General features: G+C 38.1%; 4 protein-coding genes across 8 annotated transcripts in view; 3 read left to right on the forward strand and 1 right to left on the reverse strand.

The window, feature by feature from the left end:
- Window positions 1-4,581: 4,581 nt before the first annotated feature.
- Window positions 4,582-6,006, forward strand: LOC130424983 (uncharacterized). The gene is made up of 2 exons (XM_056751012.1): window positions 4,582-5,058; window positions 5,293-6,006. The coding sequence occupies exons 1-2, from the start codon at window positions 4,768-4,770 to the stop codon at window positions 6,004-6,006; spliced, it is 1,005 nt and encodes a 334-aa protein (XP_056606990.1). The 5' UTR covers window positions 4,582-4,767.
- A 5,492-nt stretch (window positions 6,007-11,498) lies between these two features.
- Window positions 11,499-13,772, forward strand: dtymk (deoxythymidylate kinase (thymidylate kinase)). The gene is made up of 5 exons (XM_056751431.1): window positions 11,499-11,756; window positions 12,311-12,419; window positions 13,082-13,172; window positions 13,355-13,552; window positions 13,632-13,772. Exons 1-5 carry the CDS (start codon window positions 11,627-11,629, stop codon window positions 13,740-13,742), a joined length of 639 nt encoding a protein of 212 aa, XP_056607409.1. The 5' UTR covers window positions 11,499-11,626; the 3' UTR covers window positions 13,743-13,772.
- Window positions 13,547-44,163, reverse strand: atg4b (autophagy related 4B, cysteine peptidase). Of its 5 annotated transcripts, none has more exons than XM_056751428.1 (13): window positions 43,786-44,163; window positions 42,664-42,765; window positions 42,506-42,577; window positions 41,960-42,058; window positions 41,782-41,883; window positions 41,598-41,670; window positions 38,103-38,182; window positions 37,716-37,915; window positions 36,617-36,695; window positions 34,447-34,592; window positions 24,477-24,533; window positions 24,305-24,395; window positions 13,547-14,433 (listed from the first exon to the last, which is right to left on the reverse strand). In XM_056751428.1, the coding sequence occupies exons 1-13, from the start codon at window positions 43,793-43,795 to the stop codon at window positions 14,360-14,362; spliced, it is 1,185 nt and encodes a 394-aa protein (XP_056607406.1). In that variant the 5' UTR covers window positions 43,796-44,163; the 3' UTR covers window positions 13,547-14,359. The 5 variants fall into 5 exon arrangements, with proteins under 5 accessions (XP_056607406.1, XP_056607404.1, XP_056607408.1 ...); XM_056751426.1 differs by having other exon boundaries at window positions 42,664-42,789; XM_056751430.1 differs by lacking the exon at window positions 42,664-42,765 and having other exon boundaries at window positions 42,506-42,612.
- A 27,605-nt stretch (window positions 44,164-71,768) lies between these two features.
- The window catches only part of LOC130424984 (uncharacterized), a 2,538-nt gene continuing 2,217 nt past the window's right edge, over window positions 71,769-72,089 (forward strand). The window contains exon 1 of the mRNA XM_056751013.1: window positions 71,769-72,089. This exon is cut by the window's right edge and continues 497 nt beyond it. The gene's annotated coding sequence lies outside the window, so the exon portion shown is untranslated.

The following is a 72,089-nucleotide window of genomic DNA, read 5'->3' on the forward strand; positions in this document are numbered from 1 at the left end:
TTGGATTAATACATAAAGTTAACAAATTAAAATATCATAAATTATTATTAAATTGCAAAAAATTAATAGCCTTTAATTAAAAAATACAGATACTTAAATTTGGCTGCTAAATAATTTAACTCAACTCAACTTTATTTATATAGCGCTTTTTACAATTTTCATTGTTACAAAGCAGCTGTACATGATACACATTGACTACAAGTAAAACAACTAAAGTCATTAGAGTTGAGCCGGATACTCGGCTGAAACGAGTATCCGGTACGGATAAAGCACTTTTGCCGAGTACGAGTATCATACGAGTAATACGAGTCAATATCTGTGCTCGGATTGAATAAAAATCCTCATTGTGTTGCTGACTGTGTCCCGCTCTGCTCACTCACACACAGAACACTAAGAAGAGAACAGCGCTCTGTCTATCTGTCTCTCCCACAGTCACTCAGGTTTGCGGGTCTTTTCCGTTAACGTTTAGGGTTTCTTCAGCGTCAGGTTTGTTTTTTATTTCGGTTTGTAGTACTTACTTATTAACGAGAAGAGTTTGGTAAACGTGGGGTTTGTTCAGACGTGGTGCTTGGTAGAATGCGCCTCGCGTTGCGTCTCCGCCTGTCGGAGTTTATTTTTCTTTTTTAAACCGTCAGCTGGCTCTAACCAGTTTTTAATTAAAAGTTAAAAAAATAAAGTTATGTTGAGATGAAAACTCTTGTTCATTACATTTTACTTCATAATTGCAACCGCATGTGTTGTATTCATTGTTGCCAAACTTGTTCTGAATATAGTTCGTTTGTTATCGTGATCAAAACCATTGATCTGAAGCTCAATGCTGATGCTGTCATGTAAATAGTTTTATAATCAGCAATAAATATAACAATTTCTGATCAATTGCATGCTTAAAATAACATACCGGTTAAAGCCACGCCCATATCAAGACAACCCGACCCACTTCCGGGTTAAATCCCGCCCATTTCCGGTTAGGCCCCGCCCAGTCCGAGTACAGATACGAATACAGATAATTCATATGGTTGACAGATACAGATACGGATACAGATAATGCTGTACTCGCTCATCCCTAAAAGTCATACACCTGTAAAAACAAGAAAAAGGTGAAAACACAAAAGACAAACATATAAATGCTCCACACACACAATATGCATACATACTTACACACATCAACATAGACGCACACACGCAAACACACACGCACACACGCACAGTGAAAGCACACATTTGAGATAAAATAGAGAGAACCACAGGTCAAATATTAACTCAACTCAACTTTATTTATATTGCACATTTTACAATTTTCATTGTTACAAAGCAGCTGTACATGAGACAAATTGAATACAAGAAAAACAACTAAAGGCATATACCTGTAAAAACAAGAAAAAGGTGAAAACAACAAAAGACAGACATACAAATGCTCCACACACACAATATGCATACATACTTAAACACATTGACATAGACACACACACGCAAACACACTCGCACAGTGAAAGCACACATTTGAGATAAAGGAGAGAGAACCACAGGTCAAATATTAAACGGACAATCAATTCTTATATGCAATATTAATTATGTCTAACTTCTAAATTCTAAAGCAGCCCCCCCCGGCCAGGCAAATAGTTCAAAACAATATGCAAACGGTGGCGAGGAACCCAATACTCCAATCGAGAAAAAAACCCTCAGGAGAACCCAGGCCCAAACAGGGGATTCCAGTTCCCCTCTGGCAAAAGCTGCTGCCTCTGCACAAGCTCAACAGTGCTTGCATAACAAGGCTAAATATAAAATAAATAAAGCTAAATTATAGATTTAAGATTATCATTAACAATCTAATAGCATTTGAAGGGTTGTAGGAAAATCGTGTCAAGTTGCCGCGTCCTTTATCTAGCTCTATCATCTCAGCTCTTGTCAGGTCACCGCTTCCCATTCTCAGCTCTGCCATCAGGTCTGGGCATGAACGGCATACTGCGGTAACCTTGGAACAAAGAGACAAGACTAGCTGAGAGTAGAGTACTGTTCTGCACTCTTTAATGCAACAAGTACATAATTTGTTGTTGGATGTGTTCCTGGTTCCGGTTGATCTAAATAATGCAGCCTAGATCATCCTTAATATTACACTCTAAAAATGGCTGGGTTATTTTTTAACCCATACCGCTGGGTTGAGTCCGTTGGGTTGTTTTGTTGGGTTATTTTTCCACATGTTAAACACTTTTTGGGTAGTTTTAGTTTTCAAGGTGTTGGGTTAAACCCGCTGGGTTAATGTGCTGGGTTGTTTCTGCCGCTGGGTTATTTGAAGAGTCTCGAGCGCTTACCACCCTGAAGACGTTGAGTGTACTTCGCAAATTTCATTTTTATAAAGAACAAAGGGGCAAAGTCACTGGCTGGAGCAATTTAAAGCTAAGTTTTTTAAGTTTTAATTGAATATTTATTTAAATAAGCATAATTTGTAACGTTTTGCAAGGCAACAGTGTCTTAACTAACATTAGTGATGTAATTTAGACGACCAGCAACTGTTACCTCAGATCACCATTACAGATAAATTGACCTCGCATAGTCCTGTGAAGATGCGCGAAAATGCGAATTAATAAAATTTTAGTGAACCCCATCACATGTAAGCTAAGTTTATGAACTTTAGTGAGAATTTAACAAAATTTGAGTCAAACCGGCAAGTGCCCCTCGAGCGCAGGCAAGCATTCACGGTTCAGGAACGCCTCTCTCGGTGTCGACTCTGGATATTAAGCGGCCAGTCAATTATGTTGCTCCCTCTGTTTTAAACCAAACATTTCAAGGTTTGTGCATATATTACAGTTTTTCTCAATTGCTTTGGCTCAATTCTCAAATGAAAATTGTATTTTCCAAAACAATAAGATCAGATCTCTGAACAATTAGCTTATTTTTCACATCAGATTGGAATTTCTTATTGATTTGAGCAAATTGCAAATGCTTTGGCACATGTGGGCAAACATTAAGTACAATCGTCTGCAGTTTGCACAACAAATAATTGCATAGGGCTTGTTGATCAAAACTGATGAGTCAATTCTCACTTAAACTGTCAAACTCTTCACAACTTCTCAATCATTTTTCATCGTGTATGGCATCACATTCAAAACAATCCATTCACTTCTCAAAAACTGGTATACACGCATGTAAATTGCATAAATATCTGACATTGATATTGTTTGTAATGTCTGCTACATTGGCAAATTACCTCGAATTGCAATACAATTTGAATCAACCAATCAACAAATCAACCATTTAACCATTTAACCAATGAAGTTTGGGAGCATATACAGTAAAAAGTAGATTCCCCACAGCACAATCAATACCATTTCTTGACCATGGAGGATTTCCACAACCCTGAACTGCAGCAACATGCTCGTAGAAGACCAATTGGAAGACGTGTAAGAATACGTGGTGGTGGTGTTAGAGGAAGACATAACAGAGGAAGAGGTGGAAATAGAAGAGTCAGAGTCTCTGACGAAATCAGAGCCACACTTGTGGATCATGTCATAAATCGTGGTTTTACAATGGAAGAGGCTGGTCGAAGAGTGCAGCCTAATGTAAACAGGTCCACAGAGTCATCAATTGTGCAAACCTTTCGTAGGGAAAACAGGTAAATATGTATTTTTGTGTTTGTTTTACATTACAGTTTTTCTCGATTGGTTTGGCTCATTTCTTGAAACCGAGATGACATTCTCAAAATAACATGGACAAATCTCCAAACCACCTTGCAATTGTTCACAACAGAATGTCATTTTTCATTGGTTTTATCAAATTGCAAATGCTTTAGTACATGTCTCAAGTGACTCTGTGCTTTTTTTCAAATGATTATGTACAAGTAGCTACAGTTAGCACAATGAGCCCACATTTAGCACATTTTCCAAATAAATAGATCTTGCTGATCTAAACTGATTAGTTGATTTTTCAGTGAAATGGTTACTCTCTCCAAAACATATCAGCATGGTTTCATTGTGTAAGTCATCATATGCACAATTGTCTGTTCAACTGTCAAAATTAGTCAAAGATATAATACCATGAAAGAATTTCTTGGAACATTTGATAAATTTATGACAGTACTTGACAATCAATCAGGTGAAATTAGAACTAACGAAGGAGCAGTTTCCCACATCTCAGATGACCAATCAAACAGTTTGTTTAGTTACCTGACAGGTGTTGTCTATGATTATGACTGCTGCCAAAAGTATATAGACAGAGCTTGGCCCGGGGCCAGTTTCATTTGCAGTGTGAACATTGAAGCACCTCGCCAAGTACAACAGCAACTTCCTGCTCGAGGAAGAGGAGGAGGAAGAAGAGGAAGAGGAAGAGGAGGAGTGAGAATTCGTGGAGGAATAGGGGGAAGAGGCCGAGGAGCACGGAGGCACCATGATGTCCCAGATGAAATCCGGGCCACCCTTATTGACCACGTTATAAACCATCGCCTCACAATGGCAGAGGCAGGTCGCCGAGTGCAGCCTAATGTGCCTCGGTCTACAGTCTCCTCCATCATCCAAACGTTTCGCAGGGAAAACAGGTACAGAACTATTCTATTGAACTATTCAGTGTTGGTGTGTAGGCCTAGAGTACTGTAATATCTTCATGTGATGTTATATGATACTATAAAAATGACAAAGAAAAAAAAATGGAGAAAATACTGTGAATAGTATTCCAGTCACTGTGCAGTGCATCACACTTTTAGTACCATAAAACAGCAGTGCAATTACATTGGTAACTCATTTTGTAACAAATTTACAGTGTTGACCTTTGACTTGTATGTCTAGGATTGGACGACAGCCTCAAGTGGGTGGCAGAAGAAAACTTCTAAATGAACAACAAGAACGAGAAATATGCAACATGGTCATTGCAAATAATGCCATCACACTGAGACAGATTCGTAATGCAATCCTTCTAGACAATGTAATGTTCCAAAATATAAACTCTATCAGCATCTCCACAATAGACCGTGTATTGAAGAAACATCTGATGACCATGAAACAGATTTACAGGGTACCATTTGAGAGAAACTCTGACAGAGTGAAAGAGCTGCGGTACCAGTATGTGCATGTAAGTCAACTACTGGTTGTCTATCATTGTAACACTATTACAGTAAGACATGGTTACCACTTTTTTTTGTTTTGCTTTATCCCTTTTACCTTCAGAATCCAGCTTTCTGTGACTAGAGCATTTTGCCTAGAAATTGTCTTCAGTTTTTCACTCCCTCTTTTTACAGTACTTTAGATCCTCCCTGCAGTATCTGTCTCTACTTGACTGATTAAATTTATTTTTATTCTATTGTAGAGAATAATGGCATTAGAAGGCAACGAAACCTCTCACATCCTAGTGTTCGTTGATGAAGCTGGCTTCAACCTGGCCAAAGGTCGAAGGCGTGGCCGTAACATCATTGGCCACCGAGCCACTGTGGATGTCCCAGGCCAGCGAGGAGCAAATATAACAATGTGTGCCGCTATATCAGAAAGAGGTGTGGCCACACACATTCCCAGTTTAGGGCCCTACAATACACAAAAGCTCCTCAATTTTTTGGACCACCTTTATACTGATCTGATCCCGGAAAATGAGAGAGGTGAAGAAGGACCTCAGCTACCACATTATGTCATTGTGTGGGATAATGTGAACTTCCACCGTGGCCCACGCATCAGAACCTGGTTCACCACCCATCCCCGGATGCTAATGGAGTTTCTTCCACCTTACTCTCCTTTCCTAAATCCAATTGAGGAGTTTTTTTCAGCTTTGAGGTGGAGGGTGTATGAGCATCAGGCTCAAGACCAGAGGGCCCTGCTGCATGCAATGGATGCTGCATGTGAGGACATCACAGGGGATCAATGTAGGGGATGGTTGAGACATTCACGCCGTTTCTTCCCTCGCTGCATCGCAAGAGAAAATATCCGTTGCGATGTGGATGAGAATTTATGGGCTAACAGAGAGCAGCGCGTCGATGGCCAGGAGGATGAGGATGGTGGCCAGGAAAGAGAGGGTGACAATGGCGACCACTGAAAATATTACTGTACTATAGTTCTGAAACTTTATTTACAGTATGGTAGGCTAGAGTTTTTTTTGTTTGTGTTTATAACTGTTCACATTTACAGAATCCTGTATATGTTTTCTTTTCACAGTATGTTCTCTAATGTTAACATTTCTTTGAACGAATAAAAATGTTTACAGTTTCCTTGAGTATGAGTCGTTTATTGGAGGCTGATTTTACTGTAAAATCTTTTAGTTTTATTCATAGTGGTATTCTGTTGCTAGACCTGTGCCTCAGTGACAAAACGTCTAAGCATTTTGACTTGCAGTGCTTAAACAATGCCAAAGGTATAATGCATTTTGGGGGCATTGATTATTTATATGAGAAGGATATTTAGTTTTGACACATGGATAAACTGTTTTGGGAGAGATATGAGCTTTTGCAGGGGATCCATGGTGTTGTGCTAAACCATCCAGGTTATTTTGACAAAAGCACTAAATGAATGCACATGTGCCAAGGCAATTGAGAAGGATCTGTGCTATTTTGACTGTACTGACCTTTTATATGGGAAAGGAATCTGCTTTTGAAGCATGGAAGAAGAGTTTGGGGAAAGATATTTGATTTTGCTAGTGAGCTATAATGTTGAGCAGAATTGTAAGACTGTTTGGCCAAATGACCTTATGGTTTTGAGAATGTCATCTCGGTTTCAAGAAATGAGCCAAACCAATCGAGAAAAACTGTATGTAAAGCATTTTTATAAAAAACAATATTGTAATCGTAAAGGCAAGTCTATCTGTACATTCTATAGAACTGCTCAACAACCTTGTGCTGGTGGCAGAGCAGTAGTATTTAACCATCAGCAAGAACAAGAAATTTGCAACATGGTCATAGCCAACAATTCCATCAGGCTAAGAGAGATCCAAAGTGCAATCATAAATGACAATAATGTCTTCGCAAACATAGATTCTGTCAGCATTTCCACCATAGACAGAGTTTTGAAAAGACATCAAATGTCTATGAAACAACTCTACAAGGTGCCATTTGAGAGGAATAGTGAAAGAGTAAAGGAGCTGCGGTACCAGTATGTCCAGGTAAACTATTGGTGTGCACTTACGTAATGAGTTTTACTGTACTTCTAAGATGCCTGTATTATGTAATTACTGTAAAGTTTTAGAAACCCATAATACTGTAAGAGAAAACATTTACTGAACTCTAGAATAAAAAATTCACTTTATTTTGTTTCTGTGTTTCTTCGTAGAGAATCATGGAGTTAGAAGGACATGAAACAACCCATATTCTTGTTTTTGTGGACGAGGCCGGGTTCAATATGTCCAAAGGGCGGAGACGTGGTCGCAATCTCATTGGACACCGAGCCACAACTGACACCCCAGGCCAACGTGGGGCCAATATTACAATGTGTGCTGCCATTTCAGAGAATGGAGTGAGCACGCATATTCCACACATTGGACCCTTTAATACCCAACTGCTCCTGGCCTTCCTAGACACACTTTACACAGACCTGATTCCAGAACAAGAAAGAGGTTTAGTGAGACCACATTGGCCTAATTATGTTGTTGTCTGGGAGAATGTCAGCTTCCACCGAACCAACATTGTTAGGGAGTGGTTTGCTGCACATGAAAGGATAACAGTGGAGTTCCTTCCACCATACTCTCCATTCCTAAACCCAATAGAAGAGTTTTTTCTGCTTGGAGGTGGAAAGTATATGATCATAGACCACAAGATCAGATGTCTCTGTTGGATGCCATGAATGCTGCATGTGAGGACATCACAGCTGATCATTGCAGGGGATGGGTGCGGGATTCAAGGAGATTTTTTCCCCGGTGCATGACAATGGAAAACATAAGATGTGATGTTGATGAAAATCTTTGACCTGACCAACAAGAGCGACAGGATGTCCAACATGAATAGTTAGTTTTTCATGGAGGTTATTTTGTAGTTATTTACTATTGTATTTTTGTTGTAACATACCGTTAGAAATATGACATGTACAGCAATTGGACAAGCAAGATTTCAGTTTACATGTGATACACACACAAACATAAATGTACTGAATAAATCAAAATGTTCATTTACTTTTTTTCTGTGTACCATTGACTCTTCTCAAATTTTTTTTTTATGAAACCTTTATTTCCATGGGTGACTGTCATGGTGAAAAAACAACTAAACATTTTGACCAGTGTGGCTCACACGATGACAAAAGTACTTTATATTTTGGTGGCCTTGGCCAAATTACTGACAAGATAACTAGGTTTTGAAGCATGAATTAAATGTTTTGGGTGAGTAACTTCATTGTTCACACATGCAATAAAGTTCTAAGGTTCCAGCAAACAGTTGTGACATTTGCACTCACAGTTTAGAGAATGTTAAGACTGTTGCGAAAAATGTGCCAAAGCAATTGAGAAAAACTGTAAAGAAAGACGAGTGTGGTAGCCTGTATTTAATGAGTTGATTTGCTGCACGTGTGGTTTCTTAGTGTATTTAGTGGTGTAATTCATAATGTATTATACATAATTTATATGTCTTTAGTTAGTTTTATTAATTGACATTTGTTGCTACATATTGTGGAGTATGTTTATTAGTCATTTATAATGTTATTTATAATGCTTGTTAATGTTTGATATGAAACATTTTTATGTATTATAATTAAACAGTTTTCTTTTAATTATGCAAATCTAAAAATATTGCTGTTACTGGGTGTAAAAGTTGACAGAATAAATTAAGAATAACCCAGCAAGAATAACCCAGAATTAAACACATGAATAGTTAAAATGACTACATTTGGGTTTTTTTCAATAACCCAGCAAGCTGGCATGTAACTTTAACCCGGCATGTGTTCTGTCCAATATTTATCCAGCGCTGGGTTGCCAATTGGGTTGTTTTTAACCCAGCCATTTTTAGATTGTATGGAAGTGTAGTGTATGCAAGATTGAAAAGATGGGTCTTTAGACTAGATTGATTTAAACTGACAGAAATTTAGCCAATCGATGCCTTTGACTGTTTTTAAAAATGTCCTGTAAGAGCTTAGACGAACACTATTGTTTAGCCACTGCTATACCAACTGAGGCCGGTGGCGTGCCACCCAAAAAAGCTGGCAGACAGACAGTGTCAAGCCGCTGAATCTGTGCCGCCCAAAAAACGCCGGTGGACCACCAGGTCATTGTTCGTTGTGTAGGTTTTAAAATTTGTAATGTTTATTCCAAAAACTGGGTTTCTTGTGTTCCTTCAAAGTTAATGGCTTTGCAGATATATTTTGCCTGTTTTTATTTAAGAAGTGAAATGTCATAAATTTGTTATGTTACAGTTACAGAATGATAATACAGAGAACACTTTATTGTGGGATTATGAAATCTGCCTCAAGTATATTTAACTTTATTTTTTTATATTTTCAATGTGTATGATCGTCATTAATTGACGACACTTTAAAGTGACGCCAAAGAAATGCAATTTCACTTCTTTTAATATCTCCGTCCTCTCATCCTGAAGGAGTGGAGCTAAGACGCCAGGAGAGGAAACTAGGATACACAAATAAGAATTTAGTTTTTTCGATAGTTTTTCTAAAAGTTTCCACTAATACACACATTGCTCATAATTAAAAATACCCTTATTCAGTACATGAGAAATGCTGCAATTGCGGGGGAGAGAATAGTGCTGGGTATGGAGGATGTCAGGTGAGCAAAAATGCTGCTATGGTGCAAAATGTAAAGATATCAGATGGGATAGCATATGCAGAGGCAATTAAGCGAGTTAAGGAGACAGATAAGGTAACAGAAGAGAGAGTTGATATTCCAGGGTTCAGCTAAGAGAGGTAAAAATGGAGAATCATAATATTAGGATTATTAATTATTACAATCTTGTAAAAGGTTAAGTAAAGATTTGTTTAAAGAAGTAGGGGGAGAAGGTGGGTGTAATAGTTTGGTGTGGAGACTTTAATTCACATAGCACTTTATGGGGAAGTGCAAAATAACTTTAATGGGAACATGGTTGAAGAAATATTAGAAGACAATGATCTTGTTTGTATAAATGATAGTACTGTTACAAGGATGGATGTAGTCAGTGGGAGGCAATCAGCATTAGATCTTACAATTGTTTTCAGTGGGTTAGCTGGGAAATGCTAGTGGGAAGTCTGTGATCAGAGTGCTGTGGGTAGTGATCATTATCTTATCAAATGTAGTATTTGGATGCAGATGGATGAATGTCATGAGGATGGGTCTTAACATTGTTAGAAGGCTTTCTAATAATGTTTCAGTATTTAAAACAGAACTAGAGGCAATATTAATGCCGATGATGTGGGTGGAAGAATCAAATATTTTTTATGCTATTTTTAGCATTGTGCAGTTTAAAAAGTAAAAAAAGGTAAATCAGATGCTAGACAAGACATCCTTTATGACATATTACAGATCCTACACATAATTAACCTGCTAGATACTAATATGTGACCCTGGAACACAAAACCAGTCTTAAGCAGCACTGGAACATTTTAAGAAAAAGACAAAAATACATTGTATGAGTCAAAATTATAGATTTTTCTTGGCCTGCCACAGTTCCCGTGATTAACAACTTCAAAGGCAATTTTCTCAATCAGATTCTTGAGTTGAAAAGCTTATTTATCCAGTTTTCAGATTATGTAAAAGTCTCAATTTCGAAACATTGACCCAGAAGACTGGTTTTGTTGTCCAGGGTCACATATTAAATTTATATGGGTTCCATCTAACGTAGGAGTGGAAGGGAACGAGTTGGTGGATAAAGTGGCAAGGGAGGGATTGAAGAAGAATGAAGTTGATATTAACATACCATTAAGCAAAGCTGAAGCAAAGTGTACAATAAAGAAAGCTGTTTTAAGCATATGGCAAGAGAAATGGAATAACGAGTTAAAAGGAAGAGACCTTTTTAGTATCCAAGACAAGGTAGGGAGTGAAAGGAGTAAATATGGAACCAGAAGAGATGACACGATTATATCTAGGCTAAGTATTGGGCACACCAGATTAAAACAACGTTTTCACAAGATAGGGAAAAGTGAGAAAAGCAGGTGTGAGCACTGTAGGTTGACAGAAACAGTGGAGCATGTGTTAGTCCTTTGTGAGGCATATAGTAATGAGAGAGCTCAACTTGTTGTAGATCTTAAAGAATTGAAAGTTCAACTAACAATTAAAGAATTATTCCAGAGTGCACAGAAAGAATCTAGAATATATCCTATTTTATTTAGGTTTTTGAGAGAGTCACGTTTGTTACACAGAATGTAAGGTTGTTAAATATATATATATATATATATATATATATATATATATATATATATATATATATATAAAGGTTAATAAGGAAATTGTATATTGTTAAGTTTATTTTGCCTGATAATATTTTTCCGCGTCCTCCTCCTTGGTCTTCACACTCCATCCCAGTAGGTGGCGGATCCTCACCAAAAGCTGATTTGCCAACCGCCATTAAACAAAAGAAAGAAAGTCACAGCATGAGTGACGTGTCCACCATTGATTTAGTCAATTGCGTTTAGTCTCTTCCCGGACGCCGTAGAAGAGGAAGTGTTTTTGGTTTTGAAGAAAATAACCGCGTAAATAGACGATTTGCTTACCACTGGTATTATATCTTTCATTGTTTTTATTCGTTTGTCCAAGAAAGATGACTTGCAGAAGAGGAGCTTTAATTGTGTTAGAAGGTGTAGACAGATCTGGGAAAACCACACAATGTTTGAAACTCGTGCAGGCGTTACAGCAGAGTGGAAGAGAAGCAGAAATGATGCGATTTCCCGGTACAAATAAGTGTTTTCACATTTATTGGCAAATTATTCCAATTCTTTTAAAATATTTCGGGATTTCTGGATGGTTTAGAAATCTTCTTGGGAGAATGTTATGGAATTGAAACGGAAGTTTGTCATGTTCTAAAACATTATAACTAACCGTGTAAAAATGCGGGTCTCAAATGAGACCTGTTATAATCACAAGGCTTGGGGAAAGACTTTTAACAAGCCCATGAATACAATTTAGAGCAGAGTTATATTCACTGAAGAAATGTTAATGTTTTGATGATGTCCTGGTGTTCTGTATGAACTGTAAATGCAAGTTTATCTGTTCAAAAGTAAGCCTACGTTACACAGTCATTGGCTCTGAAAGTCATTCCACACTTCAGGTTTCATACGTCAAGAACATTAGTTCTATAGGACACTTTAAATTCTTGTTTTGGAGCATTATTGGCCTCACCACGTGTATTGTCAAGGTGCATATGATATCAAATTTGCCCATTACACACGCTTTGAAGTGGTGAAGTTTTTTTTTTTGTACTAATGCAATATTTTTTTCTATACAGACAGAACCACAGTAATTGGTCAACTCATCAGTTCATACTTGATGAAGAAAAGTAATCTGGAGGATCACACTGTTCATCTGCTCTTTTCAGCAAACCGCTGGGAAATGGTGTAGGTTATGGTATTGACTATATGCACGGCTACTTCCTGGTTTTTGATCAGGCATTTCTGGTGAACTGACAGTCAGCTATAGCATGTCATTCTGCACTCGCTGGTTAAAAAAGTGTGCAAAGTTATGATTTGAAATCTGCTGATAAGAAATCTTGAGAGATGTAGCAGTGCTCAACTGTTCTCCCCTCATGACGCAGAAATGTAAACATCTTTTCATCTCATTTCACGTTTAAACAACTAAATTCATGTAAAGCATGATTATTTATCTGACTAGATTCTGAATATTGAAGATGTCCCCATGCAGATGAGTGACTGTTCTTTTCCAGCTGGCTTATATTAGTGAGGAATTTAAGAATGCTCTGTGTATATGGTCAATTAGACTTGATGTCACTTTATTCCAGTCATGTTTATAGTGAAGAATGTATCATTGAATCTCTTCTGTGATCTTTTCTCCCAATACACTTCTGTGTCCATACATAGTAATAAAGTTATATAATGTTTATCCTGTTGATTTTCAATGTGTTGGTCAAGAATAAAGCTTTGCACTAGTAATGACCGACCATTTTGCATAGCTTTGCACTGCCCTGCCTTAAGTCTGGTGTCAATCAGATTATCAGACAATTTAAGTCAAAAATTTCAGAGCTCCTTTTTTCTTATTTCAGACCTCTGATGAAACAGAAATTGGAACAGGGAATTAATCTAGTGGTGGACCGTTATGCATTTTCAGGAGTGGCTTTCACTAGTGCCAAGCCTGTGAGTGTTATTGTTACTTAAAGACATTTTATTAAAAACTTTATATACACAGGAAAACATTTCAGAATTGTTATGGTTTTAAAAACAAAAAGAACAGTACGTTTTTAAAGACTTTAAATTGTTTCAATGGACATACATCTACAAGAGCAGATGTAGAGCCATCAGTTGTTTTGTGTGTTTAGGGCTTCTCTTTGGAGTGGTGCAGGAATCCAGATGTGGGACTACCAAAACCAGACCTGGTAATGTTTCTTCAAGTAAATCCTGGCGTGGCAGAAAAGCGTGGAGAATTTGGAACTGAACGTTATGAAACTAGCTTTTTTCAAAGCACAGTTCATCAAAGGTTTGAAGAGCTCATAGAAGATAAATCAGTCAACTGGAGTGTAAGTTTTTTTTATTACCATATTGTTCTGGTAATTTAATGACATTAACACTATATACATTTTTTTTTTGCTTCTATAGGTGATTGATGCAGCAAGGTCCATTGAAGAGGTGCACAACGATATTAAGTTTTTGAGTGAGAATATAATACATTTCTCAGAGAATCAGCCAATTGGAATGCTGTGGAGTTAAATAGCTGTTTCTCAGGAGGTTTTGATATATCCCTGTGTTGAATAATTACACTAAATTGATTGTTATAGCTTTTTGTTGTTTTTAATGAATTAAATAAATATTCATAAAATAAACTTGCGTACAGAGATTCTGATCATTAAAAAGGTTCTGTATAATAACAAGCTGTCCTAGTTTGTTTGTAAATGCTCAGCCTTCCGTAATTGCCATTTACAAGTTGATAGAGGTCCAAACTTCTGTGACCGTCACTACGGAATCAAAACTAAGCAGTAATTCTGACCGATACCAAAAAATGTGTTATAGCTCACCTGTGTTTAAGTTAAGAGGATGAAAAGGCACCATATCACTTAAAGAAATCTATAGTGTTAAAACTTAATATAGATATACATAAATGCAAATACATATTGACAATCCTGTTAGCCCTGACTATAACTCATTATTGATGATGACAGAGCCGTCAGTATAGCCATTTAAGAAAGTTGTGTATTTGAAGCAGTTGAGTCACCAAATGCCAAACTGGCTTTGGCCGTTAATGACATTCTGTCCATTCTCTCACTGACTTCTTTCCTCTGCGGGGCTCTGTCGCAGGTTTCTGAATGTCTGGCAAATATATAATTTCTTCACAGAGACAGTATTTCAAATTCTTCATCTTCAGAATCAAAGCAGCGCTCCAAACGGTCTGAATCTGAGAAGTCTGTTGAGGAAAGTGTAAAACAAAAATATTTCAAATTCTGACTTTTTTATTCATTTCAATTTTGCAATTTATTAAGCAAACATTCATGATAAAGTTCTAAAAAATTGTAGCTGTATAATTCGGTCAATTTGATATTTTCTGACTAATGACTAAATGGTTACTTGCGGACTGGTTTGGTCTAAATCCAAAGTACATTTTTTTTTCGTTAATTAAGTATTTGTTTGATTATGTATTTTTAGCGGCCAAGCACCGAAGCCTGTCCCCTAATGCTTTGTTGGTATTTTTCTACTTAACCAATGGGAGTCTATGGCACACTCGTAGAAATGCACTTCAAACGCTGTAACTTTTGAACCCACTGATCTGCAGAAAATCTACTTTGTGCATATCGTTCCACTAGTCACACTTAACACATTCTATATGTTACATTAAAGGTCCAGTCAGTGAAATCAAGTGGCAAGGTTGTGAATTGCAACCAACCGCTGACTCTACCCATCCCCCTTCCATTCGAGACACTACGAGCTCATTCTAAGGTAATAAAACAATGCTTCATTGTGTGAGCTCTTTATACACCTCTGAAGGCATAGTTATGTATATTAAATTGCATTTCTGTCAATAGATCCTCCAAAAAAGTATACACTGGACCTTAAGACTCTGCTCATTACAGTAAAAGCCATCTTGAAAAATACAGTTTTGTTTATTCGTTTGGCCAACCAGAATCAAGTTAACCTGTGCTGAAAGGGACGACTGCAAAGTGTCTGTCAAAGAGAAAATGCCCCACAAACCCATCCCCCCCAAAGGCTGTCACCTTTTTCATCTCTTCCGAGTTTGCAAGTCTGCATTCTACAAATTGTGATAAATGATTTAGGGCTGCAACGACACCTTAACGTCATCAATAACTTAGTTATGAAAATATGTTGATGTGCGTCAAATGCGTCACATTATTTACATTTATCTGCAGTACTGCTGGCTTCTCTTCCCAGGCCTGAGTAATCAGCAGAACAAGAGAAAGTATAATACACCATCAAACAGAAGAAAAACGATCCTCCGCAGCTGCATTCGTATGGATTCTTAACATCTTCATCCAACTACATTTAATCTCTTTCTTAGTTTATTAGGTTTATTTAATCCATGAGAGGTAAAAAAATTTTACTTTAGTTTATGAAAAAGCAATAACACATGGACTGCACATACAGTTGAAAGAAAAAGTATGTGAACCCTTTAGGCTTACTTGGATTTCTTCATAAATTGGTCATAAAATGTGTTCTGATCTTCATCTAAGTCACAACAATAGAGAAACACAGTCTGCTTTAACTAATACCGCACAAACATTATACGTTTTCATGTTTTTATTGAACACAACATGTAAACATTCATAGTGCAGGGTGGAAAAAGTATGTGAAACCCTAGGCAAATGACTTCTCCAAGAGCTAATTGGAGCCAGGAGTCAGCCAACCTGGGGTCCAATCAATGTGATAAGATTAGATGCGTTTATTAAAGCTGGCCTGTCCAATAAAAAACACACACCAGTTTTGAGTTTGCTGTTCTGAAGAAGCGTTGTCTGATGTGAACCATGCCTCGCACAAAAGAGCTCTCAGAAGACCTACGATCAAGAATTGTTGACTTACATAAAGCTGGAAAGGGCTACAAAAGTATATCTAAAAGCCTTGATGTCCATGTGTCCACGGTAAAACAGATTGTCTACAAATGGAGAAAGTTCAGCACTGTTGCTACACTCCCTAGGCGTGGTCGTCCTGTAAAGATGACTGCAAGAGCACAGCGCAGAATGCTCAATGAGGTGAAGAAGAATCCTAGAGTGTCAGCTAAACACTTACAGAAATCTCTGGCACATGCTAACATTTTTGTTGACAAATCTACAATAAGGAAAACATTAAACAAGAATGGACTTCATGGGAGGACACCACGGAGGAAGCCACTGCTGTCCAAAAAAAACATTGCAGCACGTTTGAAGTTTGCAAAAGGGCACCTGGATGTTCCACAGCACTACTGGCAAAACATTCTGTGGACAGATGAAACCAAAATTGAGTTGTTTGGAAAGAACACACAACGCTATGTGTGGAGAACAAAAGGCACAGCACACCAACATCAAAACCTCATCCCAACTGTGAAATATGGTGGAGGGGGCATCATGGTTTGGTGCTGCTTTGCTGCCTCAGGCCCTGGACGGATTACTGTCATCGATGGAAAAATGAATTCCAAAGTTTATCAAGACATTTTGCAGGAAAACTTAAAACCATCTGTCCGCCAACTGAAGCTTAACAGAGGATGGACGATGCAACAGGACAACGACCCAAAGCATAGAAGTAAATCAACAACAGAATGGCTTCAACAGAAGAAAATACGCCTTCTGGAGTGGCCCAGTCAGAGTCCTGACCTCAACCCGATTGAGATGCTGTGGCATGACCTCAAGAGAGCGATTCACACCAGACATCCCAAGAATATTGCTGAACTGAAACACTTTTGTAAAGAGTAATGGTCCAAAATTTCTCCTGACCGTTGTGCAGGTCTGATCTGCAACTATGGGAAACGTTTGGTTGAGGTTATTGCTGCCAAAGGAGGGTCAACCAGTTATTAAATCCAAAGGTTCACATACTTTTTCCACCCTGGACTATGAATGTTTACATGTTGTGTTCAATAAAAACATGAAAACGTATAATGTTTGTGCGGTATTAGTTTAAGCAGACTGTGTTTCTCTATTGTTGTGACTTAGATGAAGATCAGAAAACATTTTATGACCAATTTATGAAGAAATCCAAGTAAGCCCAAAAACAAGTTAACTTCAGAAGCAAACTTAGTAAAATAGTTTGGGGCAAAAATATATATATATATAGTCACCCCCCCTCCGCCCACCAGGAAAATCACTTTTAGACACAATAAGAATGCATCTTCGCTTCATCTGTAATGACATCATAATATGCATAAAAAATTAATTTGTATGTTTTCCTTAATCTTCAGATCACAGACTCATTTTTTATATTTTAGGTTTCCACACTGACCGCCTGGATTGCATGTTATGCTCGGCTCACATCACAAGTGTTTTTTGAAACTGGTAAACTGGTTCGATAACATTACTTAAATTAATAAATTAGGTAAAAGAAAATGCCAGTGTAATATTAAATAATAGACATTATTAGGGGCCAAGCCCCACAGCTTCTGTTGGTATTATAAATCTTTGCCAGTGGGAGTTAATGGCAGCCCTTAGAACAGTAGTTAGGAAAAGGATGATATTTTGGCACACTCCTAGTGGTGGTCCTCAACACCCATTGACCAACAAAATTTCTACTCTGCACATGTCATGCACTCATCACGCTTATCACATTCCATGCATTACATTAAGACCTTAAGTCTGCTATTGCTATTTACCCTGTTGCCTTGTTTTAACTGTTGAACTGGACTGTTGCCTGTTGTTAGTTAAGATTATTTAAGCTTGTTTATTTAATAATTTGATGACTGATTGCTAAGGTCTTAGCGTTTTTGTTACGTTGGCACTGAAGTCACATTAAGTTACGGCTTGACATTATAATTTTGCACATATCCACGGAGCTAGTTGATCGCTGTTTGATCCATTTTCCATTCAAATCGTTCAGGCTTTGTTTTGGTAATCGATTAGACAGAATAGCTGTATTTTGTTAGCGCTAATCTCAACACATACTTTGGGCAGTGCCTCTGCGCTTATATGGTAAGCGTCAGCGGTCGTGTTTAGCCATCCTCGCGTGAAGACCGACTCCACCTAGCGAAGACACCGACAAGGCACATCACTTTATTTAGCATTTCTTTTCTTTCATTTAATTGTACACTAACATCATGCGATTCAAGTTTATTCCTGTACTCCATCGCAGACAGTGTTCTCACCCAAGACGCAAGCTCATTCACACCTTCCCTTCTACACCTGTCTCTCTCTGTTGGTCTCTGGAACGGCCAGCCAGCTTTAAACAAGACTGACTTCATTCATGTGTTTGCCAGCCAGTCTGACATTCACATTCAATGTCCTAATGAGACATGGATTCGTCCTGAATACTCAGCCAGACCGGCTGCTCTCTCCACAAACTACTCCTTCTCTCACTCTCCCTGCCACACTGGAAGAGGAGGAGGTACAGGTTTGTTTATCAACGATATTTCCACACTATCTTCCCTATGCAACAATTATTCATTTAAATACCATGCTGTTGATATCACTCTTCCCACTCAGCTCAGCGTTGTTGTAGTTTACCGCCCCCTAGGTCCTCTTCACAACTTCATTGAAGAATAAGATGTGGTGCTCTCATCATTCCTGGAGGATGGCAGCCCTCTTTAGTCTTTGGGGACTTCAACATCCACCTGGAAATACCCTATGCCTCTGACTTCCACACCCTCACTGCCTCGTTCAACCTCATGTCCTTGCAACAGCCTATACTCACAGATCAGGAAACCAGCTTGATCTCATCTACATCCGTAACTGCACCACAAATAACCTTCAAGTCACACCTCTTCACATTTCTGAGCCCTTCTTCATCACTTTCAACATGCTCCTCCCTACATGCACTACAACTACCCCAACACCCGTTTTATTTTACAAGGAGCACCCGCTCAGCTATAGTGACATCCTCTCTTCCCTCCAACTTTGCATCTCTAGTCGCTGATACTCCCACCTACACTTTATGCCCAACACTTACGTCCTGTATAGATAACCTAGATTGCCTCTCCCGCCTACTTGATCTTTGACCTCAGAGGACTTTGCTGTATTTTTCACTGAGAAAACATCATCCATAAGAAAACAATTCTCAGCACCTAAGACCTCGGTAAACACTACCCTCACTTCACAAGAATTAAAGTCTCCTTTTTCATTACTGCAATGTTCTCCTGGCTGAATTTCCTCCAGCTGGTTCCGAACTCAGCAGCACGCCTCGTCTTCCAACCGCCTGAAAGGGCTCATGTGACACCCCTTTTCATCTCTCCACTGGCTACAGGTCGAAGCCCGTATCAGATTCAAGTCACTAATGCTTGCCTACAGGACTATCACTGGATCTGCATCGGCATAATTTCACATCCCCCTACACTCCATCAAAATCCCTGCATTCAGCAAACCAGCGGGGTCTTGTATTGCCTTCCCATACGGGCAGTAAATCGCTTTCCCTCTCATTCACAACTCCTTCTTGGTGGAACATTCTTCCTATCTCGGTCAGGTCAACCACATCTCTCACAACATTCAAAAAATGACTTAAAACCCATCTTTTCTGTGAATACTTGACAGACAAATGAAAAAAAAATCTCTCTAAGCCACTAACACTTACACTCTCTCTTTCTCTCAACAGGTAGTGGTCTAGCTTTTGTTGAAACCAGTAACTTTGTATTGGCACCTATTGTATTATTGCTCCTGTATGACATATCGCTTTTTGCTTTATATATTCTTTGTAAGTCGCTTTTGATAAAGCGTCTGTTAAATGACTAAATGTCAATGTAAATGTGGTCTACTCTTTTAAAAGCTACGCTCGTATGAGTTTCAACCGTCACCCAAAAAGAAAAGCTAGAGTGTTTTTCTCCTATAAATCAGGAAGATTTAATTAAAATTATTGCAACATCCAAACCGACGACATGCTTATTAGACCCCATTCCGACTACTTTATTAAAAGAGTTACTACCTGCTGTAATTGAGCCCATTTGTAACATAATCAACTCGTCTATTAATCTAGGACATGTCCCAGGACCATTTAAACTGGCTGTAATTAAGCCTCTTATCAAAAAACCAAATTTAGACCCAAATGAACTTGGAAGCTATAGACCGATTTCAAATCTCCCGTACTTGTCTAAAATACTAGAAAAAGTAGTGTCAACTCAACTGTGTACCTTCCTACAAAATAATGACATGCACGAAAAGTTTCAGTCTGGCTTTAGACCGCATCACAGCACTGAAACTGCGCTCGTTAGAATTACAAATGACCTTCTTATTGCTTCAGATAAAGGAAACATCTCACTCTTAGTCCTGCTTGACCTTAGTGCTGCTTTCGATACTGTAGACCATAAAATACTACTAGATCGTTTACACCATTATATCGGTATTCAGGGACAGGCACTGCAATGGTTCAGATCTTACTTAACAGACCGATATCAATACGTCCATTTAAATGGGAAATCGTCAAATCTTACGCAAGTCAATTATGGATTACCACAGGGATCGGTTTTAGGACCCTTGCTTTTCTCCATATACATGCTGCCCCTCGGCAACATTATTAGAAAACATGGAATTAGCTTCCACTGTTATGCAGATGATACTCAGCTATATATCTCATCAAGACCAGATGATTCCTTTAAGCTATCCAAACTGGCAGAGTGCATCGAGGACATAAAACATTGGATGACTAGTAATTTCCTCCTTTTAAACTCTAGCAAAACAGAAATATTACTTATAGCACCAAAATTAAGTAAACCGAATATCTCCGATTACAGCCTGCAAATTGAAAGCTGCACTGTTACTCCAACAAATACAGTTAAAGACCTAGGCGTTATATTAGACGGCAACCTGTCATTTAAAAATCACATCTCAAATATCACAAAAACAGCCTTCTTCCACCTTAGAAATGTTGCCAAATTACGAAATAGTTTATGTGTTGCAGACGCAGAAAAGCTTATTCATGCATTTGTGACCTCACGGCTTGACTATTGTAATGCTCTACTTAGTGGTTGTCCTGTATCATCGATAAACAAACTACAGTTAGTTCAGAATGCAGCTGCCAGAGTTCTTACTAGGTCAAGAAAATACGATCACATAACCCCAGTTTTATCATCGCTTCACTGGCTACCCATTAAGTATCGCATTGATTTTAAAATTATTTTAATTACTTACAAAGCCCTGAACGGTTTAGCACCTACTTACTTAACCGAGCTTTTATCACGTTACAACCCATCACGCTCGCTGAGATCTCAAAACTTAGGACTTTTGACAATACCTAGAATAACAAAATCCACCAAAGGTGGACGAGCTTTCTCATACGTAGCACCTAAACTCTGGAATAGCCTTCCTGATACTATTCGAGGGTCAGACACACTCTCCCAATTTAAATCTAGATTAAAGACACATCTTTTCAGCCAAGCTTTCACTTAATGCATAGTTAATGAACAGCAGCTACGCTAATTATTCTCTTTATTCTCTTTCCGCCTCTGCCTCGGGATGCCCATCCCGAGGTAGGAAGAAGTTCCACCATGTCCAGACGACCGACAGATGCCCATCCCGAGGTAGGAAGAAGTTCCACCATGTCCAGACGACCGACAGATGCCCATCCCCAATTGAGATTACACCAGATACAGCTGCAGACTGACTGACCATCCCAGCTCCATCTAAGGCAATTCCACCATCTGCCAAGAGAAATATGACCATCGGACCATCCCAGCTCAGACCACTACATCCCCAACCAAGAGCAAAGACGGACTATTTGTCTTATTAATGCTGAAGTTACAATATTTGGTATTAAATGCTAAACTAAAATCACATGTCACCAGTCTGAGTGCAGCTATGACACGTCAGAGGGGATCTGGCCCTCCCGGTTGAGCCTGGTTTCTCCCGAGGTTTTTTTCTCCATTAATCAATCATTGGAGTTTGGGTTCCTCGCCACAGCAGGGCAGTGTTGGCCTGCTCACCGGGAGACTGCATTCATTCATTTATTTATTTAGAAATTAGATGTTATTTATTAGAATGAACTTACTCGTTGTATAAATACCATGCACTGTGCTGTGTTTTAACTTTTCTGTTTTTCCTGTTTGCCCCTGTAAAGCTGCTTTGAAACAATACACATTGTGAAAAGCGCTATATAAATAAACTTGAATTGAATTGAATTGAATGAGCTTTGGACCCAACCGCACAGAAATGGGCAAACTGATTTTTGATTTCTGGGGCGGTCTTTCGATAAATACCTCTGCAAAGTTGACTGTGCCTGTGACCTTGTATCTTTCTCACATTAAACTATTCTGACCATATGTAACGTGTTGTGCATTACTATACAAAAATTATATTCTTGCATTCATTGTCAATTCTGATATCTGTTTCTCTTGATCATTTTATTTCAGTTATTTTTGCTCTATGCTCTTGTTTCAGCCCCTTGGGGGATTGGCTTATTCCTGTACTCCATCGCAGACAGTGTTCTCACCCAAGATGCAAGCTCATTCACACCTTCCCTTCCCTTGTTTGAAGGTCTAAATGTTCTCCTCGGGTTGCTGGGTCTAGCACGTCAACGGAGTGGCACACCTGATAAACCGCAAGCCTCTGGTCTAAGAGGTTGTGGATTCAAATCTCATGCTGTGCCTTTCTATACAACTTTATATTCTTTCTTTCATTGTCACTTCTGACATCTGGTTCTCCTGTACACTGTATTTCTGTTACTTATATTCTACTGTCATATCAGCCCCTTCGGGTATTGGCCTATGACGAACATAGAATCTCTGAAAGCTCTTCTCGACAGGCACGGTGCTCTAAGTCAACTGAATGGCTCAACCTAATGAAACATACCACAATGTGGCTTGACCTATTGAATCGAGACCACAATGTCGCGGGTTTGATTCCTGAGAGGAACATGTTTTGCTTTTCTATATGAAGTGTGCACTGTGATTTCCTTCTCGGATATTCTTTAAACATATCCGTTTTTCATGTATGTATTGATCTTGTGGCTGTTCACTGTCATAGCTGCAACTTTTGTAATTGTTACATATCGCTACTTACACCCCTATCATCTTTGCTTTGCAGCCCTGTTGTGGGACTGTTTGCTTATTGGCGTGACTCGCTTTGTCACTGGCGTGGAGTCTTTGGGGTCAGCGGTTCCAATCCGGCTGTGGCCGTGTTCTGTACTTATGTGTAAAATGTGTGCTTTGAGTGTGTTTTCACCTACTCTTCTCAACCTGTTCGTTTTTCATGCATGTTCTCTTTCTGCCTTTTTGCCCTCTTTGCTCTGTGCTGGTAAGGCTGTCCTCTGTGTTTGCTGCATTTTGTAAGCTTGGCCCCGTGTCTCTCCTTGCAGCTATATTTTTATTTATTACCATAATGAGCAGTTGTTCTTTATAAATTCATATTCGTTAATTAAAAATACATCAACTAATGCTTATTCAAACATGAAAAAGTACACTTGACTGCCAATCTTGAATTTGGTTTTAGCATAAGATTGGTACCCTTTTCAATACCTAAAAGCCTCTACTTTTCTTCTAAGAACTTAAAACGTGGCCATTGCGTTATAGCCTATGTAAATAAATTTCTAATTAAAGTTCGCACCAATGTTTTTTTTCTCCGTTTTAATCGTACCATTGTTCCTGTTACCTTTGTTGATTTTATTTATTGATACAATGCAGAGCTAAATAAGACAGACACTTACAATGAAACAATAGGGAGAACAACGTTTATATACGGTGGTGATCTAATCAGCAGAATTAGTAAATATGTCTATTTCGATGGTGTGATAACACTGCACAGTTTTAAGTGTTCAAATCATTCAATGTAAAAGTTATTTTCAATGTACCCACTGTTGAGATGCGGTTTCTACATCAGTAAAGTTTGTAACAAAGGGTAACGCGGATATTACGCCATTGACAGGCGGCTGAACGGCCCCGTGTCACTGTTTAGAATGCCGATTTTCTTACGATTTACAAGTAGTTTGAAACATTTGAGATAATAACGACTCAGCTGAACAGAATATATAACACTGGCCTAGTGGAATTTGGATATTTTACAGCAAAATTGTTCCAAACTTTACCTTTAACTTGATTTAAATAAAAAAATATTCCAATATTCGTTTTAAATGAGCTCAAATATTCAAATATGATTTTATTGAGAAATGCCAATCCCATATAAATTTGAATCTGCATAAAATGGATGCAACATATAATATATTATGATTACCTGGAGTGAGATTTAGTACATCAGTAGTGATTAGATGAGATGGCAGACTGTCCACTAATTCAAACATAGGAAGACCTCTACAGTTTGAAACCTGCATAGGCAAAAAAGAGCAGTAAATAGGAGTACAACTAAGAACGAAGGCTAATTAAAAACAAACCAAAAAAGTAATGACCTTACGAATCTGTGCACACCAGTCATCAAAATCCTCCTCGGTTTGACAGAAGAAGCCCTAAGGGACAAAGTTTAGTACAGATGATAATCCAAAAATAAAGTTTTCACACTTGAAATTCTTAATGCTCCATAGATATCAAAATGAAAGTTTTAGTAAAAATAAGTTTGCCTTAAGTACTATTATACGTTTACAGTTGGCAGACGCTTTTATCCAAAGCGACCTACATTGCATTGTATGAAATATTTTTGTTTCTGACTATGTGAAATCTCTAAGGATCGAACCCATGACCTTGGTATTGCTAGTGTCATGCTCTTACACAGTGCTCAGTGATAAACTGATATTCTCCTGAGCTTTGACAGAATTCGGATTTAGAAGATATAACAGTTCAAAACTGATAGTCTGGCACTTGCTTTCAAAAAAAAAATCTAGAAATTCCATGACATCACGCTATACTTCAGCCTCTAGTCAAAGTACTTGTCCAAGCAAATGCGCTTAAGAAATCTATAGAGTCCCACCCCGTCACTACGAGAGCTACTGAAGCGGCGCCACATATCAGCCACTTCATAACACATTTTTTATGTCCGACATGGTTAATGACGCATAGTGCACTAGATGGACAGGGCTCCAGACAAAACAATCAGTTAAGAGCCATTGGCTCCTATAGTGAAAAAAAGCAGGCGCCAAATAATTTTTTGAGAGCCACATAACATGAACTTAAATCTTTAAATCATCCATCCATCCATTTTCTACCGCTTATCCGGGGCCGGGTCGCGGGGGCAGCAGTCTAAGCAGGGATGCCCAGACTTCCCTCTCCCTAGCCACTTCCTCCAGCTCTTCCGGGGGGACACCGAGGCGTTCCCAGGCCAGCCGGGAGACATAGTCCCTCCAGCGTGTCCTAGGTCTTCCCTGGGGTCTTCTCCCGGTGGGACATGCCCGGAACACCTTACCGGGAAGGCGTCCAGGGGGCATCCGGAAAAGATGCCCGAGCCACCTCAGCTGGCCCCTCTCGATGTGGAGGAGCAGCGGATCTACTCTGAGCTCCTCCCGAGTGACCGAGCTTCTCACCCTATCTCTAAGGGATCGCCCGGCCACCCTGCGGAGAAAGCTCATTTCGGCCGCCTGTATCCGGGATCTTGTCCTTTCGGTCATGACCCACAGCTCATGACCATAGGTGAGAGTAGGAACGTAGATTGACCGGTAAATCGAGAGCTTCGCTTTGCGGCTCAGCTCCTTCTTCACCACGACAGACCGGTACAGCGACTGCATTACTGCAGAAGCTGCACCGATCCGTCTGTCAATCTCCCGCTCCATCCTTCCCTCACTCGTGAACAAGACCCCCAGATACTTGAACTCCTCCACTTGAGGCAGGAACTCTCCACCTACCTGAAGTGAGCAAGCCACCCTTTTCCGGCTGAGAACAATGGCCTCAGATTTGGAGGTGCTGATTCTCATCCCAGCCGCTTCACACTCGGCTGCAAACCGTCCCAGTGCATGCTGAAGGTCCTGGTCTGATGGGGCCAGCACGATGACATCATCCGCAAAGAGCAGAGATGCAATCGTGTGGTCACCAAACCCAACGCCCTCCGGCCCCTGGCTGCGCCTTGAAATTCTGTCCATAAAAATTATGAACAGAACCGGCGACAAAGGGCAGCCCTGCCGGAGTCCAACATGCACCGGAAACAAGTCTGACTTACTGCCGGCAATGCGAACCAAGCTCCTGCTCCGGTCGTACAGGGACCGGATGGCCCTTAGCAAAGGGTCCCGAATCCCATACTCCCGGAGCACCCTCCACAAGATGCTGCGAGGGACACAGTCGAATGCCTTCTCCAAATCCACAAAACACATGTGGATTGGTTGGGCAAACTCCCATGAACCCTCCAGCACCCTGAAGAGGGTATAGAGCTGGTCCAGTGTTCCACGACCGGGACAGAACCACACTGTTCCTCCTGAATCCGAGGTTCTACTATCGGCCGGATTCTCCTCTCCAGTACCCTGGCATAGACTTTCCCGGGGAGGCTGAGAAGTGTGATCCCCCGGTAATTGGAGCACACCCTCCGGTCCCCCTTCTTAAAAAGGGGGACCACCACCCCGGTCTGCCAGTCCAAGGGCACTGTCCCCGACCGCCACGCGATGCTGCAGAGGCGTGTCAGCCAAGACAGCCCCACAACATCCAGAGACTTGAGGTACTCAGGACGGATCTCATCCACCCCCGGTGCCCTGCCACCGAGGAGTTTCTTGACTACTTCGGTGACTTCATCCCGGGTGATGGGCGAGTCCGCCTCTGAGCCCTCGGCCTCTGCTTCCTCAATGGAAGACGTGACGGCGGGATTGAGGAGATCCTCGAAGTATTCCTTCCACCGCCGATGATATCCCCGGTCGAGGTCAACAGCTGCCCCCCCTCCACTGTAAACAGCGTTGGTGGGGCATTGCTTCCCCCTCCTGAGGCGTCGGACGGTTTGCCAGAATCTCTTCGAGGCCGACTGATAGTCCTTCTCCATGGCCTCGCCGAACTCCTCCCAGGCCCGAGTTTTTGCCTCCCCAACCACCCGGGCTGCAGTCCGCTTGGCCTGTCGGTACCTGTCAGCTGCCTCGGGAGTCCCACAAGCCAGCCAGGCCCGATAGGGCTCCTTCTTCAGCTTGACCGCATCCCTTACTTCCGGTGTCCACCACCGGGTTCGGGGATTGCCGCCTCGACAGGCACCGGAGACCTTACGGCCACAGCTCCGAGTGGCTGCGTTGACAATGGAGGTGGAGAACATGGTCCACTCGGACTCAATATCTCCAGACTCCCTCGGGATCTGGTCGAAGCTCTGCCGGAGGTGGAAGTTGAAGATCTCTCTGACAGGCGATTCGGCCAAACGTTCCCAACAGACCCTCACAGTACGTTTGGGTCTGCCGAGTCTGTCCAGCTTCCTCCCCCGCCATCGGATCCAACTCACCACCAGGTGGTGATCGGTTGACAGCTCCGCCCCTCTCTTCACCCGAGTGTCCAAGACATACGGCCGTAGGTCAGATGAAACAACAACAAAGTCGGTCATTGACCTCCGGCCAAGGGTGTCCTGGTGCCAGGTGCACTGATGGACACCCTTATGCTTGAACATGGTGTTCGTTATGGCCAAACTGTAACTCGCACAGAAGTCCAATAACAGAACACCACTCGGGTTCAGATCAGGGGGGCCGTTCCTCCCAATCACGCCCCTCCAGGTGTCACTGTCGCTGCCCACGTGGGCATTGAAGTCACCCAGCAGAACGACGGAGTCCCCAGTCGGGGCGCTTTCCAGCACCCCTCCCAGAGACTCCAAGAAGGCCGGGTACTCTACACTGCCATTTGGCCCATAGGCGCAAACGACAGTGAGAGACCTATCCCCGACCCGGAGGCGCAGGGAAGCGACCCTCTCGTTCACCGGGGTAAACTCCAACACATGGCGGCTGAGCTGGGGGGCTATAAGCAAACCCACACCAGCCCGCCCCCTCTCACCCTTGGCAACTCCAGAGTGGTAAAGAGTCCATCCTCCCTCGAGGAGTGTGGTTCCAGAGCCCAAGCTGTGCGTAGAGGTGATCCCAACTATCTCTAGTCGGAATCTCTGAACCTCACGCACAAGCTCCGGCTCCTTCCCTGTCAGAGAGGTGACGTTCCATGTCCCTAGAGCTAGGGAGCGAGGCCCCCACCTTCGACTACCACCCGTTCCACTTTGCACCGGCCCCTTACGGTCCCTCCTGTAGGTGGTGAATCCACGGGAGGGTGGCCCCACGTCGCTCCTTCGGGCTGAGCCCGGCCGGACCCCATGGGGGGAGGTCCGACCACCAGGCGCTCGCATACGAGCCCCAACCCCGGGCCTGGCTCCAGGGTGGGGCCCCGGCTGCGCCATACCGGGCGACGTCACGGTCCTCGAAATTGTAGTCATCATATGGGTTTTTTTGAACCGCTCTTGGTCTGACCCGTCGCCTAGGACCTGTTTGCCTTGGGAGACCCTACCAGGGGCATATAGCCCCGGACAACATAGCTCCTAGGGTCTTTCGGGTACTCAAACCCCTCCACCATGGTAAGGTGGCAGTTCAAGGAGGGATCTTTAAATCACATAATTTTAATTATCCTGTTGTGTTTAAATCTTCCCTCTCATAGCTTTTGCTCAAAAATAAAGTTTTTTCAAGTTGTTTTCACATAAACCAGGTGGAAACCGCAGACTTTTTTTGTTAATTCCACTTAAAATTTGGGAAAAAACTGCAGAATTCCACAGAATAATTATAAATGTGTTTACATTTGTACACAAATATAAATATGTGCAAATGTGTTCAAAAAGAGGCAGATATGTGTTGTTATTGATTGAACTAGAGCTGCACGATTATTCATTGCGATCTCGATTCAAACATCCACACAATCTTATTTAAGGAAATCAACGATTCTCGTGTGTCTATTAACTTACATCGCAGACTAATATCATAAAACTTCAATGTGTGCTGGTGATGCAGCAGAAGCAGATAAAGCGATATTACCATAGGGTATTTAACGACATCACAAACAGTCTTTTCAACCACACACTACTATTATTTCTGTGTCAAATGATCACTGAATTACTGGGATTAAAGCACAGTTGCCAACTCACACGCATGAGACGCGTTTACAAGCTACTACCCAAATTAATCTCACACCAAATAACAGACCAACATATGAAGCAAATACCAGAGGTGGGGGACTCGAGTCACATGACTTGACTCCAGTCGGACTCGAGTCACAATTTTCAGGATATGCGACTTGCTTGATTGAAGTGTTAAAATGACTTGACTTGGACTTGAGAGCAAGTGACTTGAGACTTGACTTTAAATGGAAGACTCGACAATGACTTGAACTTTTAATAAACTAAAGTAATGAAATTAGTTAAAATAATTATTGTGACTCAGCAGTACTACAGCGCCTGTGCCTTTAACGCTGCTCAATTCAAACCGCGCCCAACACGGTGTAACGGCCAATTACTGTAGAGCAGGCACGTTTGGCTATAAGGCCTTTGAACTGGACCGTGAAAATAAAAAAAGATTTGCCAGATGCAGAGTGTGCAACGCAAGGATTTATGACACGACAACCACAACGACGAATTTCATCCGACATTACAAGAACCACAAGGAAAGGTAAGAAAGTAATTTCTTTATAGTCAGTGTAATAAAACGATTACTAATATCATGAATTAATCGTTTCTGTTTGTCATCATTTTGCCTTGGTTGTTTTTTTTATTAGAAATGTGGTCATTGATCATCACTGGTAGGCCTACATTTCATCTCATAATCAGATGAATTGGGGAATCTGGCTATAACGGCGTAGCCCGAATTTTTATGTTCTTAAAACATTAAAAACATCTTAAAATAAAGAAGTGCTTCTCTGTATTACATGTAGGCGAATGTCTATATTAAATGCGCGCATGTTCAAGTGTTTGTGTGGACTGTGTGTGGAAGCTGAATAGCAGCTCGCTTATATACTGCATGACAGGCTGACATGGACGCCAGTAAGATCACTTGCACTTAAATAACTCTTTAAAAAAATTCGGTCATACTGACGAGAATAATATCATAGTTCGAATCTGTTAACTGTCTTTATTTTTTTATACTCCCATTAACAACAAAACGTTTTGTGCTGTAAAATAATTAAACCAAATTAAATGATTTGACTCGAGACTTGATGGTCAAGACTTGAGACTTGACCATATGTGACTTGTTCCCATCTCTGGTAAATACACCTCGACAACAAAACTGCTCTAATGATTATCTTTCAGGGTTGTGTTACATTGTTCTGATAATGCTTCACATCTTAACTAGAAAAGTTTTCAAACGAAACTAACGATTGCAGTTTGTAGCACGGACAAATCCGAGTGCACACTTATTTACCTCATTTTAAAAACACATGAGAAGAGTGTGTGGCCTCTTTGCGTAAATTGCCCTTGCCTGTTAAAAAATGTACTGTAACCCACTGCTTCTTGGGGCTTATTGCTTTTATAAAATGGTTATTCCATATGCTTAGCAAGTTTCATAAAATAAAGTAAATAAAATTATATTTAGGCTATGTGGTGCGGTCAGCTGTTATATATTGGGGTATTTTTTAACGGCTTAGAACTCCGCTCAGCCAATCAGACTGAAGGACCAGAACTGACCGTTTTATAAAAGTGTATTTACGCTAATAGAAGCTGCGCTATTAGAGCTTTTCATCAAGTTGCTCAGCATTTCATGTTTTCAGGTTATTTTAAACTGTTTACAGGTTAGAATTCTGCATTGTTATGTTGATCAGTAGTATCTTTCTTTAAAGACCCCTTCAAGCAGTCAGGATCGATATGGTAGATATCAGGCAAATTTATAAATCTTTCTACCTTTAATTGAAAGTGTCACCTTATGAATGTGTTTTACTGAGAAATATTTCATATACAATTACTTCAATGCATTCATACTTTTTAGGAAGTTAAACTTTTGCATTTAAAGTAAATAAAAATAACACATCAGTTTACTTAACTTCGCAAACGTATGCTCAGTCTCTCTCCTGCTTACAAGTGAAAGTGACGTCTGTGCATGCTCCTTCTCGTGCTCTCCTGTGGCCGTGCCGTGTGGTTTTCTGGGAGAATTGTCAATAAGGGACTAGAAAAGTTGTTACGAACCAGTTTTATATGCTCGAAAAAAACTTTCGATCACTTGGGGAGTGTATCGAGCTAAGAAATACTTTGTAATATGCCCAACTCGTTTGTGGACAAGTTGACCATGTTAAGCATGAGAAGACAGCACGTTGAACATTGTAAAGAAGTCAGATTGCATGACACATCGTTGCAGGGCCGCGTTCACAGGAGAATTGGCTTGTCTTTCATTCTTGTGAACGGATTTGAAATGATCCAGTGGTGTTTTATAACTTCTCAGTGGATAGTTTCGTTTTAAACATCTCAAATATCAAATTGTTCATCCTTAGGCTCATTAAAATCTGTCACACCTAACAGTGCATACTAGTAACACGCTCATGTTGTGTGCGTTTCCTTATCAATAATAAGCGCTACCGTGCTGCCTCATCTAGCATTGGTACGCTGAGTTGAAAATGGAGAGCAGAGCGCTTGCGCAGGGCGTGTGGGGAAAAAGCCCAGCTGCTGAGTAGCATCTACCTACAAACGCGGAGGCTGCACTTTCAGGACCGCATTTCTAGGACCCTAGGTTTCTAGCTACAATGGAAGTGAAATGTGCATCTGCATGTTTTTTGAAGTATGGACGACATTAAGAGAGTGAGTATCAAATGTGAATAATATTTTTTTCATTTAACTTTAAAAACAATCGTGGAAAAAGTATGTAGTCGAAGTGAGTTGATCGTGAATTGCTAAATAGTCTCGAATGCAATGTAGGCTATAGCCACAATATAAGCTTGTAATGCTGTAAAACGAGTTGTAAGTAAATTCTATTAACGAAACCGTAGCATGACTGGCAAGCTTATTTTGATTTAGTGACTATGTGAAGATTATTAATCCTAGGCCTAACCAACACAATATGTAGCACCTCATTGTGAAACCTTGTTAATTACACACATAGTTTTTCCTTTTTAAGTAATTTAAATTAATCTTAATGGTTTAATTGTGACATGCTGACAGGCAACCTGGTTACCACAAAATGCATGTTATGAGCACGTCTCTTAATTTTGACAGTATTTTTATAATGTTGATTGTTACATTTGACATCATAATAATTGACTGTTAAATACCACGTGCTAGATTTTGTCACGTACTGTGTAGTCTATATGAAATTATTTCAAGGACAGAGCTAAGTGTAGGCAATAGTATGACAAAAGATTAATAAACACATTTGTCAAGTGACGTTACTAGGCTTTGGCCTTAGTGGTCACGAATCTATATTAAATATGAAATTTAACTGTTTAACTGAATGTTCATTATTTCATTCATTTCTCTCTCTTTCTCTCTACGCTTTTATCTCACTTAATGAAAACGTCAGCAATGATGTTGGTGAATTTAATTAATTGGACATTAATGAATGTGGTTCATGTTAACATTATTTTGTGTGTTCAACGGTTAATTTGTTATTTTATAAAATATATACAATCTTAAATCTACCCCGAGTTATCACTGCCTCTTCACTCATGTATGAATTGGATGGGCTTTGTGCAATCTGCTTTTATTTGTTATGACATCATCAAATGCAAGTAAACATTCATTAAATCATTTGTATTGTATTTGCTGTCACATAACATTTATACACATTCTACGATATTATTTTTCTTTCATTTAAACAAATGAAACATAAATGCAACTACAATTATTGACCGCTAGATGGCAACTGTAGCCCTACTGAGACTTCTGACAACGCAAGACTTGAAAGTTAGTAACGATCACTTTCGCTAGATCTCCTGAGAGCGCGTCCTTTAAATTGAGAGAGAGCATTTCCTTTAAGAGTCTGAAGAGTATCGGACAAACACAAACAGCAAGTGTGATAGAATATTCCTGCTGTTGTCCTGTCTTGACGTATGTGTGGTTTGGTTTTGATTAACTTAACTTCAGGGGTTAAAGCAAAACATTTCCTGAGCCTTAACTTTCTTTTTGCGGGGTTGCGAGAGAAGACACATACTTTGTCATGTACACATACTTATTTGTCAAACAAAAATTTACATTATTCGAACATTCTTTCTCTTGAAACTAAATAGAAACATGCCATTTTTGAGCGTCTAAGACAGACGTTTCTTTAACTTGATGGTATGCCATGTGTGTATGGACCACAGAATGACTCGAAAGAAGTGGGGGCATAATTATAACCAACAAAAACATAGTTTTATGCAATTGTGGTATGTAAAAACATAGATTATAACTTACCAAATTCATCATAATAAAAATCCTACTTTTTAAAAAGAAAACAAATAAGACTCTAGGGCCTATCGAGGGTGGCATTTTGAGAGCAAAATAAATTGACCAGACCTAATTTTAATTAATTTTGTGCTCTAGTAGAATTTTAATGATTAGTTTCATAGGTATTAATTGGTGATGATATGGCACAAGTCACATCCACAACATCCGCCCCATTTTAATTCTGATTGGCTAGTAATGTTTCATTGGTTGAGAGTGAAAGCCGTTGTTCCTCTCATATCATTGGTAGGCAAACTTATGAACTTGAACATGATATCAATAACATTTTTAAATCTAACCTTTTTTTTAAATAAATCTTTTTTTCTGCAGTCAAACACCGCAAGCTCAGAGATCCGGCGCGGTGCTAGAAATCTTTAAGCCCTGTGAGCTAAATGAAGAGTGTTTGCCCACACACCATTCACTATTCTGCCCTCCTGTGCAGCACACCATTCTGTTAGGGACCCATCCGTCTTAACCACTTTCAACAACATGATAGCTCCTAGAATCCCATGAGCGTAAAAACTCTGCCTTCCTCCAGTGGCGCAGTGCTGTTAAGCACGAGCGCATCACTGCGCTGAGACGGCGCAGGGGGCTGAGGTGGAGAGATAAGACCTACTTTATTTAATTAATTATTTTAATCATTCTCAGAAGGCCTAGAGGCAAAACTTGAATTGCTGATGCCATAAGACCCTGTAACCTGAAACAATGCGTGATACTGCAAACTTGCTCCTTCATTAAATTGTAAGAGACCATTCATAAAGGAGAGGACACGCTCCCGCAATAATAGTGCACGCAATGTCACTGTTTTCAGCTCCAGACCCAGAAATGTTTTGATTTGACTCAGAGAGAAATGATGATAGAAAACTAATTTAACTAAGCTAAAAACACATGTTTTGTATTCCAGTGATTTCATTTTGGTGCATACCTATTTAAAAAGGGGAGGGCACTCGATATGTCTCGCGCTCTCTGCATTTTTCAGTTGATATTCCATCAACATATCAAATAATGCAGCGTCTCCTAAGGAATTTCAGTGGGCCTTTAATCTAGTGACCTTTGGATAATCACAGAGTGAACCCTATTATTTTGAACCCTCTGCATTAGGCTCTACTTACAGCAGCAATGGAGGGGTCAAGCTCACATATATGCATTCGGCAGGGAGGGTGCTGGCAGTGGTAGGACTCATCCAGGAACTGACCATCTTCATCTGGTTCCACAGCAGGCTGAGTGGTGTGAGGGTCTAGGTAAATGAGCTCTTCACCTGCAAGATAGCATAAACAAAAGAGAGGCATTAAGTGGTTTCAAATGAATACACTAAATTACATCAGTAAACATTGACTGTTCTCTGCAGAGCTGCTTTATAGGTGTTTCAAATGTCAAAACATCAACACCGAATCAACATTTTAATTGTTTGGAGCTGATTACCAACATCACTGTCTTTTAAAAAGCCGTGATCATTGAGTGCAATACTTAAAGGGAAAAATCATCCAAGAAACAAAATTTCCCCATGTTTTACTCACCCTCATGGCATCCTAATGGAATTTGACTTTCTTTTGAAGTATAATGCAGTCGGAGTTATAAAACCACATATTGTTTTTCTTCAAAGCAGTTGAATGGGAGTTAATGGGGGGCAAATGACCGCAACAAAAGCTCCCGCACAGAGGAGACAGTATCCTATAGGAACAAAGCGAAACATGCTGCGTTCGTCACCGGAACTTGCATCCTTTGCCGGAAAAACAATCCACTGAGATTTTATGTAGCTCAGTGGTAAGAGCATGTCACTAGCAATGCCTTGGTCATGGCCATGGTTCAATCCCAGGGGTTTGGACATAGTCAGAAACCAAAAAATGTATAATACAATGCGATGTTACTAGTTTTGGATCAAAGGGTCTGACAAATGCATAAATGTAATGTAAATTTAATGATTCACGTGCAGGAGGGGAATAACAGAAGATACACATTATCGTTAATAGCACTCTTAATATGGATATTTCTGTTAAAGGAGTCATATGACACTGCTAAAGCAAATATAATCCTTTGTTTGAGATGTAATGCAATGTGTATACATGATTTAAGGTAAAAAAACTGTATTTTCGACATACCGTGCTTGTTTGCATCTCCTCTTTACCTCAGCTCTCTGAAACGCGCAGATTTTATGCTATGAATGGCCAGTTAACCAGTGCGTAGTGATTGGTCGAATACTGCAAACTTGTGAAGGAAATGTAACACCTCTTACCATCTTTGGAACATCAGGTTGGTGAACCTTCGCTTTTAGGTAGAATTCATGTTTTGTTTTTCGATACTTTAATTTTTGCGTGTTAAATACCTGCATTGGCAACTTATAACACATCAAAACACAGAAAAACACATGTTCAAACCATATGACCCCTTTAAACAAATGCATCGATTCACTTCAAAATGCCTTTGTTAAGACCGCAGAGCCATGTCAAGCAGTTCTTTGATTTATGGATGCACTTTTTGGAGGTCCAAACATTTGACTCCCTTTCAGCCCCCATTCTAAACGCTTGGAAGAAAATACTTGGTATTATAACTTCGACTGCATTATTCTTAAAGAAGAAAGTCATATTCAGTTAGGATGCCTTAAGGGTGAGTAAAACATGGGGAAATGTTCTTTCTAGGCTGAAGAATCCCTTTAACTATTACTACAAAACATACAGTACAACCGAAGCTATAAACAATGTGAATCCCTTCAAGGCACTTAAAATAATTAATGAACCTAAAGGTAAAGCTGCCTTGAAATTGTGTTATCTGTATAGTATAACATGTTATACATAAATACAACTTTCTATTAGGGATGTAATGATACACAGTAAGCCGGTTAAAAATCATAATCACAACTATAATATGTGACGATTCAAGTGTGTTGAGATGTTAAATGAATCATGTAATGAACAGCACAGGCCGCTGTTTTAACTGTAAGCTTGGAAAATGTGTATATGCTGCAATTTCATAAAAAAATGAACATGTTACTAAATTATTTATATATTAAAGAGACTTTAGTATTATTTATTATTATTTGGAATTTGTTTTTAAATTGCAATTTAGTTTTGTAGTTTTAAATATTTTGTTAAGAAATGTGAAGCATTTGAGAAAAAACAAAAGAGCACTTGTCCATTTCTAGTTTGTCTTAACTAATCATAACTAATTGTCTTAACTAAACTATTGTGAGATCAGTATTGTGAATCGTACTGCATTTTGAGCCGAGTGAATCGTTACATCCCTACTTTCTGTAAAGACAAGGATAGGTTGATTAACTTTGCTCACCTACAAAGCCAATGAAGTAGTGAGCACTGTTTGGTTTCCCACCTATTACCCCCAAGGACTGAGGCATCATGAAGCATTGCTGTAGATAGGAAAAGGTCAAACACTTGAATGTCTGATCATTAAACGAGTGGTGAATATTTTCAGCTACTAAACTTTAACAGGTCTTGAATGACTATGTCTATATTTTATGGCTGTCAACGTTAACGCGTTAACACATGCAAATCATTTTTTTTCCTTCAGATTAAAGCGTTCAAATATTTAATGCAAGTAAAGCAACACCCGTTTATTTTGCCATCCTTTGTCTAGCGTTACATTATATAGTTACTTTAATTATACAGTTGCTTTGACGCGTTCATTTTAGATAGACAGCTTCTAGTTGTGGGACATGGCAAAACGCAACACAACAGCGGTCCCGTCTGGTGTATACAGTTACAGGCTAAAGGGTGCGTCAGTGAATCTCTGTCGGACAGCGCAGCAGTATTACGTTCTCTTTCGTGCTTGAATGAACAAAAACACACAAGATTATGCCAGAAAGCCTGTTTTGTCTAACATGCACAGATTTCAACGTGTTAAATAAAATTTGAAATTAATGCAAAGAGTTGTGAAAATGGGAAAGGGCTTCAGCTCTTACAGGGGCCGCATTCTTAAACCTGCTGCTGTGACTCCTATCATAAATGTTAATCAAAGAACAAAATAAAAGAGGAATTCAATGTGTTTTGTAGCTTTATTCTTCATTTAATTTAGAAATATATTATGTAAAGTGTTTGAGAACTTAATTTAATATCTGTATATTTCCTACCTGTTAGACATGATAGCTCTTGATTATACTGTACTTCAATGTTGAATGGCTATAATTATTGTTAAAATAAAGAAAAAATAATCAATTTAATGGAGACATCAGTTTGAGTACTAATATAAAATGATGTTTGTGATGAAATTGTGATGTTGTTTCTACATTGGCGATTAAAAGTGAAATTATTAGAATGTATATGTATATTTAAAAACATGAATTTTATGTGCGTTTAATCACAGAAAAAAAGTTTGATCTAGATTTTTTTTAATCGATTGACAGCACTACTATATTTACAATAGACTATACCTTTAGTGGTTCAAAATAAGCTTCATTGATATCACTTAGGCCCAGTCTTAAAGGAATCAGCAGAACTAATGGTTTCCAAAGAGCAGTCTCATCCTCTGCCAGAGCACATGCCCCCTGTAGATCTCCATTCATCTCTTGAGGTTCCACAGAAGCAGCACATGCTCCCCCCTCAAAGTCCAGCCATGGCATACACAACCTATCTACAGACAGCAAATAAAAATGATCAACAAAATATTTACTGATAGTCATTTACTGCCACAGCAAGATCTTAATATCTGACTTATGTGAAAAAACATGCATAAAAGGTGTATATAAATGGAAACACATAATCAGTAACTAAAACTTAAAACCTGTATAGTCTTATGTGACATTTAAAAGAGAACTCACTGATTTCCTCTATAACCACAGTATTGTCCATAGCTACATGAACTGCCAGTCGGCTCCAGGAGTCAAATACTGCCAGTTTCCTAAATGAAAACAGTTATATATATTCTACTTATTTGCAAAAGCAGAGCATAGGGAGATCGTTGGCAGCACATGCCCATTGTCCTTTCACACCGGCAGTGTATGCAATGCGCACTGCAATGCCTGGATACCACAATACAGCAATGCAATTTCGCATTAGGTAATTTTAAAGTGATTCACGAGTTCGTCTAGCAGATAATAAGGACGGATGATAAGGGACAGATAGTTTGTGTATTTGGCATGCTGTCACAGGGAGAGGGCTCCGAGCTTGGTAGTTCCCCCCAAACTAATTGCTCCATCCCCTTGTCTGGGGAGAGGGCCCGGTATGTGCCGGGACTAGGGTCATTCCCCCCGTTATACTTGCGTTTAATTAACTAATTAGTGAGATTGATGAAATATGCTTTCATTCAAATGTTTTTTTCACTAAACAAAGGAAAGACAAGATCACTTGTGAAGCCTTCGCCACGCCTCTGGATACCGTCATTGGACTAGCGTCCCTTACATAGTTGTCCCTTTAACAGATCTATTGAGCCTGAAGAGACTTTTTGAATGGGCACAACAATGTCAGTGTGCCTTTGATAATGCAAAATCTCTGGCCAATGCTCCCGTGTTGATGGCACCAAATTTTGAAAGATCTTTCTTACTTGCAGTTGATGCTAGTGCTTATGGCACTGTTCTTCTGCAAGAGGATGAGAACGGAATTGAACATCCGGTCACTTATTTTTCAAAAACATTCAATCATCATAAGCATGTGTATTCTACGGTGGAAAAAGAGGCTTTAACCCTCATCCTAGGCATTCAACATTTTGAGGTCTATTTAGGTACAACCTATGGTCCTATCATTGATAACACTGACCATAATACACTGACCTTCTTGAATCGAATGCGCTTGTAAGAATCATGAGGTGGCGCGATATCTTACAGCCTTTCCACTTACAGTTTAAATATATTCGTAGACCTCATTGCTGATGCTCTCTCGCGGCTGTAAGCTATCCCAAAGATATTGGGTATATCTTCTCTTTTACCTCTCTTTCTCTCTCCTTCTCTCTAGTTTTCTCTCCGATGTCCTAGGGCCCAGGAGTCTGGGAGTGAAATGAAGGGAATATTATGGAGATGCGAATTGATGTTATTATAAACTGCTATCATATAGTTAACTTGTTATTTAGTTTGTGTATATGTATTTTTTGTTTTGCTTTGTAGGTTTTCTTTTAGATAACCTCCTTTTGGAGTGGGTGGTGTGACGACCCTGAGTTTTATAATCCTATTGGGCAGAGTGTGGCAGTTCCTGATTGGTCTTTCACATATTAATTGTTAATTGGTATCATATTTTTGTGTGTTATCTGTTAACTGGGATAGGTTTACTCAGGAGTGGCTCTTCCTTGAACATATAAGGTCTGGTTAATTTTCAAACATTTGTTTTTCTTTTACATTTCTTATATCATCTAGTTAAAGTTTGGTTTACATAATTTTTTTCCTTATTTCTTATTTAACCCTAGACTTATACTTATCATTATTACTGATTTGTTGATTTATTACTTTAATTTAATAAACTAATTTGTAAAGACATTTTCTGTGTCTGATCCCTCTTTTAACAGTCATCATAATACAGCAACACATTGTCGAGAAAGGGCAAACAGCATATTGCCGCTCTATAACTGAGATGTGCTGTTTTGTGATTTTATCCGATGATGTTGCGTTTATGAATCAGGATTTTAGCAGCAGTTAAAAGTGACTGCTGGTGGTATTCAGTTAGAAAAATAATCGTTACAGCATTTTAGAATGTACTTTAAGAAACTTGGACAAAGTAGCTGCGTCTTCAAAGGCTGTATGTATCCTGCGAAAAATCGCATTTCGCAATCGGCCGCATATGACATTGAGGTTTATTCAGGTTTTAATTCAGAAAAGCAACTGTTACGTTGGGAAAGTGACGCAATGTCTTAAGACAAATAAATAAAAATTCATGCTTCAGATTCTGGGGTGTACATAGTATAATAATCCAGCAGCAAAAAAGTAAATCACTAAGAGCCCAGCTGACACATTACATAACGGTAACATAATTTATTGGTCATATTTGGACATTTCATGATTTACCAGCTGGCAACTTGGCTGGCACGTCCCAGGCACATAATTTCATTACCATTAGATGACCAATTCATGACGTCGCCTGCACGAACTACTGACGTTACACGATAACCAAAAATGGTCCAGTTACGTACTATATTCTTAGTATTTTGGTAATTACATGACCTACTGGTAACGTAAAGTACACTTCCTAAGCAGGTTAATTCTTTACCATTAAATGAATAATTCTTAATTCTTTATCTTCTCCTAATGTTGCAAGATAACCAAGAACGGACCAGTTGCGTAACATGTTCGTACTATCTTGGTGATCACATGACCAATGGGTAACATAACTGGTACGTCCCAGGCATGTAATTTCATTACAAATAATTGACCAATTCATAACGTCAAATTATCCGTCTCCTAACGTTGCAGGATAAACAAGAACGGTCCAGTTACATAATATATTGGTAATATTTAGATATCGACATGACCTGCTGGTAACGTAACTGCCAGGTCGCAAGCACGTAATTTCATTACCATTTATATTAGCCCATGCTTAACATTGACGATTCACACAATATTATGCTTGTTTAAAAAAAATTTGTATGGACATTGTAAATCTGTGAGATTTACAAGAGATTTGACATGGTATGCAGGCTACTCTGTGTTGTATGGGAATATAAACGTCACGCGCCTCCCGCCTTGGCTCAAGTTCAGAGCAGCGCGCGCACAGCTGAACTGTGCCTGACAGGACCACTTGTTTCTTCGAAGTTCTAATTGCCACAACGTAACTTTGTGATGTTGTAAGTAATTAACCGTGATGTTGTGACCCTGTCCTGATTGGTACATTGTCACAACGTTGCGGTAACGTATTGACAACGTCACAAAGTTACGTTGTGGCAACGAATCGAGGAATTTCACTTTTACAGGGGTCACAACGTAACTGGTTACGTTACCCCAACGAATGTTTGGTCGTCAGATTACATTTCAGTTATGTAACAATCACGTTATATGTTTAGCTGGGAGGCTAGGCGAGCGACTGAGTGTATATTGAACGAGCAGAGCGGAATTTTCAGAAAGGTGCTCCCCGCTCCGCAAGAAATATTAACGCGCTCAGATGATCTGACTCACACCAAACAAGTCAGGAAGGAAAGAAGAAGCGTAAGCTCTGTTTATCCACGAGTTATTTGATCACAGATACAGTCATTAGTAATTCTGCTACGCACTTGTGTGCACGTGCGGTATTAATGCTCTCAGCTGTTTACATAGGCACCGAAAACATTATCCACTGCTTACGCATGCGGTGTGAAACAGGCTTTATACTTAAATGACAAAAGTCATCTGGCAACTTACTTGAGTACCTGTGCCACCGTATTAGGACCATACCATTGGCCAATAGACTTGCCCTCACCTACACCCATCTGAGCTACGGAAAACAAGAAAAGAGCAGCCCATTTAAGGCATCTTAAGTAATTTACTCCGCAATCACTCCACCATTGTTATACTTTTAAAATATTTATATTGACTTGAGTAGTACCTATTTGGTGGATGGAATAATAGCTGTCCTTCTTGTCAATAAAAGCATTGAGAATACTGATATATTCCGTCCTCTGTCGCTGACTTGGACTCCATCTCCAGTCTAATAAAACAAACAATATATAAGACAACAGCAGAAGTACATTACAAAACCAATAAAACCAAGTATTTGAATGTACCTCTTCCTAAATGCCTGCAAATTAAGGCCTCCCCAAGAAGCATCTGTCCACATCGAAGCATGCAGCCCCAGCCAGTATCTGAAGTAGGCCCAGTGCCACCTGTAACATGACATCTCTTAACAAACTCATATGCAAAAATAAAAATACTGTAAGTAAATGTGCGACCACCCTTAGATTATTACTGATGACTAAGGGTCTTTGAACACTTAGTCCAAAATCTTTGTATGTGTCATCTTAATCCAACCTGTTCCACAATCATCTTCCACATTCTCCCTTTATATTCTGTCTTTGTACTCTGCACTTTGATTGTCATACAGTGCTTTGTGCTGCTACATGAAGTGGATCAACTCAGACGCCGACCTGGATTGGCTCTAAATTTTGAAAAAACCTCTCAAAATGCTTGCTACGGAAGTTCAAAATGCAGAAAATTGAACCCCGTCCAAGTTTTTTAAGACAGAAATAAATTAAGAGTCAGTGTGTTGATATGATTGTAAATATTATTTTTCAACGTGCAAAAACTTTGACAAAAATGTCTTTAACTCTCACCGATTGGCTGGAAGTTCTTTCTGTAGGTTAACCACAAACGTGAGGTGACATCAGCCAGAATTTCATCCTTCTCTGGGATACACAGAAATCCAACTTAGAACCTAAAACTAAACACAACACAACAGTGAGTTTCAAATAAATGTTTCCCACTTAGTTACCTGTTAGTGCGCTGAACTGCTTTCCTAAAATCCAGACAGGCTCTATGGTCTCTGGGAAATCTTCGATCTCACCAAAGCGCAAAGTGTCGTATGTGAGAGTAGCTGTTGGAGAGACAGGAGACATGACTGCACAAGAGTCATTCTATATTAAGGGGGTACATTTCAGGTCAGCCAAAAAGTCAGAAAACAAGAATTGAGAACAAGAATTGATAAATAAACTAGGTGATAAAATAATATATATGTCTTCAAATTTCCCTCCAAGAAAGGAAATTACATCAAGTGATGTTGGACATGTGACTTTGTAACAAACCGCTGCTGATTTATAGGGAGTAACATGGTTGACACTGATTTCTCGGACATAAACAAATTGGATGACTTAATGTAGATGCATGATCAAAATATTTCTCCTACCTCATAGTTTTATGATTGTTTGGGAAAAATATTTATAAGAAATGGATACAGAAAAATGTTTTACTCTTCAGTTTAGCTTTAAAATACCTTACATTGACCAAATCAGACAGCAAAAAATTGCAAACTTTCACAACAAGAAACAAATCTAACTAAATACATTCTTAAAAACACTTGCTGATCTGATAGTGTCACGTAAGATATGGCACAGTGTAGTCTCTGGCCAGTAACATATTGGAAATAGATTATTAGTGGAATGAAGAACATACTCTTTAAAAATAATAAGTACGACCTACATCAGGCTTCGTCAACCCTAACAATGAATGAGCTACCAGACATTTGACTGTCTTTTGAATCCTAGCGACAGCATTTTTGTACATCATGAATGTGCTGAGCTCTAAAATACGTAAATATACCTCAATAAAACGGGCAAAAATCAAATACATCTTTAGGTTGACTTTTACATTTTGATGCAGTAAGATTTAGGAATTATAACTGTGTCCATCTCTTATCTCATCTGACTGCTCTACTTTACTGTCCAGTTGCCAGAAGTTGTGACATCTGTGTATCATATTTAATGATAAAATCCCAAATTGTAGAGGCCGCTTCTCCAATAACGGGGATGCAGTTGGATGTCGAAAGAAGAATGTTGCTTTGACATCTGAACAGATGGCCGATCATGTAAAGGAATTGTTTTCTAGTGAATTTTCTTACCTGCATCCATCCCGAGCGTGATTCAGCCTATCTTGTTTGTTGAACGTTCCTCAAATGGTACTGACCAATAGAATATTACTTCCGGCTTACTCAGCGTGCGTCATACCTGTGATGACAAATCAAATCATCTGTGTGGTTTGGGTGGCTATTTTGACCAATAAAACGTCCTAAGGGCGGGACATGTATTGCCCTCTCTGGAAAGCTGTTGTAAACAAGCTTTTTACTTATGAGGCTACGATTCTATTGTTTAAATTCAAGAGTTTGTTCGGTTCTTTCCGAAATAAAGAAGAGATACAAGAGGCTCATTTGAGATGGCCAAATTCTGCGCAGACCCGATCACCGGTGATCAGCGCGAGATGCATGCCGGTAAAAAATGTGTACGAGTTACGTCCGCCTTGCTCTGATGTCATGCTGACGTGTGTCAAAAAACTATGGAACGCGAACGGGGACAATACTGTATGGAACGCCAGGAGGGTCAAAAACGTGCGTATTTTAACGCCTTAACAACGCGTAGAGTACGCGTTGTTTGCGCGTAGAGTACGCGTTGTTTACGCGTAGAGTACGCGTAGTCTACGCGTGAAAAATCGACGCGTACTCTACGCGCAAACAACGCGTACTCTACGCGCAAACAACGCGTTCTCTACGCGCAAAGAACGCGTACTCTACGCGTGACGTCAGACGTCAATTTCGCGTGTTTTTGAACCATCCGGCCACTTGCCCAGTTTGGACGTGTAAGCCTGATGAGTTCCCATTGGCTGCCGAGCGGAAGGGTTAAACCATTACTGTAGGCCTAGGGGCATTGCCTTCAATTTCTGACTCCCTGCCATCACATTGCATGTAACATGCGAAAGATCCTCTTATCTATTTATGTATCCAGTTATTTAATATGCTATTAAATATAGATGTTTTATAATCTTTTTAATCGTTTACTGCCGTGTCATGTTAGTAACCGTTTAAGCAGAGACAATTAGTTGATAAAAGACACAAGCAATGTGTCAGTTCAAATGGTGTAGGGGTTAGAGTCGTTGCTTTGTTGCAATATATTTTGGTGTCTGGGTTAACGTAGGATCGAAACCTACTCGTCGCTAAAACTGATCCTCCTTTAACAAAATTTGTTTTAGAAATCCTCTAGCCACAGTTTTAAGCCCTATCTATGTATACATACGTTTATAATTTTTTAACTTCATGAATCAGTACATTTATTCATGTATAACCAAATAATCAATAAAACATTTCAATAAATTAAAAGTGAAAAATTGGACGTAATTGCAAATACTTTCTATAAGGAAATACAGCTTCCGAGGCAAATGTCTGATCACAATATCCACTGCATACAGGATGAAGGAGGTATCACTTGTGATATGCCTACGATTTTACAAGAATATTTATATAAACACTGTTGTACTGTTCATAACTGTTGTACTGCTTAATTTAATAAATTGTATTACTTTTTCATGATTCCTTGATAAATGTAAAGAAATAATAAAAAAATCTTTGTCCAAACTTTTGGCCAATACTGGATGTAAACAATAACTGGATAATATTCAAATTCTGCTGTTATAAACTATAAAATACAAACTAAGCCATTACAGGGTAGCACTGATTAAAATATTAATCTATATTAATGTTTTGTGAAAATGGCATGGTTTATGTCTACACAGGCAAAAAAAAGAAGGTCAGCTTTTAAACCATTTTAATCTGAAGTTTAAATCAAGATGTCACATTACTTATTTTAGCAGTATAAAACTAATATACTGTATTAATTCACAAACATAACATGCATCCATTTAGAAGGGTGTGATGTAAAAAAAAAACTTTTCATGTGGAAAAGTATCCAAATGGAATCATAGGCAGAAGTTTACTCTTGTACAATAGGAATCACAGTTTGGAGTGCATCCATGGCCTGACTATTTACAGGTCCTGCAAGAATGTCTACTTCTTGGAGTTGCCGCATCTGTATTTGGCTAGGACTGAACTGGTTAAAAGGAACACTGACTAATTCCTGCCAGTTCAGCACATGAACTGAAGAAACTGCACCTTGTGTAGCTGTGTTGTTTTAAAAAAGCTCAGCCATGGCAGTAAGTTGTTGCTGCTTTGGAATAATCCACATTGTGAAAAGCGCTATATAAATAAACTTGAATTGAATTGAAACATTTGCTTGATCCTGTAACATATAGAAATGTCAAAATGAGCCCCTTTGTCAAGTTCACATATTCCCCTTAAGCTCCACATTTTCGCAAGCTCTACATTACATTGAAACATCAGCACGTATCAAGCGTACGCATAGTGTAAGTTCTGACAGGCCAGGTTAGTCAATCTTGCTCTGATCTCATCGGGTGCAGCTACTCAGTGTAAACCAATTTGATCCAACACATATGTTGTGTCCAATTTAAGTTGCCTTCTTACAGCTCCTCTACTGCTGTTCTGTCGTCCCAATCTTAAAAATCCACCCTCTTTCCCAAATCCTCATCATCTGACATTATCAACCAGGTACTTTCTAATTTTATCCTATATGTTATTTTCCCTTCTGACATGTACGAATTATCTTTTATGTGATATACTTCTAATATCTAAAATGTGCATAACTATTGTGAAAGGCATGTCTGAAAATTCTTCTGCTTATATAACTGTTCTGGTTCGGGGATATAAAAATTGCTGCACTCCTGATGTGTTCAAGCAAGGCTGCATGAACAGGCACAGAATTTGGCCAGAAAAGTTTCATTCTGCTTTTTTCAGGCTTGTTCTGCCCTTTAATAGCACCGAATAGCTTCCTTTGATTAACATTTAAGTGAAATAACTGAATATTAACCTAATCGAAAATGCTCATCTTAGAACAAAATTTGAGATGGCACTCAAAGGCTTTTGCATCTGAACTCTTCAATTGTAACTATAGTAATATACTATAGTTCTTCTGATGTGATTACAAGCATCCATGCTAAATCCAAACTAGGGATGCACCAATATGTTAATTTTGCATTCTTTAACATTGGAAACCGATTACAGATAACTTAATATGTTAGTGTCCTAATATACATTATTGTGAGCCTGAAACAAAAGACAAAAAGTGGACAGGTAAACCAGGTAACATTTAGTACTCTTTTTAAAAAAAAACATGAACTAGTCTATATGTTGAACGTGTTTCCAGTTTTAAGTTCCTGGGGACCCATATTTCGGAGGACCTGTCCTGGACCACCAACACCTCATGCCTGGTCAAGAAGGCTCACCAGCGTCTCTTCTTTCTGAGGACACTAAAAAAGAACCAACTGTCTTCAACAATCCTGGTGAACTTCTATCGCTGCACGATAGAGAGCATCCTGACCAACTGTGTCACAGTGTGGTACGGGAACTGTTCTGTTGCTGAGCGCAAGGCACTGCAGCGGGTCGTGAAAACAGCCCAGCGCATCACAGGGACTACACTCTCTTCCATTGAGGACATCCAGAAGAAACGCTGTCTGCGTCGAGCTCACAGCATTCTCAAGGACTCCTCTCACCCCGCTCATAGACTGTTTACTCTCCTGCCTTCCGGTAGGCGCTACAGGTGCCTCCGGACAAGAACCAGCAGACTAGGAAACAGCTTTTTTCACAGAGCTGTTTCATTATTGAACTCTGCTCCCCCTCTGATTCCACTACCCTCATAACTTTAACTATAATGCTGCTATAACATTGTTTACATTGCACTACAGGGCTGCCATGCATGACTGAACTGTACACACCAGTACTTCATGTATCTGCTCTACCGGACTGTTTACACACACACAGCATCATTTGCACTCTATACTGCTCACTTGCACACAAGGAATATTATACTGAATGCTCATTTGCACTAATGGACTACTCTCATAACTGCATTACCTCATCTACTGCACTGTAACATCAATAACTGCACTAACTCATCTACTGCACTGTAACTCTATTAACTGCATCTACTCATCGATTGCACCATAACTTCAATAACTGTATTAACTCATCTACTGCACTGTGACCTTAATAACTTCATCTACTCATCTATTGTACCATAACTTCAATAACTTCATTAACTCATATACTGCACTGTGACCTTAATAACTTCATTAACTCATCTACTGCACTGTAACCTTAATAACTTCATTAACTCATCTACTGCACTGTAACCTTAATAACTAATGTCTGTAATTATTGCACACTCAAGTCACTTGCACTATTGTATAGTCTATATTGTTATCTGTTCATAACCACCTGTACAGTATTGTTCACAGTATATATCCTTCTGTATATATTGTCCATAGTACATACCGACTGTCATACTGTCAAAGAACATTTGTATAGTATTCTGTATTTATTCAAACTGTATATCCTGCACTTGCTAATTGCACTTCTGGTTAGACCTAAACTACATTTCGTTACACTGTACTTGTATATGTGTAATAACAATAAAGTTGAATCTAATCTAATCTAATATGAAGCCTATACTTGAAAATAGTTAAATTTTCTGGTATCATGATTTCATAAACAAATCAATGATATTCTTCCACAATTCTAACACGTCTCAAGACAGAAAGCATTCAGATAGCAATCGGCATTAAACAGTATGCTTTTGTTTCCAATTTACACATTTATAAATATCTACATTCTGTATCTACTACACAAACAATGTTTTTCTAATAGTAGTAAGTAAATGATCATGACAGAAAAATTAGACTGTACTGGATTTTAAATGTGAGCATCGTGAACCCGATGTGGTTCAATCAGAAGAAGTCAATCATAATTTATCGGCTCAAATATATCGGCCTAATTTTATTATCGGACCGAATCTGTCTCTCACCACACCCCAATAATTCATGACAAAATGTTATGAGGGACTTTCAACTGTTTGGGGTTTTTATTGACTTCCTCCTTTGTCGTTTCAAATTCTTAAATAAAATACCATTTTAGTTGATTGATTAAATCAATATAAAATGTATGAATGATAAGCCCCACCATCTCACAGCACATAAACTAAGATATATATATATATATATATATATATATATATATATATATATATATATGGCACAACAAGGGATTGTTCTGTGCACATCGATTACGCAGGTTTGTATATTGGCTGCTCCACTGCATTGTAACACGACCACATATGCACACCGACACAAAACACAAAAAGACTTGGGCCTAAAAATGAATTTGACTATTTGTATTTGAGTAGAGACAAGAAAATATTCATATAAAACCCTGTGTTGTGTGTGCACCGTTTAACCTATACCTACTTATTTCTCTTGTTTTTTTTGTGTGGGTAATATTTGGGGATTATATTTTCATAACACATCAGAAATGTTGTAATGCTGATTTTCTTTGGAGAAGGAATTTATTTATCCCTCTATAATTTAAATTACAGACAAACCTTTTGTAGAAGATATAGAAAACCAGACCAAACATTAGATTCTTAAGTGTGAAACTAGTTTTATTCATACTGGTCATCCATCCATCCATTTTCTACCGCTTATCCGAACTACCTCGGGTCACGGGGAGCCTGCGCCTATCTCAGGAGTCATCGGGCATCAAGGCAGGATACACCCTGGATGGAGTGCATACTGGTCATATTCGTTCAAATTAATATTCATGAAAACTAATGTAAACTTTTTCATTCTAAACATTTATGCTAGCTGTTGTGACTATTATTGATGGGCCAGCATGTCCTTATCTTATGAAAGCAGTAATTTGTCTACGCTTACAAATTATGTGTTCAGGCGACAATGAGTTTTTTTTATATTTGTTTAATGTATTTTTAAAGAAAAAACGGATTTCTATGAATTCACTTTTATTTATCTTATATTTCAATTAAATTGTATTGTAAAACATTACTTTATTTTCATCAAGTATGATGAAACTTTAAACCTATTCTTCCTAACTGCAAAGAAATAAAAAAGGTCTGTAGCCAAGGTTTGAAAATTAGTAAGACTATAAAACCTACAATTCTATAAATTATTGAACATGAATAAATTTACTGATTCGTGAAGTTAAAAAATGAAAACGTATATATCTATGGACAGCGCTTAAAACTGTGGCTAGAGGATTTCTAAAACAAATTTTGTTAAAGGAGGATCAGTTTTAGCGACGAGTAGGTTTCGATCCTACGTTAACCCAGACACCAAAATATAATGCAACAAAGCAACGACTCTAATCCCTACACCACTTGAACTGACACATTGCGTGTGTCTTTTATCAACTAATTGTCTCTGCTAAAACGGTTACTAACAAGACACGGCAGTAAACGATTAAAAAGATTATAAAACATCTATATTTAATAGCATATTAGATAACTGGATACATAAATAGATAAGAGGATCTTTCGCATGTTACATGCAATGTGATGGCAGGGAGTCAGAAATTGAAGGCAATGCCCCTAGGCCTACAGTAATGGTTTAACCCTTCCGCTCGGCAGCCAATGGGAACTCATCAGGCTTACACGTCCAAACTGGGCAAGTGGCCGGATGGTTCAAAAACACGCGAAATTGACGTCTGACGTCACGCGTAGAGTACGCGTTCTTTGCGCGTAGAGAACGCGTTGTTTGCGCGTAGAGTACGCGTTGTTTGCGCGTAGAGTACGCGTCGATTTTTCACGCGTAGACTACGCGTACTCTACGCGTAAACAACGCGTACTTTACGCGCAAACAACGCGTACTCTACGCGTTGTTAAGGCGTTAAAATACGCACGTTTTTGACCCTCCTGGCGTTCCATAATACTCTTAACATGAAACGCGTGAAATTTGGACGCGTCAGCACGATCAATTTGTACGCGACGTTTTGTTCCGTGTAAACGCGAACGTTTCTTTCGTCTTAACACGAAGTTTTTGTGCGTGTTATTTGAAGACACAATCGTTTGTATCGCCATAACGTGATCTTTTTGGCCGTGTTTTGTTTAAACGAACGTTTTTGTCGTGTCAACAGGTCATTTTTGAGCGTGTAATATTTTGACTCTTATTTTGACTCTCATAAACGTGACATTCTAATCTTTCTGTTTTGGTTGAACTGCTGACAATTTGAGGTCAATAAATAAATTCAAATCACTAATTATATATCGCTGTTATTTAATTGCTTCTTTTGTGGCATACATATATTTATATTCTATCCTGTGTTGTATGGTGTATAACTTACATATGTTTACGTTTTTATATGCAACTTAATGGTCACTGCACACACATATTACAGCCTATAACATCACTTATGTCTTGTATACGTTTTAATACAGAATTTTAAAGAAGATATTTATCAAAGAAAATGTATTTGTTGAAAAGGGTTTAAACTATGTTTTTCATGCTTCAATGTAACCATGTCCAAAATGCACATATGTGGATAAGGGAGCAATTAAAGGCATGGTTAGAATACCAAAGGACATTAAAGAGACCTTTGTACTGACTCAAGCAGAGATGAACAGCCCTAAAAGGACAACCTTTCCAGGCATTAACATAAAAACTTCCAGCTTCTTCAATCATGAACAGCACTGGCAGCAGTGGTGTCATTTAGGTTCCTGGGCACCACCATCTCTCAGGACCTGAAGTAGGACAATCACATTGGCTCCATTGCTAAAAGCGCATCAGGGGATATACTTCTTACATCAGCTGAAGAAGTTCAACCTACCACAAACTCTGTTAAAACAGTTTTACTCAGCAGTCATAGAGTCTGTCCTCTGCACATCCATCACTGTCTGATTTGGCTCAGCCACAAAGTCAGACCTCAGAAGACAACAGAGGACGATTCTGACTGCTGAGAAGATCACTGGTGCTCCCCTGCCCACCCTCCAAGAACTGTATACATCCAGAGTGAGGAAAAGAGCCCAGAAAATCACCCTGGACATCTCACATCCAAGCCATCATCTCTTCACAATGCTGCCATCTGGTGGGCGCTACAGAGCACTGAGCACCAAAAAATACAAGACACAAAAACTGCTTCTTCCCTCAGGCCATCTACCTCTTGAACAGATCAATGTTTTATACCCACCGTGCAATTAATAACTCTGTGCAATAATACTTAAGTGCAATATTAATTATATCCTCCAGATTATACACCATCTATTTTTATACAACTTTTTCTGTAAATTATTATTTAATTCTGCTGTACATAGCACATACCTTGTATTACAATAGTTGATTCTTAGTTTTTACTTGTTTATTTACATACACACATAGCTTTACTCTCTACGTCTAAATCTTATGTTTATTATATTGTATTTCATATTTTTATACCCATAGGACCTTATATAAATCATCTGTGTACTGTATTTTATTGTGTTATGGTCTCTGTGTACTGTTGTTGCTGTTTCTGTGTACTGGATGCTCCTGTCACCAAAACAAATTCCTTGTATGTGCAAACATACATACTCGGCACTAAAGCTCTTTCTGATTCTGATATTAAAAAATAAGAATGCATAAAAGATTGTGTGGTTTTCATTGTCATCATTTCTTTTATGATATCATATGGAATATACACAGTGGTTGAAAGTTTACATACACCTTGCAAAATCCTAAAAACTTTTTAAATTTAATTTATTCAAATAAGTGTAATTTTAAAGATTTGTTTTTATTTTAGTACTTCCCTGAACAAATTATTTCACATATATTCCACAAAACAGAATAAAAACTGAATATATAAAAAAACACACCGTTCAAAAGTTTACATATTGCTTATTCTTATAATACTGTTTGATGTACCTGGACAATCAATTATAGTTTGTGTTGTCTGACTGTTGTCTAAGAGTTTTTTGTTTATGAGCCATTTAACTTACACTGATCTTCATAGAAATCCTCCAGGTCCTGCACAGGTTCTTTGATGTTCAGTATCTTCTGCATGTCCGACCTCTGCCCTGCAGTAACTCCTATGTTGAGTTGATCTTTACACACTGACATATAATAGTTGTGTATGAGTGCTTGTTGTCAGTCTGTAAAGATTAATCTAACATTGTATAGTCACAGCTGGACAAACATGCAGAAAGTGCTGAAAATCAAAGACCAGGGAACAGTTTAATGGAACAGGACAACTTTAAACCCTTAAACAACTATCACAAAACCACACACAATGTCATCATTTTTCCAGGTCTCACTGTACTGTATTATTAGGGTTGTATGACTTTTGACCACCATACTGTATCTCTTCATAGGCCTGTCTGTATGTAATGTGCAGGGCAAATTTCAAAGTAAACGTAAGGCAATATGACGCTGTATAATGCTTTGTAATATTAAAATCACCCTGTGTGATAAGAGGAAGCCGATCCAATGCAGTCCGTAAAGGTTCTTTGACAGTTTAAAAGTTTAAACGGGGATTCTGGGACGAAAGATGAGATGACAACCCATGACATAGGACTGACATCACAATCAACGCATCACTCAGAACTTCTACGTTTGCTTACGAACATGCCAACGTACAATTACGATCTCATTCGCGAACAAATGTTACGTGTGACGTTTGCATAGGTATTTGATTACCTAACAGCGCATCATCTCTCACGCAAAAAATGGTCGTATGATGTTTATATACGTATATATATTGAACGCCAGGAGGGCCAAAAACGTGCGTATTTTAACGCGTTGTTTGCGCGTAGAGAACGCGTTGTTTGCGCGTAGAGTACGCGTAGTCTACGCGTGAAAAATCGACGCGTACTCTACGCGCATACAACGCGTACTCTACGCGCAAACAACGCGTTCTCTACGCGCAAACAACGCGTACTCTACGCGTGACGTCAGACGTCAATTTCGCGTGTTTTTGGCCCATTCGTATGGCGTTCCTATATGGCGCTCCTTTTGTATCATTCCTTTATGGCGTTCCTAAGGGTCCAAATTATGGCGTCCCTTTCGGTCCAAAACAATAACTACCCAGCACACACACGTCTCACTCAACGCGACGTCTGCGTCTTCCGAGCGTGACGTCTGCGTCTGGCGAGTGTGACGTCTGCGTCTGTTGCTTGACTCGCCCAACTGCCGAACGTGACGTTTGCGTCTCACTGAACGCGACGTCTGCGTCTGCCTGAACATACAACCAGTTTTATGTGTTTATACTGACAATACCTTTAAACAGTTATTAACTGAAAGTAAGCGAATTCTTTCTTTTTGGAATAGTAAATTAAAGTTTGAGTATGTTGTAATCATTTGACTGATCTCACATTGACCTTGCTTATTCTTGCTCACAACATATTATCACATTCCCAAGGGGTAATATCTCATGGCCACGACAAAACTTAGTGAAACGAGCATGTCCCCTCCCGTTCGCCCTACACGTGAGATTGGTCAACGTGGAAAATGTATTCACTCAAATTATCCCGTTCTTTTGGATATGTTTTGGATTTCAAAAATCAGTGATTGCCATTCTTCATTTTTTTGGTTTATTCTGTAATCATTGCATGCATCACTAATAAATATTCTAAAAACAAAAATATTTTCGATTGTGATGAATATATATATCAATTAGTGACAGAATGAAATGTATTGTTTGTGGTCAATTTTGACAGCTGTTTGGAGGATTATTTTATGAGGCCAAACTCTTTCTACTTTGCTGTAGGCCTTTACTGAAAGGCTGAATACGTTAAAGCCTACCTAAACACTGTAGCCTGACGGATGAACAAATAAAATTAAAACCTTATGAATAAATAGGATATCTTGTAAGATACTGCATGATCCAAATATAGTATTATTTGATACATTTTTAAAGTTTTCATTACATTTTGGGCATTGAATCCATGCTGAATCCACCCTTCTGATGGGATCAGTTTAATCCAGATTTTTTGGAACAAAGTGATCCAAATCCTACAAAAAAGTTCTGAAAAACCCAAACTAAAGGTTTGATCCGGATCAAAACCAAGATTGGATTACGTAATCTAATCCGATTATGTAATCCGTTTTTTCTTTTGAAAAACACATTTTCAAGATTTGATCCAATCCGTTATCCAAAATCCTGGATTACTTTTGAAAAACCGGGCCCTGGAAATAGTGCTACGTTGCTGTATTACTGTTAGCAGATAATTATGTAATGTTTTAATGCTACTTAATTATTGGTAACATTTATGTTTAATGTAACATTAATGTTTAATGTTACTAAACACTTTTAATGTTACTAAATCAAGACGTTACTTACGGATATAAGTGGGAATTATCGAACTTTCGAGGGCAGCAACGTGAGACTGGACCCAGCTAAAATATAAATTTATTTCAGTCCTTTGTACTCTTATCACTATCTTAAATATTTTTATAATTGGGTTCTCTCTTCTTGTTTAATTTGAAAAGCTGTTTTCTCCTCAGATCTTTAGATCCCTCCATGGATATCAGAAAATTGCTATATAAGCTATAATAATGTACATATTATATATCTAGTAGTGAATGTTTTTCTGCTCACCGTGCATATTGTTTTAATTGGCTGAACATAAGTCTTCCATGTACATTTCTCTTCACACCATAACCCTACATTTCTAGCTCTTTTACACTTTCCATACTTTTGACCACATTGTTCAACTTCTCTTTCCCGTAAATAACATAACTGACATCTTTAGAAACCATAACCCAACGTTCAGCCTTTATAACCTTATGAGTACCTTAACTGAGATTTAATATTCTTGCATCACTTCCATACAGTGGGAACATTTCTTGTTCCCCTGCGGATTTTGAAAGTTTACCTGTTTATGAAGAAATTAAGCTTCTATAATGTTTATGGTAGTTTTTACTTTAAAGGATAGAGACAGAACATCAATCAAAAATCCATAAAAAGAAACATTAAAAAAAGGTTATAAATTGTTTTGCAATTCGGTGAGTAAAATTAGTATTTGATCTGGCTCCCACTGATTATATACTGTATTAATAGGTATAGGTTATGTGCTTATATGTTACACAAATTACTCCTGTCACTTTAGGAAATTACTCCTGATGTCAGTTTGTTAGGTTTAAAAAAGAAGCCTGCCATCACAATCTGTATATTCCATCGCAACCTCTGCACCATGGTCAAGACTAGATTAATAGCTGTCAAAGGTTATCAGGGACAAGATTGTAGACTGACACAATGCTTTGGGCTACATACAGAAGCTTAATGAGAAGGAGACAACTGTTGGTGTGATTATTTGGAAATAGAAGAAATCAACAGTAAAATGATCCAGAAAAGGCTTAGGAGAAAGTGCTGTGGTCAGATGGAGCCAAAATTAACTCTCTGTTTTTGGAGGGAGAGAAATGCTGACTATGACCCCAAGAACACTGTCTCTTTAGTCAAGCACATTATGTTTTGGGGCATTTTCTCTGCTATGGGAACAGTATGCCTTCACCAGATTGGGGAGGTGAGGGACGGTTCCATTTACTGTTAAATCTTGGACGAGAACCTCCTCACCTGAACAAGAACACTCAAGATGCGTAGTGGATCGGCCTTCAACATGACAGAGACCTAAAACATATTGCTAAGACCACCAAGGAGTGGCTCAAAGAGAAGCACAATGCAATAGAAATCAAAGACTAAACCAGTTCTTCATTCTTCCACCTATGCACCTTTCATGCAGTTGAATTAGTACTAAACAAATAAGTACTAATTCAAGAAACTAGTTAAATTAACAATATGATATTTGGCTGAGAAACAGCTATCAAAATCAGAGGATGCCAAAAAACTACTTATTTATGTAATAATAAATTCTGTACTGTGACAAATGTTAGATTGAAAATACGTAATGATTCTAGCTTCTAAGTGTGGTTTAAAATGAGAGCTTTGAATTGTTCAATGCCTTGCATCACCAGTTTTGTCATTTTATCAGATGGCAGAAGCAGCCTTTGCATTTGTTATGCATTAAATTATGGTTGAAAACAATGTAGAAAACAGTAGATTTGAAGATGTTCTGGACTTTGAAGTCCCAGAATAAGAATATTGTGTTATATTCATTTCTGCTTTATCAGATTTGGAGGAAATCTTCTGCTTTAGTTTTTATTTACCCTGACAGAATTTTCTTGGCATCACAAAAGAGTAAAAAATAAAACACAAATAAAATGAAATGGACCTGTTGTATATTAGTTGTTTTTGACTTGTGTAAAATTAATAAGGTCAAATATAAAAAAAGCTTTAAAATATTATTTTGTTTAAATAAGTGAAGGAAACTGCTCTAAACTTTTGCGATAATGCGGCTTGGCAGACCAATTTTATTTACGTCCCCACCAATGTCAAAATCAAAATTTCGCCCTTGCCTATAACCATAATCACAGAATACTATTTAATTTGTTATATTCAACACTGTATATACAATAAACAAAAATACAATAATATGACATTGTCCAGTAAATTAGTAAAACCTTGCAAATACACACACACAAGATTATTATTATTTAACATAAAAAAGATATGGCTTGGCAAACCATTTAATATTGCATTTATGCCACCTACTGGAAATAGAGTGAAACACAGATCAAATAAATGCAAGCGTTTATTTATTTATAAAGCACAAAAAGCACTAATAAACTGTACACAGCAGTGGTCACCACATTTTAAAGTGGTGTTTATTTGTTATACTGAATTATATCGGAAAACGTGGCAGGAATAATCGATCGCATCAGAACAATATAAACATCAGAAAGTCGTAATAACATGCCCAACATATAATGATATAACCATGGTTTTGGACTTAAATGTATTTCACGAACACTTTACACAAAGCATTACAAACTGCATAAACTAAGATTTACAGCTGGTCCTTACCAGTGTGTAACACAACTAACAGAATGTCAAGTAAACAACAGATGATCATTAGTTCCTAGGACAGACGCAGACGTCACGTTCAGTGAGAGGAATGAGTGAAGTGAAAGTTAACAAAGTAGACGCTTGACACACTGCATTGAACCGTGTATAGGAGCGTGTTACAACACGTGTTAGCAAAAATGACAACAAATTACTTCACTGCTACACGTGAATGACACGTGACGCCTAACTGGACGCTTCACTGCTGCACGTGATTTACGTGACGTCTACGTCACGTCAACGTCTCGTCTGCGTCTTGAATTCAATGCAATAAATAGTAGAATAAAAAAAAAGTTAAGACGTGGAGTTAGACGTTCAGTGAGACCAATGTGTGCTGCAAAGTCATGTATTTGGACCCTTAGGAACGCCATATGTATAGACGTAAACTACACGTTGATTTCTTACGTGACGTCTGTATAGATCAACAGCCACACGTTACTAACGTGTCTACGTGACGTGATATATGCGTGTACGTCTCCATATAAAACAAATGGAGACGTACACGCACGCTTACACGTGTGTTATAAGTCGTGCTTGTGAGTCTATGGCGTTCCTAAGGGTCCAAATACATGACTTTGCAGCACACATTCGTCTCACTGAACGTCTAACTCCACGTCTTAACTTTTTTTTTATTCTGCTATTTATTGCATTGAATTCAAGACGCAGACGAGACGTTGACGTGACGTAGACGTCACGTAAATCACGTGCAGCAGTGAAGCGTCCAGTTAGGCGTCACGTGTCATTCACGTGTAGCAGTGAAGTAATTTGTTGTCATTTTTGCTAACACGTGTTGTAACACGCTCTTATACACGGTTCAATGCAGTGTGTCAAGCGTCTACTTTGTTAACTTTCACTTCACTCATTCCTCTCACTGAACGTGACGTCTGCGTCTGTCCTAGGAACTAATGATCATCTGTTGTTTACTTGACATTCTGTTAGTTGTGTTACACACTGGTAAGGACCAGCTGTAAATCTTAGTTTATGCAGTTTGTAATGCTTTGTGTAAAGTGTTCGTGAAATACATTTAAGTCCAAAACCATGGTTATATCATTATATGTTGGGCATGTTATTACGACTTTCTGATGTTTATATTGTTCTGATGCGATCGATTATTCCTGCCACGTTTTCCGATATAATTCAGTATAACAAATAAACACCACTTTAAAATGTGGTGACCACTGCTGTGTACAGTTTATTAGTGCTTTTTGTGCTTTATAAATAAATAAACGCTTGCATTTATTTGATCTGTGTTTCACTCTATTTCCAGTAGGTGGCATAAATGCAATATTAAATGGTTTGCCAAGCCATATCTTTTTTATGTTAAATAATAATAATCTTGTGTGTGTGTATTTGCAAGGTTTTACTAATTTACTGGACAATGTCATATTATTGTATTTTTGTTTATTGTATATACAGTGTTGAATATAACAAATTAAATAGTATTCTGTGATTATGGTTATAGGCAAGGGCGAAATTTTGATTTTGACATTGGTGGGGACGTAAATAAAATTGGTCTGCCAAGCCGCATTATCGCAAAAGTTTAGAGCAGTTTCCTTCACTTATTTAAACAAAATAATATTTTAAAGCTTTTTTTATATTTGACCTTATTAATTTTACACTAGTCAAAAACAACTAATATACAACAGGTCCACTTCATTTTATTTGTGTTTTATTTTTTACTCTTTTGTGATGCCAAGAAAATTCTGTCAGGGTAAATAAAAACTAAAGCAGAAGATTTCCTCCAAATCTGATAAAGCAGAAATGAATATAACACAATATTCTTATTCTGGGACTTCAAAGTCCAGAACATCTTCAAATCTACTGTTTTCTACATTGTTTTCAACCATAATTTAATGCATAACAAATGCAAAGGCTGCTTCTGCCATCTGATAAAATGACAAAACTGGTGATGCAAGGCATTGAACAATTCAAAGCTCTCATTTTAAACCACACTTAGAAGCTATTATCATTACGTATTTTCAATCTAACATTTGTCACAGTACAGAATTTATTATTACATAAATAAGTAGTTTTTTGGCATCCTCTGATTTTGATAGCTGTTTCTCAGCCAAATATCATATTGTTAATTTAACTAATTTCTTGAATTAGTACTTATTTGTTTAGTACTAATTCAACTGCATGAAAGGTGCATAGGTGGAAGAATGAAGAACTGGTTTAGTCTTTGATTTCTATTGCATTGTGCTTCTCTTTGAGCCACTCCTTGGTGGTCTTAGCAATATGTTTTAGGTCTCTGTCATGTTGAAGGCCGATCCACTACGCATCTTGAGTGTTCTTGTTGAGGTGAGGAGGTTCTCGTCCAAGATTTAACAGTAAATGGAACCGTCCCTCACCTCCCCCATCTGGTGAAGGCATACTGTTCCCATAGTAGAGAAAATGCCCCAAAACATAATGTGCTTGACTAAAGAGACAGTGTTCTTGGGGTCATAGTCAGCATTTCTCTCCCTCCAAAAACAGAGAGTTAATTTTGGCTCCATCTGACCACAGCACTTTCTCCTAAGCCTTTTCTGGATCATTTTACTGTTGATTTCTTCTATTTCCAAATAATCACACCAACAGTTGTCTCCTTCTCATTAAGCTTCTGTATGTAGCCCAAAGCATTGTGTCAGTCTACAATCTTGTCCCTGATAACCTTTGACAGCTATTAATCTAGTCTTGACCATGGTGCAGAGGTTGCGATGGAATATACAGATTGTGATGGCAGGCTTCTTTTTTAAACCTAACAAACTGACATCAGGAGTAATTTCCTAAAGTGACAGGAGTAATTTGTGTAACATATAAGCACATAACCTATACCTATTAATACAGTATATAATCAGTGGGAGCCAGATCAAATACTAATTTTACTCACCGAATTGCAAAACAATTTATAACCTTTTTTTAATGTTTCTTTTTATGGATTTTTGATTGATGTTCTGTCTCTATCCTTTAAAGTAAAAACTACCATAAACATTATAGAAGCTTAATTTCTTCATAAACAGGTAAACTTTCAAAATCCGCAGGGGAACAAGAAATGTTCCCACTGTATGGAAGTGATGCAAGAATATTAAATCTCAGTTAAGGTACTCATAAGGTTATAAAGGCTGAACGTTGGGTTATGGTTTCTAAAGATGTCAGTTATGTTATTTACGGGAAAGAGAAGTTGAACAATGTGGTCAAAAGTATGGAAAGTGTAAAAGAGTTAGAAATGTAGGGTTATGGTGTGAAGAGAAATGTACATGGAAGACTTATGTTCAGCCAATTAAAACAATATGCACGGTGAGCAGAAAAACATTCACTACTAGATATATAATATGTACATTATTATAGCTTATATAGCAATTTTCTTATATCCATGGAGGGATCTAAAGATCTGAGGAGAAAACAGCTTTTCAAATTAAACAAGAAGAGAGAACCCAATTATAAAAATATTTAAGATAGTGATAAGAGTACAAAGGACTGAAATAAATTTATATTTTAGCTGGGTCCAGTCTCACGATGCTGCCCTCGAAAGTTCGATAATTCCCACTTATATCCGTAAGTAACGTCTTGATTTAGTAACATTAAAAGTGTTTAGTAACATTAAACATTAATGTTACATTAAACATAAATGTTACCAATAATTAAGTAGCATTAAAACATTACATAATTATCTGCTAACAGTAATACAGCAACGTAGCACTATTTCCAGGGCCCGGTTTTTCAAAAGTAATCCAGGATTTTGGATAACGGATTGGATCAAATCTTGAAAATGTGTTTTTCAAAAGAAAAAACGGATTACATAATCGGATTAGATTACGTAATCCAATCTTGGTTTTGATCCGGATCAAACCTTTAGTTTGGGTTTTTCAGAACTTTTTTGTAGGATTTGGATCACTTTGTTCCAAAAAATCTGGATTAAACTGATCCCATCAGAAGGGTGGATTCAGCATGGATTCAATGCCCAAAATGTAATGAAAACTTTAAAAATGTATCAAATAATACTATATTTGGATCATGCAGTATCTTACAAGATATCCTATTTATTCATAAGGTTTTAATTTTATTTGTTCATCCGTCAGGCTACAGTGTTTAGGTAGGCTTTAACGTATTCAGCCTTTCAGTAAAGGCCTACAGCAAAGTAGAAAGAGTGTGGCCTCATAAAATAATCCTCCAAACAGCTGTCAAAATTGACCACAAACAATACATTTCATTCTGTCACTAATTGATATATATATTCATCACAATCGAAAATATTTTTGTTTTTAGAATATTTATTAGTGATGCATGCAATGATTACAGAATAAACCAAAAAAATGAAGAATGGCAATCACTGATTTTTGAAATCCAAAACATATCCAAAAGAACGGGATAATTTGAGTGAATACATTTTCCACGTTGACCAATCTCACGTGTAGGGCGAACGGGAGGGGACATGCTCGTTTCACTAAGTTTTGTCGTGGCCATGAGATATTACCCCTTGGGAATGTGATAATATGTTGTGAGCAAGAATAAGCAAGGTCAATGTGAGATCAGTCAAATGATTACAACATACTCAAACTTTAATTTACTATTCCAAAAAGAAAGAATTCGCTTACTTTCAGTTAATAACTGTTTAAAGGTATTGTCAGTATAAACACATAAAACTGGTTGTATGTTCAGGCAGACGCAGACGTCGCGTTCAGTGAGACGCAAACGTCACGTTCGGCAGTTGGGCGAGTCAAGCAACAGATGCAGACGTCACGCTCGCCAGACGCAGACGTCACGCTCGGAAGACGCAGACGTCGCGTTGAGTGAGACGTGTGTGTGCTGGGTAGTTATTGTTTTGGACCGAAAGGGACGCCATAGTGAGTCTCGTTTGCTAATGATACAATCCGAGCGCCATAGTGTGTCAAGCGTCTACTTTGTTAACTTTCACTTCACTCATTCCTCTCACTGAACGTGACGTCTGCGTCTGTCCTAGGAACTAATGATCATCTGTTGTTTACTTGACATTCTGTTAGTTGTGTTACACACTGGTAAGGACCAGCTGTAAATCTTAGTTTATGCAGTTTGTAATGCTTTGTGTAAAGTGTTCGTGAAATACATTTAAGTCCAAAACCATGGTTATATCATTATATGTTGGGCATGTTATTACGACTTTCTGATGTTTATATTGTTCTGATGCGATCGATTATTCCTGCCACGTTTTCCGATATAATTCAGTATAACAAATAAACACCACTTTAAAATGTGGTGACCACTGCTGTGTACAGTTTATTAGTGATTTTTGTGTTTTATAAATAAATAAACGCTTGCATTTATTTGATCTGTGTTTCACTCTATTTCCAGTAGGTGGCATAAATGCAACATTAAATGGTTTGCCAAGCCATATCTTTTTTATGTTAAATAATAATAATCTTGTGTGTGTGTATTTGCAAGGTTTTACTAATTTACTGGACAATGTCATATTATTGTATTTTTGTTTATTGTATATACAGTGTTGAATATAACAAATGAAATAGTATTCTGTGATTATGGTTATAGGCAAGGGCGAAATTTTGATTTTGACATTGGTGGGGACGTAAATAAAATTGGTCTGCCAAGCCGCATTATCGCAAAAGTTTAGAGCAGTTTCCTTCACTTATTTAAACAAAATAATATTTTAAAGCCTTTTTTTATATTTGACCTTATTAATTTTACACAAGTCAAAAACAACTAATATACAACAGGTCCATTTCATTTTATTTGTGTTTTATTTTTTACTCTTTTGTGATGCCAAGAAAATTCTGTCAGGGTAAATAAAAACTAAAGCAGAAGATTTCCTCCAAATCTGATAAAGGAGAAATGAATATAACACAATATTCTTATTCTGGGACTTCAAAGTCCAGAACATCTTCAAATCTACTGTTTACTACATTGTTTTCAACCATAATTTAATGCATAACAAATGCAAAGGCTGCTTCTGCCATCTGATAAAATGACAAAACTGGTGATGCAAGGCATTGAACAATTCAAAGCTCTCATTTTAAACCACACTTAGAAGCTATAATCATTACGTATTTTCAATCTAACATTTGTCACAGTACTGAATTTATTATTACATAAATAAGTAGTTTTTTGGCATCCTCTGATTTTGATAGCTGTTTCTCAGCCAAATATCATATTGTTAATTTAACTAATTTCTTGAATTAGTACTTATTTGTTTAGTACTAATTCAACTGCATGAAAGGTGCATAGGTGGAAGAATGAAGAACTGGTTTAGTCTTTGATTTCTATTGCATTGTGCTTCTCTTTGAGCCACTCCTTGGTGGTCTTAGCAATATGTTTTAGGTCTCTGTCATGTTGAAGGCCGATCCACTACGCATCTTGAGTGTTCTTGTTGAGGTGAGGAGGTTCTCGTCCAAGATTTAACAGTAAATGGAACCGTCCCTCACCTCCCCAATCTGGTGAAGGCATACTGTTCCCATAGCAGAGAAAATGCCCCAAAACATAATGTCCTTGACTAAAGAGACAGTGTTCTTGGGGTCATAGTCAGCATTTCTCTCCCTCCAAAAACAGAGAGTTAATTTTGGCTCCATCTGACCACAGCACTTTCTCCTAAGCCTTTTCTGGATCATTTTACTGTTGATTTCTTCCATTTCCAAATAATCACACCAACAGTTGTCTCCTTCTCATTAAGCTTCTGTATGTAGCCCAAAGCATTGTGTCAGTCTACAATCTTGTCCCTGATAACCTTTGACAGCTACTAATCTAGTCTTGACCATGGTGAAGAGGTTGCGATGGAATATACAGATTGTGATGGCAGGCTTCTTTTTTAAACCTAACAAACTGACATCAGGAGTAATTTCCTAAAGTGACAGGAGTAATTTGTGTAACATATAAGCACATAACCTATACCTATTAATACAGTATGTAATCAGTGGGAGCCAGATCAAATACTAATTTTACTCACCGAATTGCAAAACAATTTATAACCTTTTTTTAATGTTTCTTTTTATGGATTTTTGATTGATGTTCTGTCTCTATCCTTTAAAGTAAAAACTACCATAAACATTATAGAAGCTTAATTTCTTCATAAACAGGTAAACTTTCAAAATCCGCAGGGGAACAAGAAATGTTCCCACTGTATGGAAGTGATGCAAGAATATTAAATCTCAGTTAAGGTACTGATAAGGTTATAAAGGCTGAACGTTGGGTTATGGTTTCTAAAGATGTCAGTTATGTTATTTACGGGAAAGAGAAGTTGAACAATGTGGTCAAAAGTATGGAAAGTGTAAAAGAGTTAGAAATGTAGGGTTATGGTGTGAAGAGAAATGTACATGGAAGACTTATGTTCAGCCAATTAAAACAATATGCACGGTGAGCAGAAAAACATTCACTACTAGATATATAATATGTACATTATTATATCTTATATAGCAATTTTCTGATATCCATGGAGGGATCTAAAGATCTGAGGAGAAAACAGCTTTTCAAATTAAACAAGAAGAGAGAACCCAATTATAAAAATATTTAAGATAGTGATAAGAGTACAAAGGACTGAAATAAATTTATATTTTAGCTGGGTCCAGTCTCACGTTGCTGCCCTCGAAAGTTCGATAATTCCCACTTATATCCGTAAGTAACGTCTTGATTTAGTAACATTAAAAGTGTTTAGTAACATTAAACATTAATGTTACATTAAACATAAATGTTACCAATAATTAAGTAGCATTAAAACATTACATAATTATCTGCTAACAGTAATACAGCAACGTAGCACTATTTCCAGGGCCCGGTTTTTCAAAAGTAATCCAGGATTTTGGATAACGGATTGGATCAAATCTTGAAAATGTGTTTTTCAAAAGAAAAAACGGATTACATAATCGGATTAGATCACGTAATCCAATCTTGGTTTTGATCCGGATCAAACCTTTAGTTTGGGTTTTTCAGAACTTTTTTGTAGGATTTGGATCACTTTGTTCCAAAAAATCTGGATTAAACTGATCCCATCAGAAGGGTGGATTCAGCATGGATTCAATGCCCAAAATGTAATGAAAACTTTAAAAATGTATCAAATAATACTATATTTGGATCATGCAGTATCTTACAAGATATCCTATTTATTCATAAGGTTTTAATTTTATTTGTTCATCCGTCAGGCTACAGTGATTAGGTTGGCTTTAACGTATTCAGCCTTTCAGTAAAGGCCTACAGCAAAGTAGAAAGAGTTTGGCCTCATAAAATAATCCTCCAAACAGCTGTCAAAATTGACCACAAACAATACATTTCATTCTGTCACTAATTGATATATATATTCATCACAATCGAAAATATTTTTGTTTTTAGAATATTTATTAGTGATGCATGCAATGATTACAGAATAAACCAAAAAAATGAAGAATGGCAATCACTGATTTTTGAAATCCAAAACATATCCAAAAGAACGGGATAATTTGAGTGAATACATTTTCCACGTTGACCAATCTCACGTGTAGGGCGAACGGGAGGGGACATGCTCGTTTCACTAAGTTTTGTCGTGGCCATGAGATATTACCCCTTGGGAATGTGATAATATGTTGTGAGCAAGAATAAGCAAGGTCAATGTGAGATCAGTCAAATGATTACAACATACTCAAACTTTAATTTACTATTCCAAAAAGAAAGAATTCGCTTACTTTCAGTTAATAACTGTTTAAAGGTATTGTCAGTATAAACACATAAAACTGGTTGTATGTTCAGGCAGACGCAGACGTCGCGTTCAGTGAGACGCAAACGTCACGTTCGGCAGTTGGGCGAGTCAAGCAACAGACGCAGACGTCACGCTCGGCAGACGCAGACGTGACGCTCGGAAGACGCAGACGTCGCGTTGAGTGAGACGTGTGTGTGCTGGGTAGTTATTGTTTTGGACCGAAAGGGACGCCATATATACAGACGTCACGTAAGAAATTAACGTGTAGATTACGTCTTTGAGATATATGCACAGAGAACGTGCGTCTGCCAAAACGCCTGGAGAACGTGCGTCTGCCTAAACGCCTGGACAACCTATATCTTGTGACAATTAAACATGTTTTTTTAGAGTAAGAGTAAAGTAATTATGATTTTTGGTTTAATCAAATGTTTTAAAACTAGTAATTGTTACACTCCCTGAATTTTAATAATTATTCAACAATAAAATAACGATTTTTACAATTTTTCAAAAGAATAAAAAGTTACAGCTACAGAAGACCTCATTGAAATTGTGTAATTTAACGGTTCTCCACTTCATCTCTAATGACTTTGTGATATACAGAAATTTTAAAAATCACTTGTAGGCTATGTGTTCCCAAATCTTTGTTCTCTCAGATCGCAAGCTAGTTTAAATAGTATTTATTTAAATAGTATTTATTTAAACATTATAAACAATAAAGCCAGATATTCTTAGAATTTAGATACCAAACGGCAAGACTCAATAGAACATTTTTCTGTAACACCAGTGCCCAACAGCAGCCCAGTCCTTCCTCCTTTTTTGCGGTGAAAGTGATTTGGTAGTCCCATATAACTTGTTGCTGCTGTCATGGCAATATCAGCTACCTTAAAAAATATTCAAACTGAAATTCACACTGAATGATTATAATACATGATGACAAAAGCCCAAAATGTCAGTTATCAGTTATTATCATGATAAACAATTATAAACCCTCCATATCTGAGTATTGTATTGATTGCAAGAACATGCTCCTAAATTGAATGTTAAGTGTTTTAACTTTCAAATTATGCTTAGTTTTTGATGGTTGATTAGATATTAAAACAGTGGAAATAACACTATATACACTTTAAAAAAAAACTCTGCACGTATAAAAAATGTCTTGTCTCCAAAATTACTTAACAAAATTACTTTGTTACTTAAATTAATTTATTTAATTAATTAACTCCTGAGTTTTTTGAGTATTATTCCAATAGGATTTAACAGCATTTGGAGTTGACATCACAACCATTAATTCCATTATTTTCTATTGTTTTTTGAGCAGGGTTCTATTCCTTTTTTTCAGTAGGCCTGGTCTTATATAAAAGTAATAAAATGTACAATATATATATTTCCGACCTAGTATAGTAATAGTAACTAATAATAGTAAAGGTAAAGATGCATAAAATGGAAAAACTCAATAAAGTAGCATGTAAGCTAGAACTATACCTCAAATGTGTAGGCTACTTAATGGTTGGATTTCAAAAGTGATAGAATAAAACTTGACCATCCAAAATGAGCTGTATGTATCATAAAATTTGCTGATGACTTCATTTGATCATTTTATTTTGCACTATTCTGTAAAAAATTTTTCCAGTTGGCATCTCAACCCAAAATGTCGCTACAGAAGCGCCTCCTAGTGGCTGATATCCTAAAAAGCACCCAAGGTTCGCCTCTGGTTCTCTACTGTATCCTCGTTGGTTATGGTAATGGGGATACATAAAAAAAGAAAAACGGAAACAAATATGTCACAGTTAGAAGGAAACTATGAATGGCTCCAATTACAAGTCAGAAAATGTTCACACTGAACCATCTATTCGTAGGAAGAGGAACGGGATATAACCTCAAATTTCCACAGATAGGTTGTGTAACATCTAGGGAATGATTAGAAAATATTCCAAAATAAAGAATGACCGATTTTTATCCAGAAATCAAAAGTTGGTCAAAATTATTTAATGAATAAAACATATAGCCTAATATGGTTACTGTAGTAAAGCTTTGCTTTTGATTCACAGACTTTGGTTAAACATGCATTTCTCCAATTTTTGCTTTCTAGTGTGACAGTAGCATAATAGCCTTCACTCTGATTATAGTCAAAAACACGTTAAGACGAATGAATGTTGTCCACACATTGGCGAGTCTGTAAGCATAGCTAGTTTAGACGTAAAGACGCACGTACGTTCTCCACACGCATGTGTACACGCACGTCAACACGTCGCGCGTTCTCCACACGCATGTCTACACGCACGTCGACACGTATGTGAGCTTGGTCAGTAAAGGAATGATACAAAAGGAGCGCCATATTTGGACCCTTAGGAACGCCATATAGGAACGCCATAAACTGCACTTTTATCAAAAGGCATCTTCTGAGGTAACTTTCCGTCGCTCCATTAGCACGCGCTAATTGCTCTATAACACTAGTAACGTTAGCATCGGCAGTGAGGCTGAATCAAGTAATTCACGAGCAATAAGCCTCTTCAAAAAGCAGAAAATGTGGAATATAAGCATATAACATGATATTTATATATTGTTTTTCTAAAGGTTATGATGATAAAATAAAAGGTTTCATTGGAGAGATGATTGAAGGTGTTTTCCTGTGCTTCAGCATAAGACTTTCTTTAAGTGTTTAGGATTTTGATTTATAAAGTTTAAAACGGTTGGCTATTTTCTGTACACGTTTATATTATTTGAAATAATCAACTTATTAAATGATTTAATGATTTTTACCAATTTCTTGAACATGGAAGATCTAAATAAGACTTATTATACACGATTTCTAGTAGATTGGTTTCCCAAAATAAAGTGTTGTGATAAAAGTGCTGTTTTCCTTTTATTATTTTAAGCTTCAGAACCCATATGTCAACTGATTCTTTTACTTTCAATTTGGTGTGTACAGAAATGTTAATATCGATACAAATGCATTCAAGATATATTTTAGTCATTATAATAAATAGTGGTGTCAATTAGAGAAAAGCATTCATTACGTTATTTCCTCACTACCTTCTATTGTTTTACTTCAATTAAACATTTTATTTTAGTGAGAAACAATGCAGATTTCTTTGCTTATATTTAGCAAGGATGCCAACATTTTGTCCACAACATTAAATGGATAGTTGGAAAATATACAGTATATCTCCTGTGGTGTGACAATGCAATTTTTAGAAAACTAAAATATATATTTTTTTCAAAATTTTGCTTTCAAACCATGGAACACTCGGTACAGTATATTTTTTAACTACTCGTATAGAAAGACAAAGATATTTTTTATGTACTAAACCAACATTTTTATTTGTTTTTCTCTGTTGTCTGTTTCTGCAGGTAAGATAAAGAAAACCACATCAGGTAAGAACATGGATCAGCGTAGTCTTAGAAAACGAGCAGTGAAGCGGGTGAATTCTTTACTTGCCTCCTTTGACAATGAGTTAAAGGCCTCTGGCAGTAAAGAATTACAATCTACTGAAAGTGCAGAGAATGTGACAATAAATGTCTTTAATAAGCAGGAAGATTCGGTGGAAGATCAGCAACACATTTCTGACAGTGAAGATGATTCCCAGAATTATGACATAGAAAGTGTCCATATACCACTAACCGAGTCTTTGTGTGATTGGGCAGTTCATTTCAGGGTGTCCCTAGTAGCTCTGACTGCACTTCTGGCCATTTTGAGAGTTCATCATCCTTCGCTACCAAAGGATGCTAGAACTCTTCTCCATACAACTACCTCCTACAGTATCCAAGCTGTTGCTGGCGGTACTTGCCACTACATCAGTATTTTGAAAGCTTTTGCAAAAAGCATGGAACAAGTTTGGTGTCATATTCCAAACAGGCATGAATTTAAATTGCAGCTGCATGTAGATGGATTACCTTTGTTTAAGAGCTCCCCTGTGCAGTTCTGGCCAATCCTTGGCTTGCTACAGGGTGTTGTGAAGAAGCCAGTTCTCATTGCTCTGTTCTGTGGCAATTCAAAGCCAAAGTGTCTGGTTGATTATCTTAAAGATCTTGTCAGTGAGTTAAAAGCACTAAGCCAAGGATTTGTTTTCAAGGGGAAACAGTGCTGTCTAAAAGTCACCTCTGTCATCTGTGATGCTCCTGCAAGAGCGTTCATTAAAGGAACAAAAACTCACACTGGTTACTCAGGCTGTGATAAGTGTGTCCAAGCAGGTGTTTATGTCAAACACAGGATGACATTTCCAGAGGTCAGTAGCCCACTCCGGACCGATCTGTCTTTTAAAATGATGTGTGATGAGGACCATCATGTCACAAAGTCTCCTTTAGTAGATGCACAAATAGGCATGGTGTCATGCTTTCCTCATGACTACATGCATCTAGTTTGTCTTGGGGTAGTGCGTAGACTGTTGGATTTATGGATAGCATCTGGCCTTACTCTGTCGCTTGTCCTCTCGTCAGATGGAGATTATCTCTAATGAACTTGTATCCTTAAGAAGTTTCATTCCCATGGATTTTGCCCGTAAACCCAGAGCACTTTCAGAAAGGCTCAGGTGGAAAGCCACCGAGTTGAGACAGTTCTTGTTGTACACAGGTCCAGTGGTCCTTCAAAATGTGTTGTCAGCTGCAGTGTACAACAATTTCATGTTATTATCTGTTCCCATTTTTCTTCTTGCTAGTCCATCATTGTCTGCACATCTTAACCACTTGGCACACACACTACTTGTGTCATTTGTGACACACTTTGGTGAATTGTATGGTCCTGAATTTGTTACTTACAATGTTCATGGGCTGACCCATCTTTCAGAGGATGTTCGAAGACATGGAAATTTGGACCTTATAACCGGATTTCCATTTGAGAATTATTTAGGCAAGATGAAAAAGATGATAAGAACTCCGCACCATCCATTAGCCCAAGTTATTCGTCGAGTCTCTGAAATGGATTCTTGTACAGAGAATGATGAAGTTTCACATGGAAAAATAAAGCTGCAAAAGGAGCATTACTCTGGCCCAGTTCCTCCCTCTATAATGGGCACACCAGTACTTCAGTACCAGCAGCTTGTTATGGAAGGTACCAAAATTAATGTGTCAAGTGAAGGAGATAGATGTGTTAAGATTGGTGGCTGCATTGCTTTGATTGACAATATCCTCTAGTCCCAGGACAAAATATATATTGTGTACAGGGAATATGAATTAATGGAACCATTTTTTGACTATCCTCTGAATTCACTGCAGTTGGGAATCTACCTGGTTGGCCAAATCTCGTCTTGCCTAAAAACAATTCAGTTATTTGAACATGTTGAGAAATATGTGAGGCTTCCAAAACAAGACAAATTTGTTGCGGTGCCGCTACTCCACTTGTGCCAGTGATTTCATGTATACCTTTGCATATGCACAAATTCTGCTGTGTCTCTTATTTTATGTTAAAGCTGCAAAATTCTGTTTCAATCTTCATTTTTTACATTCCTTGACAATTTACTTTACATTCTTGTCATTTACATGGTCCTTGTTGTTTTAAACAGCCTACAGACTTAGTTTACCCAAAAATAAAAATTCTGCTATCATTTAGTCACCCTTTTGTCATTTGTCATGTATGACTTTTTCTTCTGCGTAACACAACAGAAGATATTTTGAAGAATGCTTGTATAAGAAAACCTTCGGTCCCCATTGACTTGTATTGGTTTTGTGTCCAAACAGTAGAAGTTAATGGGTACCACCATTTTTTGGTTTACAACATTCTTCATAATGTCTTTTTATGTGAAAGTCATACAGGTTTGAAATTACAAGGGGGTGAGTTAATGATGACAGAGTGTTCAGTTTTGGGTGAAATAACCCACACGATTTCATTATTATTTCATTATTGCTGATTATTGACTTACACCGTATCATCCATGATGTTTGTCTTTCTTCAGTTGAAGAAAAATTTAGGTTTTTATCGTAATTTTCTCCATGTAATGCAATTCAGCTGAGGCCATTGTGTTCGAAG

The sequence above is a fragment of the Triplophysa dalaica genome, chromosome 6 (assembly GCF_015846415.1).
Source record: "Triplophysa dalaica isolate WHDGS20190420 chromosome 6, ASM1584641v1, whole genome shotgun sequence".
NCBI classification, from domain to species: Eukaryota; Metazoa; Chordata; class Actinopteri; order Cypriniformes; family Nemacheilidae; genus Triplophysa; species Triplophysa dalaica.

What these genes read in the sequence shown, in the direction of transcription:
- LOC130424983 (XM_056751012.1), top strand. Translation starts at nt 4,768, where the DNA reads ATGTCTAGGATTGGACGACAGCCTCAAGTGGGTGGCAGAAGAAAACTT. An exon ending in TGCGGTACCAGTATGTGCAT is followed by an intron (nt 5,059 to 5,292) that starts GTAAGTCAACTA and finishes ATTCTATTGTAG; the next exon opens with AGAATAATGGCATTAGAAGG.
- dtymk (XM_056751431.1), top strand. Translation starts at nt 11,627, where the DNA reads ATGACTTGCAGAAGAGGAGCTTTAATTGTGTTAGAAGGTGTAGACAGA. An exon ending in AGAAATGATGCGATTTCCCG is followed by an intron (nt 11,757 to 12,310) that starts GTACAAATAAGT and finishes TTTTCTATACAG; the next exon opens with ACAGAACCACAGTAATTGGT. An exon ending in CTTTCACTAGTGCCAAGCCT is followed by an intron (nt 13,173 to 13,354) that starts GTGAGTGTTATT and finishes TTGTGTGTTTAG; the next exon opens with GGCTTCTCTTTGGAGTGGTG.
- atg4b (XM_056751426.1), bottom strand. An exon ending in TTGCAGGCATTTAGGAAGAG is followed by an intron (nt 41,884 to 41,959) that starts GTACATTCAAAT and finishes TTGTTTTATTAG; the next exon opens with ACTGGAGATGGAGTCCAAGT. An exon ending in GGTGTGCACAGATTCGTAAG is followed by an intron (nt 24,396 to 24,476) that starts GTCATTACTTTT and finishes TTGCCTATGCAG; the next exon opens with GTTTCAAACTGTAGAGGTCT.